Source organism: Anopheles coustani, chromosome 3 (genome assembly GCF_943734705.1).
Source record: "Anopheles coustani chromosome 3, idAnoCousDA_361_x.2, whole genome shotgun sequence".
NCBI lineage: Eukaryota > Metazoa > Arthropoda > Insecta > Diptera > Culicidae > Anopheles > Anopheles coustani.
Window position 1 is genome coordinate 82,019,124 of NC_071288.1, and position 60,948 is coordinate 82,080,071.

Below are 60,948 nucleotides of genomic sequence, written 5' to 3' on the forward strand. Positions count from 1 at the left end.
TTGCCATTATGGTGAAATAGCACGCACACATTCGTAACCTCTGTTTGGCACTAACACCACCACAATTTAACCGATTGAATGTTGCATCCCCACCCCTTTTTTGGTGCAACACTTTGTCTCGTTATGGAGATCGAAAATTAACAAACGAGATGGTAACAATATGATAACAAGACAAAATCTGCCAGTTGGGGTTAGGTACCCTCTACCCTCAATCATTTTACTCTGGATGACTTCACCTTTTTAGATATTCTACCTTGGCCTTACGACCATTTTGGTTGAGAATAGTAGAACCACTATGAAGTCGAAATTATTATTAAATTATTCGGTCATTTCATCCCTGTGAAGTGAAATTTATTATCGGGACATATGGCCAGTCATTTACCTCTTAGAGGTCATCAACAGGTTAACTTGTGAAGGCACAGGACACTGGATTACGGCTATTGCGTAGTAGTATACAGTCTGCTGCAAGTAAAATCGGACGCTCGAAAAATGAGACGGTCTGCTGTCTTTCCGCAAGCCTACAGCATTCCCGGAACAGAATATTGACCTTCAACGTATACATTTCTTTTCATTAACTCTTTCACTATGTAAGAAAATTGAAAAGGTGAGGTGTGTGAGTGACTGTTGACGGTGCAGTGCGTGTTTTTGCAGTGCTCTACGTTTTCGGATATTTTTGCTCAGTTGAGGGCAGATTTAACATTTGTTTTAGCTGTGCAAATGTGTCCGAAGTGTCTGTTTAGTGTTTAGCAGAGTTTGTTTTGTTCATGGTGCATCGTTCAGTGATAGCGGTTGGTTTTGTTCTTGGCGGCGTCACTTATCAATGGCGTTAGCTGGAGCGGTATCCATATCGCCCGTTATCGCAACGGTGTGCTTGTAGTGGTCTAACCGGCCAAACGAGTAATTTGTGTTTCGTGTGGGTGAGACAGCAGCGTGTGGAGCGGGCGGTACGTATACAGTGTTTGTTTATTTGTGTGCGTTTTTGCTCGGATTATGTTTTACGGCCATGGAGTGTAAAAAATGCTCCGTGGTCGTTTCAACTAGCGATGACCCGATCGTCTGCAATGATTGCGGCGGTCATTTTCACCACCTGTGGACCTATCTGACTAAGTCGGTTGCAAAGGCGGTTAAAAAGTCGAAAAATGTTTTGTTTATGTGCGATACTTGTATCGTTAGCACTAAGAAACCGGGCATGCAGGATGTAGTGGTGGGGGAAAGCCGACCGTCAAGCGGAGAGCAATCCCAAGCCCTACAAGCAGCAGATTCAAAATTGTGTGCACTGATTGAGAGTGCTGTTAAGAAGGGACTGGAAGAAATGAAAAAAGAAGTGTGTGAGGCGGTAAAGCGCCAAGTTACATCAACTTTGCGCGATGCCACCACCACTACATTGAGAGCCCCTCCTGTACCGAAGTTTATCATTGAGAAGCCTTCGCCGGTGAGTGCTAAGGAGAAGGGGAGTGAGAGCTTTGCTACAGTAGTGACCAAAAAAGTGGGGCAGATAATTGTTTGAAAAATAAGGTTCAAACTATAGTTAACGCACTGCTGCTGGTGTTTGAGTTTTAAAAAAACTTAAACTTTATTTCCTACAACATAATGTGCGGGTTAATACCCAACTATCGGTTTCGGATGCTGGATACCAACTGATGATCGGTTCGCGATCTGGATCGTTGGTTCACGGTCTTCTGATTCTAGGTGGTTCGCGTCGCTGCGGGAATCTGCAATCTCAGCATAATGCGGGCGGTCCGCGTTGCTATGGGAAGCTGCAACTCAGCATAATGTTGTGGTCCGGGTGCCGCGTCGCGATGATCGAATGTTGACTCACAATGTATGCTCTGGCGATGTCCACAATGTATGCGATGGCGATGTCCACAATGTATACGCTTGCGTTGTCTTGACTCCTCCCTTCTTAAATGACTTTGTCCTCAAAGTCTTGTTGCTGCGTGGAATGATGTTGGTCTGCTTACGAATGTTTCTCCGCGTTGCGGTTCTTGGTTTATGTTTACTTTTACCATTCTCCTTCTATTGACAAATAAGCAGATTACGGTTGCGCATATGAAAAGTAACATGAAAGTTCCTCCGAATGCATGAATTTTCCATTTGATGGAGTTGTTCTGTAGATTTATACTTTGTAGCGTTTCTCGATGTTGCAACGTAAGATTGTTTAGATATTCTATCGGTGGTCTGTCTTTAATTTCGCTTATGTTGACTTTTATTCCCGCTGTCGAGTGGTATGGTTTACCGGGAATGATGGCTTCATTGTTTGAATAAATTTCTCCGTTGATGATTATGTTGCAATTTTCAAATTGTATCAAGTATGACCCGTTCAATACTTGGTTTGCATTACTACAATTTGACGATATTTCTGCGATTGCATCATTAATGAGAATATTGGCGTCATTAATGCGTTTCACCAATCCTTTCGAGTAAATTTTTTCGTATTGACATTCAGCGTCTTCTCGTTTCACGAGTTTTTCTATGCATTTGGTGGGTTGTTGCAGATTTACTTGTTGGCATATGTAGAAATCTTCCTGCTCTTGGCATCTTTCTGTAATTTCGAATACATGCGTTCGATTTCGTATTATGAAATTTTGTTTTACGATAATCCGTCTCTCGTGCTGGATTATGGAGTCAATGTATTCGTATTCGTACATTTGTGTGGTTACTTTGGGGAACTTTAGTATGTAGATAATATGCGTTTGGTTTACAGCAACTTGCGCAGTTGATTGCCCTAGCAATTCCTCTGGAGTACGGTAAGTAATGTTGTTACTCTCTAGGAATTGGGCTATGGAGTTTAGATCATCTAGGGATAGTAGCTTGCTGCTTGGAATCCCGTGTTTCGCGAGTATGATGGCATCTTCAATTACTTCTAATTTTTCTTGTAGCATGTTCATGTTTGATAACAGGATTAATTGACGAATCTCTGTCTGGTGCGTTTCGTATCGTTGATTTTCAATGTTGATAACCGTGTTGGCGACTTCTGTTATTTGTTGGAGTCGTTCATTTAAACCTTGGTTGATAACTACTTGTTTGTTGTTTTCAGCAATTAGGGAGTTTATCGTAGAGTTAATAATGTGTAGGTCGTCGGCGTCTGGATTTCCTGCGATCCATTTCCAAATTTTTCCGATCGTGTCCCATCGTTTTTCTCTGTTTGTAAACGGTCTAATCTTTCTAAAGGTTTCCTGTAGCGTTCTAGCTTTTATATTAATCAAACTTTCAATTGATGCCGTATAGATTCCATTTGGAATTTCTTCTAACGTTCTCTCTACTGCTTCTTCTATGTTTGCTAAATCGATTGGATGTATCGTCCTTACATATCCGATTTGAACTTTAGCTTTACTTATTGGTATTATAGCTAAGGGATTATTACTTTGATCATATATGCTTATATCTGCTACTATAAGCTTGATAAACAGGGTTGTAATCACTCTGTAACGATAGTTAAAAGAATTTTAAAGATTGTATTAATATTTTGTCCTCATTTCCTTAGATTCATTTTGTAAATTTTTCGATTATTTGAATCGATTATATAAGTTGGATGATTCTCCTTTACTTTTATTATATTAAAACGACTTTCGCGTTTATTATTTGTTTTCTTCCTTTCATATACATATTCGTTTTCTTCATAGTCTTTATATTTTTCATCTTTGATTTTTTCATCATTCTTTTTGAATATTTCGAGTATTCTTTCATTTGTAGCTTCTCTTATTCTTGCTCTTTCTTGTGGATCATCTGATCGTTCTCCTACGTACACATTTCTTGGTGTGTCCTTTATGAATGAGTGAATGCTATGATTATATTTATAAACGGCTTGTTGCACTAATGTTATAATACTCATTTCTGGATTGAGTTTTTTCGTACATCTCGCTATTTCTCTGATAGTCGAATGGCATCTCTCTACTTGACCATTCGTTTCTGAACGATTAACTGGAGTTTTGAAGATTTTGACTCCTAGATTTAGTATTGATTGTTCGATTACATTCGATACAAAAGTACATTCGTTGTCTATAACAATTTGGGCTGGCAAGTCCCAGTCATATAAAAGTTGTAGTAATACTTCCTTTATGTCAGCAATTGATTTCGATTTTATCGGTCGTATTTTAACGTACTTTGAAAATTTATCAATTGACGTGATAAATAAAAAGTTTGCGTTGTATGCAAATATATCAATATGAATTATCTCTCCTGGATATGTCGGTATTGGTGTTTTTACTGGTATAAATACTTGTGGTTTTCTGTCGTATTTTTCGGTTTTGCATATCTCACAATTTTTAACAATATTTTGAATACTTTTTCGCATTCCGGGGAAGTAGAATTTTTTTATAAATTGCAATGAATTTTCCTTAGCATTTCTGTGTGCAAAATTATGGATATTTTTAATCTCTTCGATTTGTTTTTCTACGTCGCAAAGATCTTCAACTTGTATTTGAGAAAATCTAGCTTTAACTGTTTTTGGATTGTAAAGGTTTTTATAGACTTCTTGGATAATTCCCATTGTTTGTTCATCTGTGTAAATTCCATTAATTACGTTTGGATTAATAATTTTTTTGAATTTATCTTTGATAAAATCAGTAGTAAAATTTGGTTCAATGAAAATATGCCTTTTAAATTTCGGGAAAGGGCTTATTAGTTCGGAAGAGGAATTAGTTCCGATTTTAAATATTAGTTGGTTACGGAAAACATTAATAGGTGCTTCTGTTGAAGGGATATATGAATTATCGTCTTCATCAGCTGAGTGCTGGGTTGGTGTTAGTGAGTTAATTTGTATTCTGGAGAGGGCGTCGGCTACGACGTTCGATCTTCCTGGTTTGTAGCATAACTGGTAATCATGTTCCTCTATGAATGATTTCCATCTTTTCAGCTTTGCGTTGTTGTTCTGCGGTGATAAAGCAAATGTTAATGGTTGATGATCAGTATGGATATTAATTTTCGCTCCGTATATGAAATTTCTCAGTGTATGTAGTGCCCACACGATGGCAAGCATCTCCTTTTCGTTTGTTGCATAATTTTCCTCAGTTTGGAAAAGAGTTCGGGAAATGAAGGTTATTGGTCTATCTCCGTCGTGGCATTTTTGTGAAAGCACAGCTCCTAGTGCTTTATCTGATGCATCTGTTGTCAGTTCAAATGGCTTCTGGAAATCTGGAAAAACTAAAACATCATTAGAAGATATTATGTCTTTCAAGGTTTGGAATGCGTTCTTTGCATTTTGATCAAATTTAATAGGAACATTTTTTGATTCGTTTTTTGAAATTTGGCGATGGCCATCCTCCCCTCTTAGGAGTTTTGTGATGGGTTTTGCCAAGTGTGCATAGTTTTTAATAAACCTGCGGTAATAACCTGACAGTCCTAAGAATCTTCTTAGTTCTTTGAGGTTCTGTGGTTCTGGGAATTTTTTTATGGCTTCAACTTTTTTTATGTTTGGCTTAAGTCCTTCACTTGAGACAATGAATCCGAGGAATTCTACTTCTGTTTTCAAGAATTCGGATTTGTCTGGCTGTATTTTGAAATTTGCGGCTCGCAATGTGTCTAAGACAATTTTCAAGTTTTGCAGATGTTCTTCAACTGTTTCACTAAAAATGATAATGTCATCGATGTAAACGTGACATATTTTTCCGATATGTTCTCTTAATGTGTCGTCCATGACGCGTTGGAATATGGAGGGTGCATTTTTTAATCCAAAGGGCATGCGTACGAATTCATATTTTCCGTTGTTTATTGAAAATGCAGTTTTTTCGATGTCGTTCTCCGACATGGGTATTTGATGAAATCCTGATGCTAGATCAAGGGTAGTGAAAAATTTATTTGAGCCTAAATTGGCTAAAACAGTAGATGGATCCGGAATAGGATATTTATCACTTATTGTTTGAGTATTTAATTTTCTGTAGTCTATGACAAGTCTATATTTTTTTTCATTGGCAGCGTCCAGTTTTTTTGGAACAATCCACACTGGTGCATTGTATGGGGATTTTGATGGTCTGATAATTCCATCATTTAGTAGTTTTTCAATTTGCCTGTTAACTTCACCTTTAAGTGCTTGGGGATAAGGATAAGTTTTACTGTAGATTGGCGATTCATTTTTTGTCCTTATGGTAGCTTTTACTTGTGAGGTAAAAGGTAATTTAGAATCAGGTGGTTGGAAAAGATCCTGATATTCCTGTAATAGGGGTTATGTAGCTGTATTTTTTCGTTTTGGTTGAGATGACTATCGCGGATGTTTATTTTATTTACTTCCTGTAGTTCGTATTGTTGTAGGGGTATTACATTTGTGCCGTCAATGATTAATTCATCATTGGCTGTGTCAATAACTGCTTTGATTTCTTTCAGTGAATCGTGCCCTATTATGGCATCGAATGATTTCAAGTTTTCAAGATGATAAAATTTTAACATTTTATCTGAAAATGGTTTGAATAGTCGAGCTTGTGAATAAGCTTCGATTTTTATGTCTCCTGCTACAGAAGATACATAAAATGGTTTATCAATTTTGTGGGAAATTTTAGCATGTTTCGGGTGGATATAGTTTTTATTAGAACCGGTATCAATGAGCATTTTCAATGGCTCCGAGGCGTTACCGTAAAAAAGAAAATAAGGCAACGCCGAGTTTAGTCTAAAAAATTAAGTTCTGCGACTTCGACAGTGTCACTGAAGTTGCATCCTTCTTGTTTTTCAATGGTTCGGAGGTATCTTTCGAACGATTGTAATGTGTTGTTATCTATTGTGTTGTTCGCGGGGTTACCGTTTTCGAATTGTTGTGGCGGATTGGCATCCGTTATGTGGTTCACCGTATTTGAGTGTCCTGGCTGTGTTTGGATATTGTTGACCCTGGGACGTTTTGGAGGTCGAACGTTGTTTGAATTAGGGCGGTTTCCATAGTTCACTTGATGTGTTCTGATGGAATGGTCAACTTCCATAGGCTCTGGTGGCGGTTGACGTTGAAAATTGTTAAATGGTTTTTGTTGGTAGTGTTGGTTGTTCTTTTGGGCGAAATTATTAAAATTTCTTTTTTCCGTGAACGGTTTGGGATGGTAAGGCCTTGGTGGCGGATGTGGATTTGTATACCTTATGGGCGTTGGTGGCGGTAAGGGAATCATATTCCTTGGTGCCGTTGGTGGGATATATGGCCTTGGTTTGGTTAGCATTTTTCTACACTCAATATTTTGAAATGAAATGCAGTAGCTGTACGCTCCTGCAAGGGATGTCGGTTCATAATTTCTAATGAATTTATAAACGTCTCGATCCAGTCCTCTCATGAAAGCATCGATTGCTTTTTTGTTGTACATTTCGATTAAAGCTCTTGAGGCTTCGGGGTGTGTGAATCTTTCGTCAGTGTTTATTTGATTTGCTATAAGCGAGAGCAATCTATTTACTTCGTCGTAGTATACTTCCAGTGAGCGGTTCTTCTGCTGCACGCTCATAAGTTGGAAGTCTAATGTTTCCAAATCTCTCTTTTCACCGTAATACGTGACCAATGTTTTTTTGATCAGGTTCCAATTAATGCCTACGTTTGAAGCAACGAGTGAATCGTTCGCTTCACCGCGGATTTTTCTGCGAATGAATTTGCAGATCATATGGTATTTGTTTTGGCGTTCAAGTGTGTCTGAACTTTTAGTTTGGTACAGTTTTACCAAGCTGTCTACGTCACTCAACCAGCTATTCAGTTCGCTGGGATCCCCAGTGAAATTTGGTAGATCCTTTATCAAATCAGGGATTTTTTCAAAACTTTCGGGATTTACACTTGTTCCATCTGGCTTTGTAAAATAAAGCGGTGGATCGGAATAATCGATCTGAGTGGGGGCGACATTGCACGCTTCGAGTGCGGCAATGCGGTTAATAATTTGGTCAAGGTCTGGTCTCGACATTTTGAAGGAAAAAGATTGTAATGAATTTATAAGATCCTCCAGGATTTTTTTTGTTTTAACACGTTTTTCACTTCACTAGGTAATTTTACTTAATATTTGTTAACCGCGTTTTTGTAATCACTTTTGATTTTTGTTTCACAATTCTGTGTTTGTTTCACAATTTTTACTTACTGTTTTTTTGTTACTTACAGTACCATACGCATCCTGTATCGGGCGATGGTTTTACGAATTATGATGCTCCTCTGACGGGCGTTGTGTTTTACTGCTCCTCTAGCGGGCGTAGTTTAGTTTCTGGAAAACCGGCTGTGAATGACTTCCTTCTCGGTGTAATGGATGGCTCCTTTTTGTCCTGTGTGAGCTGCTAACTGCACAGGTGACTCGGGATCCTTTTTACACGGCTGCACTCGGCGATCAGGAAAGTCTTTTTAAGTTTGGGATTCGGTGGTAACTATCACTCTAGCGTGGTTACTTTCACTTTCACTTGTACTTAATTTCACATAGCGCGGTCCCTATTCGGGCGCCAGTTAACGCACTGCTGCTGGTGTTTGAGTTTTAAAAAAACTTAAACTTTATTTCCTACAACATAATGTGCGGGTTAATACCCAACTATCGGTTTCGGATGCTGGATACCAACTGATGATCGGTTCGCGATCTGGATCGTTGGTTCACGGTCTTCTGATTCTAGGTGGTTCGCGTCGCTGCGGGAATCTGCAATCTCAGCATAATGCGGGCGGTCCGCGTTGCTATGGGAAGCTGCAACTCAGCATAATGTTGTGGTCCGGGTGCCGCGTCGCGATGATCGAATGTTGACTCACAATGTATGCTCTGGCGATGTCCACAATGTATGCGATGGCGATGTCCACAATGTATACGCTTGCGTTGTCTTGACTCTATTATTAGGGTAAAAACAAAGTATGATGTCCTCCCCCTCTCACGAAAGTCGAGCACTGGTCAATTCTGCTCGATTCTGCTCGATCTTGTACGCAACGGCTCTCGGGGCAAAAATAGCCGTCATATTGCGCGCAACATGAATCGGTTATATATTTTAAGCCGCCAGTACACTGGAGGAAACAAGAATAGCACCACCCTGTTTTTTGACAATATTTTTTATATTTCCATAAAATTGGAGCTTTTTCGAGTTTGGTACGTTATTACAATCAGTTTCACAACTTTCCAGTGGATTACGGTCGCTTTAATGTGGAGAACTACCATTTAAACCGAAAAAAAACCTTAAAATGGGGAGGAAATAAAAATAGCACCACTTTGGTTTTTGGTTCAGCAATTGAAGATATCTAAATAACTAATAATCTTAAATGAGTTTTTAAGATATTAGTAGTTAGTATGGACCCTAAACTGTAGAAATTAAATTTTATTAGTCGTGTGTTATTTGATTTTCCAAGCCATTTAGAAGACATGGGTCAGGAACAGCATCGCTTCGTCAAAACCGAGCTAAACACCAAAACTGACCATGGTACAGAGGGCTGTTCCCTGAAAATCGGTCTAAAAACCTTCCGATTACATATCATAGCAGTAGGGTTGATGAAAAATTCCGATAACGACGGCCACAAGGGCCAATGCGGCAGTAAAACCCAGCTTACGGAGATGGATATGGGAATAATTTATAAATAAGGAACAAACCAGGGATGAATAGTGATTCTAAATCATGCAGAATTCAACTTAAGGTGTCAATAAGATATTTGCAGCAAATTACGTTGAGCGGGGAAAACTACAAGTAGCCATAAAGATTCCGCAAGTCCAACATGACAGAGCGAAATGCATTGAAACGATTCAAACTCACTTTTAGGTATATTTGTTGTTGCGACGCATGAAAAAAAGTTCTTTTCAGGCGAAATAAAGTTCATTCTTGGTTTCCTACATGTTTGACAATACTTTTAGCTAGATCTTCAACAAGAACCTGGTGTTAAAATGAGCCGGAACGTTGGTGGTGTTAAACCATTGATATGGGGAGTTCTCTCACTGCAACGAAAGCTTACCTTACCATGCATCTGACTGAGAATGAAGTTTGATGTACTAGAAACAAGATTAATTGAATAAAATTAAACTTGGATGAGCTTAGACTTCGTTTTCCAATAAATATATACCGGATTCCATGAGTTGATGTTAACTACAGGTTGGATTCCTGACAGAAGAAAGGAGCTATCAAGGTGGCCAGCAGGCTCTTTGTATCCTAATCTCATCAAAAACTGTGGTCTATTCATGGTCATCGTGGTTGACTTCAAATGTCAAACAATGATGCAACAATTACGTGCTAATTCGTATTCGAGAATGCTGGGAGCGCCATGAGCAGAACTCTCTGAAAAAATGTATGTTGTACCTCCAAATCACCGCGTATTGAAGGGATTAGATACAAATACTCTTATATTTACTAATAAAATCATTAAACTATATTTTAATTGAGGTTTTGTTAGAATATCTTCAATTGCTGAACAGAAACCCAAAGTGGTGCTATTTTTATTTCCTCCCCGTTTTCATGAATTATAGGGTTTTAAAGTTATTAGCCCACATTCATGCGACCGTAATCCACTGGAAAGTTGTGAAACTGATTGTAATAACGTACTAAACTCGAAAAAGCTCCAATTTTATGGAAATATAAAAAATATTGTCAAAAAACAGGGTGGTGCTATTCTTGTTTCCTCCAGTGTATCAATCGATTGGCCCAACCGATGGCACTTTGCGCAAGCGCGTGACGAAGAAGCTTACGGAAAAGCCTTATTCGTTGGCCGGGACAATGTTAATTTATTGTTTGTAGCTACTTTTTTACTTTCATTTTCTTTTGTTACTGTTCAAATACAGCATAATTAATTCCAAATCTCTGATGGATACACTCGCTAGAAATTTAGAGTGATAATTCCGTGTGAAAAAAATCAAACGAAGTATTATTGATATATAGTAAAACAAGGTGTCTCCTTGTTTTGAAAGCAAACCTAGTTTCCTTTTAATTGTTCGATCCTTCTGTATCTTCTACTACATTTTGAGGTGATTTTATTTCCATTTAATTCCGAGGATTTTGGATACTTTTCTCCAGCCTTTTGATATTTCTTCATGGAATGTGAGTCTTTGAGCCTTGTGAAAACATGTCAAATAGTTACTATGTGTCGGGTCCTGGAATTGTTTAGCGGATTCAGCTCTTTGGGTTTGAATTTCAGTCCTTCGGCTTGGTAACACGCTATTGTATGATTCGCTTAATGTTGTGATGCCAAATTTGGCTAAAATAGTACTCGATGATCTTGTTTTCTAATTATAGGAAGAAGATGTCGTTGCAAGCAGCATCTAAAGATTGGAACGGATGTCAAAGCATACAACACTAGCAAATTGCTTGTCAACCCATTTCTTTTTCTACCGTTTTTTCGGTCAAAATTACGCGATCGATTGTAGCTGGTAAATTAGCCTTCCGATTCAATAGACAGTTATCAGATTGACTCAGATTCAGAAAAACAATAAAATTTATTTATTGGTAATTTGAACAATTTGTTTTGAAATTTTGAACAATTTGTCAGTACAAATCGTGTAGTACAGATCACCCGGAATGGTCTTATGATCAAATTTAACTATGTTGTGCCATTATGCCTTTGCGTGATGGATTGTACTCCTAGAGGTTAGCAGTTTTGTTGTTCCATATCGTACGGAAACATCCTTTTTGCCTCCTGTCCATATGTTCATGGTTTGTACTTCAACCCCTTTTTTACGTACGATAACTATCAAATTGTTTTAGTCACGGAAACGGAAGGGAAAAAACGGATCTTAGGGAAATCTTCTTCTTCTGCTTCTTTTTCTTGACGTAACGACCTTGTTGATCATGCCTGCTCTCGTTGAGGACTTACGAGACTTTTATCCTATGTGTACATGAATAGTCAGTCCTCTCGTACAGAGGAGGGTCCTGTCTCGGTTGGGATTTCAATCCGAACGGTTGGGATTTTAATTGGATTCTTTTACATGTTCTTTTTGAATTTTGCTCCAAAAATTTTCTTAGTTGCCAGATCAGTTGGTGCTGACACCTACTTTAGTGGGACAAGGCCTCTCTGAAGAGAGTTACTGTGACCGAAAGAAGGTATATTATAGATTACTGGTCATCCGTTCGTAACACCGGAGGGTGCCAGACTCGAGATTTGGTTAGATCTAATAAAAATTGTCGATATCTGCGCAAACATATTTCCATACTGAGCGTTTCCATACTGAGCGTTTCCGTAATCGCTTTTTCAATAATAATGGAATGTATTAACGAATGCGAATTGAATATTAAAAGATGTGCAGACTTGTTGTGACATTTATTCGACAAAACATCGCGTTGATGTAGTGTTTCAATTCTGATTTGATTTGGATCAATCATAAACTAAGCAGATTTAGTCTGCTTCAAAGTTTGTACAGGAAGTAGTTTTTAATGTTGTTAAACAGTGTGAAGATGTTTTGCAAGTAAACTTATATTGTTTAAAAAAAATGTATCTACATTGTCGGTAGCTTAGAAGAATACGATTAAAAGCAGAATGCTTCAAAATTATGATAGGCTATTCCAGTTGGGTTTCAAATGCAGGTGATCCAAACTTGAAACAACATTTATGCCATGCCATACTGTGTTTGGATGAGTACTGCGCATTGGATTCTTTTCACCCACTTACTTGCAAGGATCATAGATTGCGGTTAAGTTTGCATCAATCTAAATAGTAATACTGAGAAAAACAAAATGCAAAACGAACAGTTTAAGCATAGAGAGTTTTGTGCAACAAATCCTGTTCCAACCTCATATTGAAGCACCTAAGATCCAGAGCACACATAAAACATTTTTTTTATAAGATCTTCATTTGTCACACATACATGAAAGCAGTGCTGAATGCAAAATTTACAATTTTCATTCAAGGAACGATTTCCCACAACAGTTGTTGATACAAATACCAAAGCAGCATATGTTTTGCCACACGTAAATTCAGTGTAAAGCGACGACATCGGATCGAGATTGATTAATCGCAACCGTACAATCTTCTATATTTCATTTCATTTTGCGGTGCAGCTTCTGGTTTTCTTTAGCAGAACATTAGAACATGTTTGCTCAGAACTCCGGATTTTTTAAGAAAAGAGTGATGAATTTTGATGAATTTCAATTACCTTTATTCGGCAACTGATGCGTAAATAATTGAAAACTAAATTGAAATTGTGCGTAAACATGTAGCGCATCTAGCCGCCATACAAAAGTAAACAAAGATTTTTAGCCGCTAGTGCGGCGGCTATGTCAACGGAGACGCTATTCATTTCTCCCTCACACACGTGGATGGGTACCAATCGAGTGCTGGCGGGAAAATTTAAAGGGGCGCGTGCGTGAGCTCTTCGACACATCAAGCGGCCAACTTATCATCTAGCCGACACACAAAAGGCTACCTATAGATGGCGCTGATACCAACCGGTTGAACTTTTAACGTTGAAAGTTTAATTTTAAAATTAAGCTTATCGCACTTCCTTTTTGTCATGTTTCTAGCGCTGTAATTGGCTTATCGCTTGGTACCACTGCCATTTTGTTCCCACGACCAGTTATGATTGATTGCCAATGAAGAGAAATTTTGTTTTTTACTCCAAATAACCGGAGACAATAAAGTAGATACGAGTACAATCGACATTGAAATAAATGTTTTCATCTGCTATGTTAAGCTGATTTGAATAAGGAGGCAGTATGAGTTTCAATTCGTCAATAATTTAGTTTTCATTTCACTCCACTGCCAAAGTTTGTCGCTATTCTACTGCAATATGTCTTTTAATGCATATATTGGGAAAAAAAGCATGCGGTAAAATCCCGTGGGACTGACAGCGTTCATTCCCGCATGTCGGTGTCAGTTCGCTCGGACCGACAGAGCCGGTTTGGTAGGCCGGCGTTTCAACGAATCACGTGATACAATTCGTTTCCATTGACGTGAGATGAATTAAAATTGATAGCTCGGATTAATTCGATTGAAGTCCATGCTGAGGCTGAAAGACTTTCTCCGCGCAGAATCGAGGAAGAATTCACTTGTATCATTTTATCTTTCTCTATATTTTAAAGTAGTAATAAAATCAGTCGGGTCAACCTATGCCGACTGAAAATCTACCGATCGATCATCTCTTGGTCTCCTTACGATAGCAACGGTAGATATAAGTACCGTCATGTCTGGTGAGCGGAGATGCTGCCTCGCCCGACCTCGCCCACTAGCTTCCGTTTACTAGGTATACATTTATGTATGACTAACATTCTTTGATGTTGCTACATGTATCTCTATTTTAATCTCGTTTTTGAGCTAACTGTCTTTGTTCATACTTGATCTAAAACTGGTGATTACATTATTTGATCTAACAATAAAAAAAGGAATACATGTTTGATTTCTTTGCTCAAATTAAAATACCAATGAGGCGTCACCTTTTTCAATGAATTTCTAACTTCAAAACGATAATTTTCTCATTATCATTAGTACAAAAAAACTGCCACCATACGAAAAGCATGGAATAAAAGGCACTGATTGAAGTTCGAAAGGAACACAAACGGAATTCAAAGGAATTCAAACTAAAACTGTGTTAACACTGTGTTATATTTTGCTTTTTCTGGTAACCCAAACTGTACATTCTTATCATGGTGAGTTTCTGCAGTTCAATTCTTGGATACTTTTGCACACTTTTGTGATGCGCGTACATTTGTTTTGCGCGCAGTTTAATATGGATGTGATGATGTGATGAAAATCACACCCTTGTTGAATCGAACACATTGCACACACTATTTAATTGAAAAGGTGTTGCTGAATAAATAAAAATGTTGTATGATACCTACAAGTATCATATGCTACCACAAATGCACAGCTCAATAAACTGTGTGTGGTACCACAGTACGGCACACCAAAGAATGTTACTTGAACAAAGGGCACACAAACATGCAACACATTTACCATGAAATTTATAAAATTTCAATGTAGAATTAACCAAACATTTGCAATACGGAATCAAAATTAAATAGAACTTTAAATTTTCTTAATGTTATTCCATTGAAAAGTTTTTATTCTCAGTTTTCAACTTTATTCCATGACAAGCCATCAATAACTTTCCAACCGAATTATTTTCCACGAAATTAATGTTCTATTAACCAAATTGACAAGTAATTTGATTTTTTGCTTTTTTATTAAATATTGTTTTAGTACATTGAATTTGACAATCGTGAAATGTTTGAAAAAAAAAGTAAAAGTAATGTCAAGAAAACTTATTATTTTTTAAAAAGTGCTGGACATTTTTTTTGCTAATTCATTTCCAACATCCTCAAACTGTTCTCAGAATTTTCCTCTTGTTTAACAAACAACACACAAACATATCTTTACAATGATCTTTTAATTTACGTTAAGGCGTCAATCATATATTTTCATCCAAAAACCACTGTACCTTTTATACATCAAAGCACAATTAAGATAATTTGAATCATTCACGCATTTTCATATTTTTCATTTAATTTTATCCAAAAGTAAATTCCCAAACTTATTCGGAAACAGCTGCTTAGTTTGCTTACCCTATGATCCGCCTTTGAGTGAGTCATAAAGCCTTGTTGGTTCGGAGAAATGTACGAGCAAACGTACAGAAGGGTGGAGGAGTGGAGAATGGATTTGGAGATGGCACAAAGGAGGGAGCTGTCTCTATAATCAATGGAGAATGAAAAGTATCCCTTCGTTTCGATTGTAACAACCCAGGCCGATTTCCACATCTTCTTCGCAAAGACTGCGAGATAAGAGATGCGCCAGGTTAGCAACGAGAGAAGCCCCGCATCCACATATGAATAACGGAATATAAAGGAATCATACCAGGTCCAGAGGAACCATATTTCATACATACACACCTAAAATTGCATTCTTCTTCATTTTGAGTTTTGTAAAACAAATGATAAAAAATTACTAAAGTAGTTTACCCCATTTTAGAGTTTGGTCGACGACTAGATCATAAAAATTTTTACGACTAGTCGTAAAAGCGCGCAAAAATGTACTCAAGAGAAAATAGCTAGAAACGTTTGGCAGAGCGAACAAAAATTGTAGTCTTTTATTGGTTTATTTCCAAACTGCGTGATTTTAACCTTACGCGCACTATTTATAAATTCAGTCCGGTGTCGATGGACGACCTAAGAAACAATTGATCTTTACGATCCCAGTAACCAGCCAGGTAATCACTGAAGATCCCTTTCTTGGTGTTTACATTATTGATCATGTCGATCGGTATTTTCTGAACCGAATTGGCAGGAAGTGTTAGGAACGAAAAGTGTTTCTAACAACATTAAAATATACCTGAATCCATAGCTCATTTTTCAATAACAATGATAGACACATAGTCCGAACCTTATTTGGCATAGCAGTTAGAAAGCACTTGCTAGCAGAAATTTCGCAAAACGTGCCGCACTTTTACATGCCGAACTATTTGTAAATACAAAGACTGGTACGGAATTATTTTCTTATTTAATCTATTCTGCTTTTGCATATTTTTCATTAGTCTCCCATTCACAACATCATCAACGTTTTATCAACACAAAGTAGGAGGCGCATGGATTAGTAAGACCGTTATGTTCAAACCAATTAGTTTTTTTAAACTGAACCGATCTGACCGGTCGAAGCAGTTTTCTTGCGGAAGGTGAAAACTGGCCGCCGTGCTTTAACTTTCATAAAAGTTGCTTGTGTTGTACACAATTTTCTGTCTTGCTCTAGCTCACGAGCTAGTACGGAAGGTTCGTTTGGTTACATACTTTGCGGAGTTAACTAAGGACTGTTGCATACATCGCGGTGTTAATTTGGCCGCTTACCTTTCTCGAGCAGCGGCTGCGTTTTGCTAAGGCGGCTGCAAAATGACGTCACACATACCATATGTTTACGTTTAGCTACCACCGACAGGGATCATGTTATTATGATCAACGCTTAAGTAAGCATTCGAAAAAATTTCTTTTTTTTTTTTAGAATTGCATTCCATCATGAGATTTCTAAATATCGTCTTAAATTTGATTTTAAAAGCAAAATGATATTATGCTGAAGACAAACCAATATAATTCGATTAAACTCATTTCAATTCTTGCTTCTCATTAAATCATGTCATTCTATGTTTCAAAAACACGTTTCTTAATTTTGTACGTACGACACGGTTTCAGCAACATGCGGTAAACATATTTTCTATAAAAAAATTCATATTTTCATTGCAAAACACAGCTTAAAATTTTCTAATGGCGTTTTCATTCAATTTATAGCTTGTTCCGAGGAATAACGTTAGAATTAAACAAAATAGACAAATTTTAACGATTTTCCATGCAAAACCGGAATACGCTAGCAACTTTCTGTTGAAAGCTAAATAAAGAGTAGCATTTCTTTTAAATTCAGAACAAGTATGACAACTGTATGATTTAAGTTGAATCCGCCGTGGACAAAACAGTAAACCAACTACATTTGATTATATGTTTGACCAAATATTATTTAAAGCCAGTCGACGACAAGTGGGAAAAAATCCCTGGTACTTTATGTTCCTTTTGAAGCTTTTTCCAGTATATTTTGAATGTTTTGGGGCCCGTTAAGTCCCATAAAACGCCATATCGTGGCTGAAAACCAGCGAGCACGAAGTCGTTGTTTTTCCTGGCAGGACTTGTGGCGTCTGGAGAAGTGTATAGTGTGCAGTTCATTTCGTAATTAAGCAACTTTATTAGAAAACAATCATAAAGAGTATGATTCAGTGGTTTAGACATACCCGGCCACAGTAAATCATGCGCAAATAGCATCGGAGGAATTAAACGGGTCAAAAATAATTTAAATACCCCACATTTCTAACCCTCCGCATGCATCTCAACTACAACCAATCGAAAACCCATGAACAGCACCCTAAGGTAGGACCTATTCCAACATTCTAAAGTCCAAACGGAGAAGCATCCAAACGGAGAAGCAGATCGTGAATGCCACACAACAGCTGAAAAAACTCCTACATGAATGATTTTGTCGGTTATGGCTAAAGTTTCAGCCAAGGACCGTAAGGCTTTCTTAGTGGGCGTCGAAATATTTTTTGAAAGTACTAAAAAGATGAAACTTTACAACAAAATTTACTTCATTCAATTAGCTTAGTTAAATTTTTTCTTTTCGCAATTGAAAATTTGTCTATTTTTTTTAATGCAAACGTTACATCAGTTCCGTGTTCTTCAATTATAGTATAATATGATCCCAACAGTAAACTGGTGAAGATAAAACATCATCAAACTAATAGTGAAAAGCTATGTGAAAATTTCTTTAGTTTCTTGCGTATAGGTCAAAAAGCCATGTCTAAATAGATGATGGCTTTTCACGGGTAGCTGCTATTTCAAGTTCAACTGTATTTGACCTGCTGATCAGTCATGGCAAGGATTTGCGAGATCTACATATTGATATTAAAAAATCTTAGGAGTAAATTAGGAGTTATGCAAACACCATGCCACACTTTTCTGATCTATGTTCATCAAAACGTTTGGAATGATCCAACTGAAAACTTTGAGATAGGCGTAAATGAATTATTGATACCATTGCCGAAAACATTTGACGAAAACACAATATTTTACTTGTGTAATATGGTCAATGAGCTTCATATCCGCAAATAGTTCATATGCAAGGAACCTGAACAATAACTGGGCTTACAATCGAATTATCGATTTGTACGTTTTTGTGTTTTTTCGATTTAATAGATTGGTCCTGCACAAGGTTCACAAAGTTCACAATATGAAGATTTTGAGCCTCAAAGTCCAAACACTTTCCAGATAGTTGAGATCATATTTCAAATCTTAAATGACAATAAGTTTTTTGCGACATTTTCCGTTCAAGTTTTAGCAGATGAAAGTCATAGGCCCGTGCGGCGCACAAGCACGACTCATACATTCGTCGACCTCAATTCTTAGGGAATGGCGCGAGTTGAACGCAAAATTTACTGTCAGTCCTTAACTGTTAGTCAGTCCTTAACATGGTGGTTAATGTATAAACTATGTGAATTTTTCGTTGTCAGATTGAAAAATACTGGCTGAAAGGAAATGCTAAGCTGATAGCAGCTATACCAACGAATCCTTGTAAATCAGATTATAAATACTTTTGAGTTTGGGTAATGAGTTTCATTGTATAAAATAAAGAATTTAAATATATACATGTTGGCTTTAAGAAATATTGATAATACAAAAACATTTATGGAATACAATCTCATCGATTCGGATTGATTGCATTCATTTTTAATTTGCACACTAATAATACACACATGTAACCATTCTAAGGCATTTATGAAAAGGATTGAGAGTTAAAAAAAGAACATCAAAATTTATTTGATTTAAACTTATACCATATCCTTATACTTAAAATAGTTTTAAGCGTTACTTAGCGTTTTTTTTCGTTTGACGCGTTTTTTCGACCATGCGTTTTTCGACCGTCGCGCCCGCCACAGCTAAAACCAAACATGCGATGGAAACACTCTCTCTCTCTGGATCGTTTTCAGCAGAATATCAAGAGCAAAATCACTACAGCATAACACAAAACCTCTGTGTCTTGAACGATAAAGTTTTCATCTTCACTTAAGCACAAGTTTTAATGTATTTTAGAAAAAACTTTTGTAAACAAAACACACACGAACAAACACGCACGAATGAACAAGTTGGAACTGCATTGACAGCTTGCTTTGATTTCCTTTGTAAAGGTAGGGTAATGTAAGCCAGTTTAATGAAAATGATATTTTTTCAAGACACTGACAGGGCCAAGGTATGTACATCGTTTCAAGGTAACCTTATTTTTAAATCAACATGTTTTGTTATCAAAATAGATTAAAAAATGCTTTTATTGTACCTTTAGTGCTTAAAAAAACTGTTTGCTTTATTTTTGTTCATCGAGCATATGGTGATTCTTTTATCATCGAAAAATAATAGATACGTCAGCTGTCCCAACCTTGATTATTAGATGCAAATATCAATTTCAGGCAAGGCCCAAGGTATATATAATGTTTCAAGGTAACTTTATGATAAAATCAATAGTTTTTGTGATCAATGTGTTTTAAAAATGTCAGGATTTTTAGTTTAGCAAACTATAAACTGAAGAAGCGTGGTTTTCATATTTTGATTTGATGAACATACAATGATGCTTTTAGTTTCGAAAAATAAAGATACTCCGACTATCCTAACGCTGTTTATTTTATGAAAACAACTTTGTCCACGCAAGGTACAAGGAGCATTCAAAAATTTAAGGAGACTTTATGATAAAATCAGTAATTTGGTTATCCATTGGTGGGCCCAAAGTGTTTATAGAGTTGTAAGGTATCTTTGTAAAAGCACATTTTTTGTTTTCAAAAAGATGTGATGCGTTCCGTAAAAACAAAGTTTATGCGAACAACAATCAGCAGAAACACGATAGCAATCGGTTTTACTATTTCATGTAAATATAATGGGCATGTGAAACTGATCTTGTGCAAACCCAAGGTGTACACAGCATATCAAATAGAGATAATGGAATATCACCATGGGTTTTCAATAAAAAAATGGAATTGCAAGGTGATTTAATTTTTTTGTCATAATTTTGACATCTTGATGCAACAGTTTTGACACCTTTGAGGAGGGCTGGTGACAAGGTGTATATATTAGAAAGTGAAGTCGTCCAGAGTAAAATGACATTTCATGACTTGACGTAACACTGCTGTTGGTATTGTTGTGAGTTTTGAGTGAGTATTGGACAAGGTTTGAGCTTATGACATATCAATACTCAAATATGGCACACCTGCCACAGCGACGTAATGTCACCTTCTATATATATATACCTTGGGCTTGAAAGCCAAAAAAAAAGTGAAATAGAGACATGACAGAGAAGAAGGAGCAAGAGGGAGAGGAAGTCAGATAGACTGGGGAAGCAGGAATGAAAGTGAAATAGAGAAGAAGAGAGAGAGATATAGAGAGAGAAAGAGAGAGAGAGAGAGAGAGAGAGAGAGAGAGAGAGAGAGAGAGAAAGAGAGAGAGAGAGAGAGAGAGAGAGAGAGAGAGAAGGGGTGGGAAGCGAGTGAGATAGAGAGAGGGAGAGAGGGGGAGGCGTGAGTGAGAGAGAATGAGGAGTGCGGGGGAGGGGGCGTGAGAGGGGCAGCATAAGAGGGGGAACGGGAACAACCGTGCGCTGGCCGACTTTGGTAGCAACGTGGTCAGTAAATTGGAACGAACAAGGCGGGATAAGGGAGATACATCCTTCCGAGCAACACAGAAGGTGGGGGATAGCATGCGTCACAGTGTTCCGGGTTTCGAGCTGATGCTGCGGGGCTTCGAGCTAGACCAGGAAGAGGTCCAGAAAGATTTGCATCTAATTTTTGATTCCACAATTCGAATTTGTATTTTAACCCGCTTACCACCATTTGACACAAAAGACCTTCTACAGAAAGAACTAGAAAAAGTAACGCGGACGACATGAAACCTTCCATGGGGCGGAAGGGGATCCAGGAGTTACCGACGGGCCAGGTACCTGGCCTCCAAAAAACTAGTTAACACAACTTAAAATAAATAAAATATGCTATAAATAAAATAAATAAGCTAGTTTAAAATACGTTTTAACCATCAAGGTCAATTTGAAAATCTATGTCACTGCCATCTAGTGGCGTGCGCAGTGAATGCGCGGCTAATTTAGAAATAACCGATTCAGCAAAGACACAGATTTGCATACAATGCGGCTATTTAATAATGTCGCTCACTTCCAGCTCGAATTCTGCTCGAAGTTGCTCAGCGCCGCACTCGTGAGAGGGGGGGGACATCATACTTTGTTTTTACCGCCCAAAGCGTATCGATCGGGTCAGATCCTATCATTACAGTTATGTTGTGTGGTGGTTGGTTGCCAAATTTAATCCCGATCCGCTTCCTTTCGTCCTGGCTGCTGATTTTGATAATTTTTTTGGTAAATCATGTATTTTGCCACTTATTTGGTTGATTGGGCATACTAAATTGAGCGAAAACTCTCTCAAATATTTGTTGGGAAACCATGAATTTCAATCTTTTTTTTCTCTCTTAGACTGCCATCCCAACAAGCAAAGGATCTGTGAAGCACCCGCTGAATGAGTGGCTCAATGACCAACCAACAAAGACCATTCATCCATGTTGTCAACATTAGCTGGGAGTATATACCTTGAAAGGGCCAGCACCGAGTCTGCCGATTGACGAAGGTAGCACTATTTCGAACATCCAGAATATCACCAGTGCTGCCGATGATGATCGTACTCCACCACCTAGGCACGAAAACTACCGAGAACTTATGAAAATAACAACCTGCAAACTAATTTGAAACACGCAAACACAAAGCCGGACCTATAAATTTTGTCAGATTTAGCTGGTTTTGTTTCGGGTTGTGTTTAGTCCATGTATTTCCGATGATCCGATGCTAAAAGCAGATCATTCAATCTTAAATATACCAGATTGAGAGAAAACGTCACGTTGTTCAACTTTAACTAAAAACAGTTGCGACTACATCGAAGCTACTTCAGTGAAAAGATTGCAAAGCGTAATCATATTGCGCAATCGGTAAGTCATAACTTAAACTCGCAATAATTCGTCATCCTCATCTACTCTTGTGTTCTCTTTTCGTAACCAGATATTGGAAGCTCAACCTCCCTTCTCTGGTTGTGTTTAATGCCCACTACTTGCTGTTTGCTGCTTCTCTGGTCCTGATTCTCAGGGGTGGCACTTGCCACTTGCACTTGACATTTACTAAGGAATTACGCTTCGTTCTGCTAAATCGTGTCTTCAGCGTACTGAGGCAACACATCTTTACATTACCAATCCCGCTAGACGAAGTTGCATCGGACGTAGGCTTAAGATGAGCTGTAAGTAAGTTAGAAACTTAAGCCCCAGCCAGAAATTTTCGTAAGATAAATGAACTGAGCGTATATGAAACTCAAACGATCACACCGTGCTACGCTTCGTTTGTTCACATGTATTGACCGAGTTTGTGTGCCAACATTCATCGCACCGATTGCAAAGCAATCCAAGTACGATCATCGCAATTTATTTTGAGGTACTTCATCTGGAGAGAGATGTTCATCAAGCATTGCTCCAGAGGACTCTCCTAATGTATCTTTCTGTATAGTCAATGGCTGATTGTTCAACAATTCACAGCACAGCATTCCCTCGATTTGTTTGACTACGGCCGACGGTATCTTCGTGCAATCCTTTGCGCTTCTAGAGTTGAGGGGTAAAATACATTCCGGAAACGTAAGGGAACTTTGTAGACAGAAGGACGTACATAAAGTTAAACTAGCAACAAAATATATTTTTGATTCAAATTCAATCATGAATAATGAAGAACCAAAACCCTACTTTGGGGAAACCCCAAACTCGGACACACCTCTGAACACCGTCCTCAATAACAGTGACATCAAGCGCTCATCTGAAAAGGAAAGAAGGCAAACTGTGACAACAAGGAAAAGTAATTCGAATAAAATTACAAACAGTGTGCGACAAAATCTCTGGAGAACATGTAAACAGTCCTCTCAAGAGCCGCCAGCATTGCAATCAGTGGAGAACCATGCAAACAATTTCCCCAGTACTGACATCAAACAAAGTCCTTCTAATGATAAAAACCATCAAGAATGTAGAGCAGGTAATAATAATTCGTTCCCTATTGAAAATAGTGTTCCACAAAACACAGATCTTCGAAAAGAATTACCGAAGAAACAAATACCGCAACACGAACATCGTCAATTGAAGCGACTACCAATAGCGGGCAACAAAATGAAAGGCTGTCGTTTTGAAACTCACCATGTTGCTATCTTATCGCTTTTATTGCTTACTTCTAACAATTCAAATTTAGTAACAGATATCAAAGAGATACCAGCCGGCCCATATAATAAAAAAATAATATCGAAAATATTTGATGATGCCATAACATTTTCCGATGTTTTTACTGACTGTTTTCAGTTTAAACACAAGCAGATGATAAGCAATCAGCCTTATATTATCACGCGGAATGACCTTCTAGCAGAGTCATATTCTAGCAATAACCCTTTTTCTATCAAGGGTTATACAGAAAACAGCATACCAGCAACTGGCAATTTAGTCATAGTTACGAATGCTGTAGTTGATAAAGACATAGCGTCGGAATTTGAAACTACGAAACATGATTCATTCAGCGGAATATTACAATTGTATATTCAATATTTAAAAGCGAAAACATACACTTTCGAATCAGGGTTCAAAGGCAACAAGAAGGCTTTACAAAAAATTGTTCTAGTTAGCTCAACAGATAGTGAAAGTGTAGTCACCGTACTTCTTACTAAGCTGTTTGGACAAGAAATTTTGGTAACGCCAGATGTTACTCGAGAATTCGTGAGTATCATCAGCGACTGGATGTCACAAATCGATTTTTATCCAATGGATGTTAAAAGAATAACAAATATCCTTCACTACATAGAGCTTTACGCGCGTACGAGCCGAAACATCTCGAACAACGCAAATCAAGTTTCATGCGGCGACGATTGTTTGTGCAGGATCGTTGAGAAACAAAATGAGATCAAAGAGATAGCCTTCATACCAAATTCAGGTATAGACCAAACAGTAGCATGCAACATATTTTTAAAACACAATCGCAGCATATACAAAGGGATGAATAACGTATTATACGTTCACGAATCATGGCCCGGTAACAAGCCGGAGAATTTTAACGATTGTTTTGAGCAAGTTAAAAAAGGAGCTATTTTGTTGGTACCTATAACGGATTCAATTCGTTGGGAACAATTAAAAAACTCCTGCAAAGGCCTCTCTACGGAGCACATTAAAGCCGTAATCGGTGTGACCAGCGGCTTCTCGTCCACTTGAGCAACCTGTGCACTGCACAGTCATGAATTTTTAAAATGAATCACAAAATTATTTGTTTAGTTATGGTATTGTTACAGGGTCCGGTCGCAAAATAGTAGGTATCTGGTAATTGGAATACAGGGTCTGCAGCCAAACAATGGCAGGACCCAACCGGTACAGGGATTCATGAACGTGCTAGGGGGATTGCCTGAGGAGAGGGTAGAGGGATATCTGCGGGCACATAATTGCTAACCGCGGTGACTGAGGGGAATCAAGCAATCGTATTGTTGCGGTTGTCAACCGGTCGCAAAATAGTAGAAATCTGGCAACCGTGCCAAATAATCAAATAGGTACCTGCCGAGAGAGGCTGTTACCTCCTATGCTATTTTTTTGCACTACCTGTAGTCTAATGCTTAGTTTATACGAGGCGCAAAACTCTGAAAATACATGCGAAAATATCATTTTTTCTGTCACTTTTTTTCGCTTCGTGTAGACGTTAACATTCGTGAGCCGATGCAGATGTAAGCTGAAGCGGTAAAATGCTGTCAATTGGCCAGTCAACTGTCAAAGTAAGCGAAAATCTGTTTTTCAGTCGGCGAGTGAAAAATAGATTTGCGCACCTGGTATAGAGTGCCGGTGGACGGAAAATAGTTGTTTGTGATGATGTACAGTGGTTGTTGATAAGATTTCGTTGTACACAATACCTCTGTGCTGTTTTTTTACAATAAAACAATCAAATCAACATTGAATGCGCTTACATCTACATCGGCTCACGAATAGGAACGTCTACACGAAGCGAAAAAAAGTGACAGAAAAAATGATATTTTCGCAATACACGATGCAACTAAGGCAAAGCCAAGGGACATCATTTTTAACAACACTAATTCCACTAACGCCGAAGAAATTCAGGAAAAAAGTAATCAACTTCAATCCGCAGTGCGACTGGAGCTTAACAAGAGAAAAAACAAATACGAAGAGCGTAACAAAAATAATGAAGCACCAAAACAATTTAACACTGGCGACGAGAAATACGCAAAAATAACACAAAGGCTAACAAAAGACAAAAACCCTTTCCGAATATTCACAGTAAAGAAAGATAACAAACTAACCTTTGAGGATAACAATAATATTAAGATACACAAAAATCGTGTAAAAAACTAACATAAATAAGCTACTAACAATTTACCCACTAACACCTTAACACATTTTTTCTAATTACAGATTACTAACCATTACTAGGCTAACACTTGCTAACAACTACAGGCAAATCTTTAGCAACAATGGAATCATAGCGTTTAAACTGAAATCAGTAAGAATCAGAGTCGGTTATGAAAGAATAATTCATGAAATAGATTTGGAGTCCATTGAACATAATTTAGAAACTCTTCAAAACATTTCGGAAACATATGAAAACACAAGCCACCTCAAAGACACTCTGAACCAAAAAATCCGAATAGCTAACGAAAAACTGAAGAGCCTCCAATTCAAGAGATCAAAAAGAGCACTCATCAATATCCTAGGATCGGCTATAAAATACATCGCTGGTAACCCAGACAGTCAGGACCTAGAAGCTATCGAAAAAAGCCTAAGTACGCTGGAAAACAAATCTAATCAAATAATCGAGAACCAAGATAGGCAAATCAAAATCAATACTATCTTACAAAACAGAACAAGCAATATTTTGGCAAACCTGAAAAAGATAAACGCACAACTAACGAATCAATTAAACAAAAACCTAGCAGATTTAGATATAGTAAACTTAATTCTCAACTGCGACAATATCATAAAGATCGTTGAAGATATAGAGGAACAAATAGCTTTCGCCAAACTGAATTTGATAAACAAGAACATTTTGTCAACAGAGGAAAAGAACTACATCTTCAACCAGCTTAAAAATCAGGGCTTAGAAATCAATTTCGTAGACGAAATATTGAAGCACACAAGTAGCAGCATTTCTTTTGGCAGCAAGAGAATCATTCTCCTAGTTAAAATTCCGAAGCTAGAAGAAGACCCGTATGACTTGATCAGATTAGAAACAATCAGCAGCAACGGCACCACAGTCGACACCCAGTTCCAGCTGATCGCGAAAAACCACGACAAAATCTACGCACAGCCTGCCAATTGCGACATTTGCGAAAACTCCACCCCGGTAAACGACGAATGCATTTTTAACATACTTACCCACAAGTCACCAAAATGCCACACCACCAAGAGTAAAAATGCAACGACCATAAAAGAGATCGACATGGGCATCGTAATGATCGACACTAACGTTAGCGTCCTGATAAAAGACTCATGCGGAGAGATGATAACCATAAACGGCCCAACAATAGCAGAAATCACAAATTGCACGATAACCGTACAGAACCAAACATTTTCCAACACACCGCAGAAGAGATTCAAAACTGAATATCTAACACCACTGTACGCAAAAACATTTCAAAAGCTAGAGCCGTTAGTAAAAGATGAAGATCTCGAAGAGCTAAAGAAGAAAAACTTACGACATATCAGCAAAATCCAGACCTATGTACGAGAAACACAAGGGAATCTCTTTGCTGGAATTACCATCTTCATTGTTATCATCATCATAGGATAGCTTTCCGTTAATCATTTTTTTCACAAAAAGCATCATCAGCAGATTCCACAACCCTCAGGAATCTCCCCACAAAACAACGCGACAGGAAGCGATGAGCAACCAGAAACAACCGGCCCAATGGATCTCGAGGCTCCAAAGAAAAAATGGACAAACCCTCACGGTCCAGCAATACTCGAAGGAAGCGGAAAAACGGACCCCGAAGGCTCAGCAACAAGACAAGCGCACCTTCCCAGATTTGCGCTCTACAGAAGCCAGTCGAGGACGACCGACAAATCCTAGGGGGGAGGAGTTACATGGCAGACGATGCAGAACACGTGGCAGGGCAACGTGACCACGCCAGCCAGCGACCGCTGTCCACCGTGGGAATCGCTGACGAAGCGGACCACGCGCCTCAGCCTGCTGCGACAACCGGACACCACCGACCAGACGCTGACGCGGCGGACCTTCGTGCGCGACCGCGCCACGACATAGTTTTAAGGCAAAGTTGTAATCAGTTCGTTTCCGACCTCCAATCAATCCGGTAGTAAATAAAATTGTATTTTTTTTAACTCAATCGTAACGAGTAACTCTTCTTCTTCTTCTTCACTGGCCCGCTCGCAGTTGAGCACGTCGTGCTGACATGGCCTGGTCACCAATCGCTTTCCAGGTCACTCGGTCCATGGCTGCAGCCCTCCAACCCCGGTCGCATCCGATGTCTCGCAGGTTCTGCTCCACTTGGTCCATCCACCGAGCTCGCTGAGCTCCTCGTCGTCGCGTGCCGGGCGGGTCGCTGGTGAGCACCTTCTTGGTGGGGCATGAGTCCGGCATCCTCATGACATGCCCCAACCAACGAATCCTGCCGGCCTTCGCCATCGTCAGGATGTCCGGCTCGCCATACAGCTCAGCTAGCTCGTGGTTCATCCTTCTCCTCCACACGCCCTGCTCACACACACCGCCAAAGATAGACCGGAGCACGCAACGCTCGAAGACTGCGAGAGTCCAAGATTCGTGCCCATAAAGGACGACCGGTCTAATCAGCGTGCGGTATATGGCACACTTAGTGCGTGGGAGAAGCCATCTGGACCTCAGGAGTTTGTGGAGCCCATAGTAGGCACGATTCCCCTGAACAATGCGCCTCCGGATTTCGCAGCTTACGTTGTTGTCCGGAGTTACGACAGTGCCAAGGTAGCAAAACTCCTCTACTACCTCAAGTTCGTCGCCGTCCACTGATACACTGCTCCCCAGCCTGGCTCTGTCACTGTCAGAGCCTCCGACGAGCAGGTACTTTGTTTTCGTCGCATTGATCATCAATCCAATCCTTGCGGCCTCGCTTTTCAGTCGGGTGTACGCCTCGCACACCGTCCTAGTGTTCCGCCCGATGATGTCGATGTCATCCGCGAAGCCGAGGAATTGGAGAGAGCGGGTGAAAATCGTGCCACGGATGTCGAAGCCCGCGCTCCTCATGACACCTTCCAGAGCGATGTTGAATAGAAGGCAGGAGAGTCCATCACCTTGCCTCAGACCCCGATGAGATTCGAACGGATCCGACAGCATGTTCGAAATCCTCACCTTACACTGCACCCCCTCCATTGTGGCCTCCAGCAGTCGAACCAGCTTTTCGGGGAGGCTGTACTGCCGCATGGTCTTCCATAGCTCCTTCCTGTCTATGGTATCGTAGGCCGCCTTGAAGTCGATGAAGAGGTGGTGCGTCGGGATCTGGTGCTCCCGGCACTTCTGGAGGATCTGCCGTAGAGTGAAGATCTGGTCGGTGGTGGATTTGCCTCCAACAAACCCAGCTTGGTAGCTTCCGACGAAATCTGTAGCAAGGGGCGCGAGTCTGCAGAAGAGTATCTGGGATAGGATTTTGTAGGCAGCATTGAGAACTGTGATGGCTCGAAAGTTGGCACAGTCCATTCTGTCACCTTTCTTGTACACTGGGTGGATGACACCCAGCTTCCAGTCCTCCGGTATCCTTTCCTGCTCCCAGATTTTCACAATTAGCTGGTGCATACTGACGGCAAGCTCTACCGAACCCATCTTGAATAGTTCTGCCACTAGCCCATCGCTGCCAGCTGCTTTGTTCTGTTTCAGCTGCTTGATGGCACTAGTGACTTCATCCAAGGATGGTGGGAGCACATCGTCATCTACCTCCTGGCTAATGTGCTGCTCAATTCTGCCTGCGCCGCTGCTGGACTCCCCTAATTCCGCTCCGTTCAGGTGTCCGTTGAAGTAGCACTTCCACCTTTCGATCACCTCTCGCTCGTCCGTAAGAATGTTGCCCTCCTCGTCACGACACATTGCGACGTTTGGCGTGTAGCCGCCTCGTGTCTTCTTCAACATCCTGTAGAACTGGCGAGTTTCCCCCGACTGAGTTAGCTGCTGCATCAGTTGTTCATCCGACTCCTCGAAGCGGCGCTTCTTGCTCTCGAAGAGCCGGGTTTGCTGTGTCCTCAGTCGTTTGTAGTGTTCCACGTTCTGACGGGTTTCGCGCTGCAGCATTCGGGCGCGCGCTGCGTTCTTCTCGGATAGTGCCCGCCTGCACTCGTCATCGAACCACTCTTTCCTCTGGTTACGTGGCTTATGGCCCAGTGTCTGCTCGGCTGTGCTGCTGATGACTCGCTCCACCATACGCCAGTGGTCATCGAGGGACATTGTGGCGGTCGCGATGTTGTCCGGTAGCGCTTCCCCAAGCGCTGTCGCGTAGCCCTCGGCAACAGCAGGTGTTCGCAGCCGATTCGTGTTTAGGCGTGGGGTAGGCCGGTGACGCAGTGTGTTGACAGCGCAGAGCTTCTGCCGTAGCTTCACCATAACCAGGAAGTGGTCCGAGTCGACGTTTGCGCCCCTGTACGTACGTACGTCGATGATGTCCGAGAAGTGCCTTCCGTCTATGAGAACGTGGTCTATTTGGGAATATGTCTGCTGTGGTGATCTCCAGGTGTAGCTGAAACGAGGTTTGTGCTGGAAGAAGGTGCTACGGATGTTCATGTGCCTCGAGGATGCGAAGTTGATGAGCCGGAGGCCGTTGTCGTTGGTTAGCTGGCGGACACTAAAGCTTCCAATCGTAGGTTTATAGGCCTCCTCTCGCCCGACCTGAGCATTTAGATCTCCGATGACGATCTTCACATCATGTTGTGGGCAGCGGTCGTACTCCCTTTCCAGCTGCGTATAAAAGGCGTCTTTGTCGTCATCGCTGCTCCCAAGGTGCGGGCTGTGCACATTTATAATGCTCAGGTTGAAGAAGCGTCCACGTATCCTCAACCTGCACATCCTGTCGTTGATCGGCCACCATCCGATCACACGCTTCCTCATAGCACCCATAACAAGGAACGCCGTACCGAGCTCGTGCTTATCTCCACCACTCTGGTAGATCATGCAATCGCTGCGGTAGCGGCGCTCCGAAACTCCCTTCCAGCGAACCTCTTGAAGTGCTACTACCCAACTACCCATTTGAATGCTATAAACTCGAGTTGAGCGGGTTATAGCCGGCTATCTGCAAATAATAGCCGGCAGCGACAACTCCCCGCGATAGCAGCGTCTTCGCGGGCTATTTCAGTGGTGAGCGCGCGAGCACCCCAAGGCCTTGAGTTACTTTTCCCCGCGGTGTATTTGTTTCTTTCACTCCGACGCTTGGCTGTGACGTCACAGCCCGTGCGCCGAATAAATACGTTGAACGAAAATAATTTCAGTTTATTTTTCTTTTTATTTACCACTTTCTTTTGTTGATTACCCACGATTTGCCCGTTCTATGCTTTTTATCACAGTCTGGAATGGAAAATAAAAAAAGTGGAACAAATAATTATTTACCTTAAAAAATCGAAATCTAATTGATATTTTGCTGAACGCATTGATATTTTGCTGAACATGAAAAAGGCATTGTTGTTATTGAATATTGACGATATCGATTGATAACAGTGGTTATACAAAATTTCTTATATAAACTCAGTGTTACAAACGCGTAACGTGTGTAACGCTCCGTCCCACGAGCTGCCAAATCCCGATAATCTTCGGGCTAGTGGCCAACTTCGGGCAAAGTCAGGTGGTGGGGGGCCGACGTGCGTCGGCCGGTATAAAAGGAGCGCGCTCGCGCAGGAAGCTCTTTTCCCTGTAAAATAGACTGGAAATAAACAGTGAAAGTTTTAAAACGCCGCCAGTACGGCAGTTTACTAAAAATCATAAGTTTTATTTACCACCACTTACACCACAGGGACGAAGCGGTTGCCTTTGCAACATTTTTTAAAACTTTCAGCAAGTTTCACCGAATCAAGCAGCACGAGCCGATACCACTCCGTTTCGTCAAAGATGTCAACAACCGAAGCATTAGCAGGACTGATCGAAGATCACAACGACGCCTCGAGTGCAACCGGTGCAGACGACGATAATGGGGCGTTTAGGACGCATGATGCTCAGCGGGTAAATTCGACGGAGGCAAACCTGTCCACCGAAGACGACTCGACCACCGTCGAACCAGCTGGAATCGCGCCTGCGCCAATCTACTTGGAACGGCAAATCATCGCGCTGGAGAGGAGGGAGCTCGAACTCGAGCGCAAAAGCATTGAGCTAGCAAAGCGTGAGCTCGAGCTTCAAAAAAGGATGCTGCATCCTAAACGCAGCGAAGACGGTCAAGGTCCACAAACCGAGATCGAAAAAGCGGAGGACTGGCCGAAACGGACGGCGCAACTCGGGGCGATGACCGGGCTTTATGACGCTGATGCATCGATCAGCAGCATCGCACAGCAGACGAGAGAACGCGTACCGTTCACACACACCACTCCACTGCCACACGACGCTGATGCATCGATCAGCTGGATCGCACAGCAAACGAGAGAGCGCGTACCGTTCACCCACACCACTCCCCTGCCGTCATACTCGAGTCCACCTACACTGCAGGACGCTTTTAGGCGGGACTTAGAATTTCTGCATAAAAAACATGAGCTGGAGGATAAGTTCGCGACGGAACGAGAACGGTTGTTTAGGGGATACGGTGTGCTTGGAGGTGAGCACCGCACACACAACACACCTAGTGACACTTCCGCAACACAGAAGGCGAATTTCACCACGACCGCGCTGGAGCAAAGCCAACTCGCCGCGCGCCAAGTAGCCAGCAGGGAATTACCTAGGTTTTCCGGTGCCGCCGAAGAATGGCCGATATTTATCGCAAGCTACGATAGCTCGACGGCCATCTGCGGCTATTCCGATGAGGAAAATCTTTTGCGCCTGCAAAAGGCGCTCAAAGGCAGGGCTCGCGAGGCTGTGCAACACTTAATCCTGTTTCCGGCCGGCCTGAAACTCGCGATGGCGACCCTGCGGTCTCAATTCGGACGGCCGGCGGTGATCATCGAATCGATGATCACCAAAATACGCAACATGCCCACGCCAAGGGAAAACCGCCCCGATCTTCTGGCAAACTTCGGCGTGGTAGTGAGGAACATGTGTGCTACCATCGAGGCAAGCGGTCTGCTCGACTACATGTGTAACATTGCACTGCTGCAGGAGCTTGTCGGGAAGTTGCCGCCTTCCGCATTTTATCAATGGGCATGGCACACTCGAAACTCGCACAACACGACACTCCGAGATTTCGGTCACTGGATCGGGGAGCTTGCGGACGGCATAGGAGCCTTGCCTGTTACGTACACACCATCGGCTCCAAACACGCTGCGATCCGAACGATCCCGCCCAGGACAACACCCGACGCGACGGACAAACGCGTTTGTGAACGTGCATGCAACGGAGGTGCAGGACGATACAACACGTAGCAGCGGCAAAGTGTGCGTAGCATGTGACGGCCGGTGTAGTGTCCTTACAGAGTGCGCGACGTTCTTATCACTTAATGTGAAGGCGCGGTGGGCCATCGTAAGCCAGCGGAAGGCGTGCTCCCAGTGCCTGAAGTGGCATCGAAACACGTGCCGTATGACCAGCGTATGCGGACAAAACGGTTGCACGCAGAAACACCACACTCTGCTGCACAACGAGAAAGGCGGTAATCGGCCTGCTTTGACAACGGCGGTGACGATGGCAGAGTGCAATGTCCATCTGAACGCAGCGGACGAAGTTCTACTACGATACGTTCCGATCGTCCTTCACGGCAAAGGAAAGGCGATAAAGACGTATGCATTGTTGGACGACGGATCCTCATCGACCTTCATTGAACACGACCTGGTCGAAGAGCTAGGGTTAAGTGGAGTTCCGCAGCCGCTGCGTATTAGCTGGACCGGTAACCAGGAACGCGAGGAGGCCGGATCAGTCCGGTTGGCCCTTACACTTTCCGGCGCCTTTGACGGTAGCAAGCGCCATAAACTATCGAAGGTACACACGCTGGAGAAACTCGCGCTACCAGAGCAGTCGCTGGACACGGTATCAATGTCCAAGCGATACAAACACATCAAGGGAGCGAAGGCCGAATCCTACGCTGCCGTTAAACCCCGGGTGCTGATCGGAGTGGACAACTGCATATTGGGTCAATCGTTGTTGACTTTAGAGGGAAAAGCCAACCAACCGATTGCAACGAGAACTAGGCTGGGATGGATTATTTATGGCCCAGGTCTACGCTCGGATACTTCGACCGAAAATTTAACAGCCGCACATCACGACAATCGTTTCTGCAGCGATGTTGATAATGCCGGGCAGCACGTCACATTTAGCACCAGAAGAGCACAACTCTCGCAGCAGCTGGGAATGTTGAAAAAGAAAGTAAAGGTGACAAGTAACCGCTTTCAGATCGGTATCCCATCTGTTGATGGTAACGTACAGTCATACTTTCAAAAGAACCGCATCGCATGCACCTACATAATGAGCCTAATTTTCCAACTCTTCCTCAGCACTGTCGATCAAGCATACAACCTGCATAGATGGATCCCCAGCGGGCCATGGTTCCAGTGGTTGCTGACTCTATGCATTTGGCTAGTGTATGGGCTATCGGCAGAGGGGATCTCGCTAATTCTGCATCACACAATTCAGAGCTGTTATCTCATTGCCTCGGCATGCCAGTTGGTATGTAACCGTGTGACACGATTACTAATAAACCTCCTGACCGTGACATTAGAGGGCCCCAGCATAAGGAAACCTTCGACCGTCTTCGATGACGGCTCTACGGCACTGCGACCTAAAAGGAAAGGAGATGGGAAAGAGAGTATCGCGGACGGAGCCGAGCATGTACAGGTGCAGCAAGTGGGACGGAGGAGAAGTAAATATGGCCAAGTCGGCATAATTACTCGGGGGGCAATGTTACAAACGCGTAACGTGTGTAACGCTCCGTCCCACGAGCTGCCAAATCCCGATAATCTTCGGGCTAGTGGCCAACTTCGGGCAAAGTCAGGTGGTGGGGGGCCGACGTGCGTCGGCCGGTATAAAAGGAGCGCGCTCGCGCAGGAAGCTCTTTTCCCTGTAAAATAGACTGGAAATAAACAGTGAAAGTTTTAAAACGCCGCCAGTACGGCAGTTTACTAAAAATCATAAGTTTTATTTACCACCACTTACACCACAGGGACGAAGCGGTTGCCTTTGCAACACTCAGTGTCGTCGATATCTACAGTTTACGATATGTTAGTCCATCTTTTTGGTATGATAACTTTATGTTGACTTTTCCTATCTTATATTTACTTATTACGTGGACTCGATTTTTTGTAATAAAAACTGTTGTATTAAAAGGAAGCAAACCCTTTAGATCATGTTTCGTATAATGAGAATCGAAAATATTTTAAATAATAGAATATCAGCTTACCAGTTGACCTTTCTGCTATCAGTTATGATAATGGCGATGTTCTTGAAGGCAGCAAACATCAGATAGTGCATTGCATTCATGCGGACGACGATTGATGTATGGCAGATAATCTCAAATGTTTCGATGATTTTAGAAAATAAATAAGACCTGAAATACACTTTCCCGTATCATACAGCATTTGCATGTTATTATTTCAATACGTCTTTTAGCAGGTAACTTACTTAATTAATTCCCGGAAATATTCCGATGTACTGCAATATCGCCGAGGATGCTCTTCATGAAGCTGAAGCCTACGAAGGGAGTAAAATAAAAAGGAAAAAACACCTGGTGGCTTTGGCCTATCGAGAAGTATGTTCGTAAAGCTTGAATGCATTGCATGCAATTGAATGCATTGAAGAGTGCAAATCCTCACTTACAGCGTGTTTAACCTTTGTGCTACAAAAAACGAGAACATTATTTAAATGTAGATATGAACAAACTATGCCATATCGTCAAGTTTAGCATCATATCTGATCACTGCCGGTAATCTTCATTTCCCATTTCCCATTCCCATTTCGAAGACACTGCATGTAGATATTCCAAGCGTATTTCGTGTAAGTCCCAATATGACTGCCACTAAAAGTGTTGCAATTACAGCAGCAATGCTAACAGCAACGCTAACAGGCTAACAACACTTTACCATTTAACGTGCAGCTAGAACAAAACATGATAACATTAAATCAATGCTTATTAACTAACTATTAAGAATAAAATACTTTAATTACTTACTTTATATACCTATTTGTTTCCGACTGTAACTTCTCATGAAAACCAATCATGTGCGCGTTTCCTCTGTGAGCCGTAAAACGTAACACCGTTCGTAAACGTTTATGAAGGTTATGGTTCGACTTCGCAGACGCCTTCGTTATGAAAAAATACAGGACAAACAAAACAGATGCAGATGCTGCTGAAATGAAAAATAAGCATAGGACTATGGTTTATAAGCTGTAGGGCGGTTTCGGATCGTTTATTATTGCTTGAATAATCTTACCTGATATTCGACAATACTGAACCGCTAGCACCCCGGAAGCACGCATCCACAGAGAAGTTGTTCGTTTCGAAAACATTATTCTTGGCTCTTTCAACTAATATTTAGTTATGTGATGCAGCAGGAGCAATAGATTCACATTACATCAATTTCAAACTGAACCATTATTATTAATGTTTGTTTCATACTTCACCTTCTTTATTACTTCTTCGATAAAGGAGGAAGCAAAACATGCTCGCACAAACTTTAAAGATGCGCAACGATATTAGTTTACTTGTAAGAACACAATAATAATCAAACATTAGCAACGTTAGAAGAACAAACACATCACAACTCACCTGCATGTTTCAAGAAGTTGGTTTGGTACGTTATTCAATGCTACGACACCTTTTGGCGATTTGAATCAAATGGCACACTGAAGTATATCTGTCCTGACTGAATGCAGTGTAACTGATGAAACCACAACAAACCCTCAGTAAAGATGCAGTTTGCGTTTGTAATGCTGCAAGAACAAAATACAATACCATAAATGATAAAACCATTTGCATGGAACACTTTCAATTTATTGCTTACCAGATTGTTTACATCTCGGCAGGTAAGGATTCGTCACCATGATGTGATTGCACATTCCGGTTAAAATACGTTGCAAACTGCTCTGAATCGTACGTTGATCGATTGAGGGTTGATTGAAGATAAGAAATATTGCCCTGTAGCAGCTGAAATGTAAAAATAACATGTAATTATCAGCGAAAAACTTTAGCGAACTTACCGTGCTGCGTTGTTTACTTCGATGTGTCAAAATCACTCTGCGTGTGAGATGCGCCGTACGAACGGGAAAAAACATCCACACGCACATCGTCGCGCTCGTTCGATCGCACAAAAAGGACGCTCCTTTGCTATCGCGGCATCTGCGGCGGGCTATGTTCGAGACCGGGACCGAAAAATTTGGCTAAGTCCGCGAGCGACGGGTCTCCGCCACTATCGCGGCATCTGCGGACGGCAATCGTCGAGAGTGGCATCGCAAAAATCGGCTAAGTCCGAGAGAGCTGGTTTTTTTTGTATGGAGTTTTCTCCGCGATGCTCAATTTTCAAATGGAACCCAAATCCAGGCTGGTTGGGTATCTCGAAGCCGCGGGCTCTCACTTTCTCTGTGAGTATTCTGGTACTCCCGGGTGATGTAAGAGACCTGCAGTTCCATGTACCGAGTTTCCAATCATAGTCCTTTTTCCGTTGCGAGGGTCGGGCATGATTGGTCCAAATCGGTTTTTCTTCGTAGTGACTTTTCGTTGCGTTTATACAGGGGGTGGCTTGCAAGGCCTCTCCCCCCGCCTCCTATCTCGTCGGTGGAACAACGCATCCTAGCTGTTTTACGTCCCGTAGGATGCCAGGACAGGGTGTACAGCCGCCCCTAACATGGGGAACAGACGCTGGTTCGAGCCGCTCCTAACATAGAGAACAGACGCTCGGGGGTGAACTACTAGCAAGTAGTAGTCCATTCCCCCTCTCAATTCAGCCTTGCCGCCCATCCGCCCAAGGGGGTGGGTTTCCCCGTGTACCCAAGCTTGGATATTTAGGCGACAAGTTACCGTTCTGTACGTCGCGGACGTATTGAGTAGGAGTTGGGGAGGAGAGCCTATAGTAGCCTTCAGGAGGCGTCGGATCCAACCCTTTACAGAACGAGTAACTCATAACTTATATATTTATATACCTTGAAATACTTGTATAAATACCCAGGTTGCTATTCGAGCAAATATGCGGAAACTTTCGAGCAATAACGCGGAACTGGATCATAATACCCTCAATTATTAAATAGCCGCATTGTATGCAAATCTGTTGAGGGTATTATGATCGAGTTCCGCGTTTTTGCTCGAAAGTTTCCGCATATGTGCTCGAATAGCAACCTGGGTATTTATACAGGTATTCCAAGGTATATACATATTAGGGTATTATGATCCAGTTCCGCGTTATTGCTCGAAAGTTTCCGCATATTTACTCGAATAGCAACCTGGGTATTTATACAAGTATTTCAAGGTATATAAATATATAGTTTTTAACAAGTTTCGAGCACTTTGATTTTTAATCAATTTTCAAAACGATCGAGTTATTGGTGTGTTTTATACTATGGCTAAATGGCTAAATAAATCAAAGTGACTTGTCTAAACACAACGTTGATATGAAAAGTGCATCCTGAATTATCATGTTCTTGGTAAATACCAAGATCCATAGAACCCACATATGCTTCGGACACATACGGTCTATAGAGATCCATCGACCAGGAGGTGCTTGAAACTGCTCGACGATAACGACGCGCGTCGTTTCGTATCCGCGCATCGTCTCGACGCGCAGGTGGCGTCGTTTTGGATCGTCGAGACGCCCAGCCATTTTGTCGCTTTTTTCAAAGTATTGTTTACCTTTTGTATGGGCCAGCGTCGAGAAGTTTATCGTTTCCGCGCTCCCAATCATAATACCCTCAATAGTTTTTAACAGTTTTCGAGCACTTTGATCTGCAATCAAACTTCAAAACGATCGATTGGCATTGATGTTGTGTTTAAAAAGGATTCAGTCAGAATGGTTCCTCTCATGCTATTAAAGTATGACCATAACTAAATTGAACCAAAGAAAGCGCGCTACTGTGGCGCCTCTAGTGGCGTCAGCCGGAAACTAATATTTTTAGTAGTATAAGTAAACAATAACAATGAAGTTGTGAAAGTTTCAGACCTGTACTATTTTTTTTCGCGAAATGCCAAATAATGGAAATTGATCGACCGAAAATAGCTCTGCACAAATCACTGGAGCGCCGGTGGACAGATTGACAAGGCCTGGAATCCATAATAAAAGCAAAGAAAAATTAAAAGTATTTTTCTTTTGCACAGTTATACATAAGGTTAGTTTTAAAAATAGGTTTTTACTATTTACATGTTCCCTGTTCCTATAAATTCACATGAAGTATTTTGCTGCTTTTTCGACCTGCCATTATTCCAAGGTGGTCTTGGAGTGGTACTGGAACAATAAGATCCACTTGGTACCAAAACCAAATTTCCCAGAGTTTCACCCCATCGAAAAACTCTGGGCAATCACAAAACTTCATTTTAAACGAAGTGTTGGAACAGTTAGAGATGTTCTTGGCAAGAAGAAGTGAACGGACGTTGCGAAAACGGTGTCCCTTTCCACGATACGAGCGCTAATGCAGGAACCAAAACACAAAATACGTGAATTTATAAGAACAGTGAACACTAGAATACTAAAAACCTATTTTTATAACAATCGTTATGCATAATTGTACAAAAGAAAAATACTTGTCATTTTTATTGTTTTTTTTTATGGGTTCCCGGCTTATTCAGTTTGCTCAATTGCCTTGGTTTTCCAGTGATTTGTGCGGAGCTATTTTCGGTCGATCAATTTCCATTATTTGGCATTTCGCGACAAAAAATAGTACAGGTCTGAAACTTTCACAACTTCACTGTTATTGTTTACTTATACTACTAAAAATATTAGTTTCCGGCTGACGCCACTAGAGGCGCCACAGTAGCGCGCTTTCTTTGGTTCAATTTAGTTATGGTCATACTTTAGGTGTGGAAGAAACAATCAGGGAAGAAAACCAAGCAGAACGACAATTTCGTGAAAATTTAAGAGTGAATAGAAATGTGTTGGAACTGCAAGATGAAAGGTACGTGGGGGGACCCAAAAGTAACGGGAATCGGGTTGTAGGGAGACGAGGGGGAAAAGGGGATCGGGTTCAATATTTTATTTTAAAAGCTTAACATGTTCTTGATCAGTATGCAAAGTTTAGTTTCTGTAAGTGCAACCTCTAGTCTTTGAGAATTTTTTCAGTGTAACGGTTTTAGTGTTTTCGGCGATTTTGTGAAATGACCAAGTGAAACTGAGGTCAATCTCGTTCTGAGCTCCTCACAGCTTCAAAAGCGGACGAAAATGTTTCAGAAATCAACAATCTTGTTCAGCATTTGTTTATCCAGGATTAAAATAAAATATTGAACCCGATCCCCTTTTCCCCCTCGTCTCCCTACAACCAAATTCCCGTTACTTTTGGGTCCCCCCACGTATAAAATGGTATCTTATTTGTTTATCGTTCGATGTTATAATTACTGTTGATATTTTAGGTTTGTGAGAAACTTCCGAGTAAGTCGGTATGTGTTCCGCGAGATACTCGACGAGATCGGAGACGAAATTTCTCCAACTTATCGAAATGGGATAACCGCCATTCAAAAACTGGCTGCAACTTTAAGATTTTTGGCTGAAGGTACATATCAGCATGGCGTGGGTAAAGACTTTTTCGTTCCAATGGCGCAGAGCACATTCTCCGTTGTATTAAGCCAAACATTAGATGCCATAGAGAGAAAGTTGTGTGCAAAATGGATCAGACTAAATATGACCATTCGAGAAAAAGAAGATGCCAATGCATTTTTCTTCTCGAAAAGTGGAATCCCAGGAGTTGTGATGTGCGTAGATGGAACACACATCAGAATTATGAAACCAAGAACAAATCAACATCTGTATTACAATCGGAAAGGTTATTTTAGCATTAACGCTTTAATGGTGAGTGTATTTTAATTGTTGCATGAAAAACACATATTAGGTAATTGTTGCTTACTTTTCCTTTTTTGTTTAGATATGCGATAACCGACAAAAAATTCGATTTGTCAATGCGAAGTATGGTGGAGCAAGCCATGATTCTCATGTTTGGAACCGAAGCCCTGCCGATAACTTCTTTGCTGCTAAGTATCGTAATGAAGAACAAGATTTTAAACTTCTAGGTAAGAAAGATCGTGCTCTGTCGAAGCAAACATAAGTAACGCATAAAAACTTCTTCTTTGTAGGTGACTCTGCTTACCCCGGCAAACCGTGGATAATAAAACCAATAAGAAATGCCCAACCATACACGTCGCATGCCGAATACAATAGCCGTCATAGCAAAGGAAGGTTTATTATAGAAAGAGCCTTCGGTGTTTTAAAAAGCCGGTTTCAATGTATTGCTGGCGCAAGGCAGCTTCATTATACTCCTGAAAAAAGTTTACAGATAATAAATGTTTGTAGCGCGCTTCATAACATGATGATTGAGCATAGACAATAAATGTAAAGTTTAAAGTAACTTCTGTATTCTTTACTATGAATCTTTTCCTTCCATACACTGGATAAAACTCCCTCTGCTACTGCTCGTCGCTCCTTTTTATATTCTACTATTTTCTATCTCCATGTCTGCTCGATTACTTTTCGCCCAACTCACACGGCCTTTCCTGACATTTCTTCCGCCCCGGAAGAACTTTACTTTTCCTATACTATATTCCTATACTATATTGATAACATTAACCTACCCGCACGGCCTTTTCTGACTTATTTCTTGCGACCCGGAAGACTTACATTTGGCATCTTTGTTTTGTTTACTTCACCATTTACTTTTTTCTTCTAATCGGTTTCCATGCTTTCTTCTGTGCTTTCTCTTTTGCCTGGAATCGACGCAACGTCGATTGCGTTACGGTGGAGGCTACGGCGCCTTTTGTTCTGCCGGTGCATCCTTTTCACTCGTGTTCTTGTGGCTACTCGCAATTTCCGAAAAATATCCTCCTCGGAGCCATATTCGTTCGACTCCTTATCACTATCATAGCCCTCATCATCTTCGTCTTCTTCCTCCGCATCCTCATCATCTTCAGCATTCTCCAAGCTCCTTGGTGTAACTGTTACACCCCGTCCTCCAACGTTTGTCTTTAATACGTCGTTATCCTTCTCAGTACGGCGCTTTCGAAGAATTTCCATCTGCTCAGCGCACTTCTTGTTGGGTTTCGATTCTTTCTCGAGGAAAATCGCCATCTCACTTAGCTGAGCTTCCGTTATGTTGCAGGCTCCTTGCAGCAAATTGAAATTTTTGGTAACACCGACCAATTTTTGTTCACGATCATCGCTTGCTTGCTAGCTTTCGCCAACTTATCAAAAGCTTCGTGCAATTCTCGCTCCAGTCGCCCATTGTGTGCTGACGACAGCACTCGTACGCGATCATTCAGCTGACACTGCTTCTGCTGACTGTCCTTCAACTTTTCTTCCAAAGACTGGATTTTCGCCACACACTCGATCAGCTTTGTTTTCTCCGCCAGCCGATCCTTTCCCGAGCTTTTCAATACATCACGCTCCTTCTTCAACTTATCTTCCAATCCGGTCAGGTCCGATTTTAGGTTTTCTATTTGCTTATCACGATTTGCCATGGTGTCACGCTGTTGTTTCATATTAAACTCGTATTCTTCCTTCTCGTTCTCGTCTATAACGATGTTGAAGATATGTGTGGCGCACACCAGCACCATCTAGGTGTCAACAAGCCCATCGCGGGAACTAGTACGCCAAGGAACGGAACCACGGAGTCGAGAAAGTCCGGAACTCGCGGCCGTCTTTATAAGGCCGGTCGAGGAGGACATCTCTCTCTTCGCCCTTCGTTCTTCGGTCCCAGCCAGTAGTGACACACGCTCGCGTACCCATCGTCCCGTGTTTCAGAATTGTGAAAATTATTGTAAAAATATAAGACATACGCGATCGAATAAAGAAACTAGCTCTTTTACCCCGAAACAGCTAAAGATTGTTCTATTATATATTAAACTAGGTAAAACGGCCCGGTTACACGGGCCCATGCTGATGAAAGAATTTGCATTCAAATCTAGTGAAGTTTCGGTAGATCCAAAAAAAAAGCTTTACTCTAAGCATCAGCCAGGTCAGAAGATTTAAGCTGTATCTAACTGTGTATGGCTAACCCTAATCCCGGTTATTCTGATATGATATTCGCTCAATGGTTGTCGTATGATATGATATTAATCACCAGGTTATAATTATTATCTGATTATTTATATCTTTAGCTGTTTCGGGGTAAAAGAGCTAAGTTCTTTATTCGATCGCGTATGTCGTATATTTTTACAATAATTTTCACAATTCTAAACCACGGGACATTGGGTACGCGAGAGTGTGTGACTACTGGCTGGGAACGAAGAGAGAGAGATGTCCTCCTCGACCGGCCTTATAAAGACGGCCGCGAGTTCCGGACTTACTCAACTCCGTGGTTCCGTTCCTCGGCGTACTGGTTCCCGCGATGGGCTCGTTGACACCTAGATGGTGCTGGTGTGCGCCACAGTATTCCCCCACCAGACTGGTGTTACCGGTAACGAAGTGGGATGACTACTCGACGTTGTGACCGGGTAACACCGGTCGAGATGTTTGTCTGGGGTGCAGGTGGTGCGGGTGGTGTCAGCGTAGGCTGTGGTGTCGGTGTTGGCTGTGGCGTAGACGCAGGTTGGTTCGGCATGTAACATGGCTTCAGGCGATCAATGGAAATTTTTACCGATTTCCCGTTGATCTGTACTTCGAACGTTTTTTCGCTACGCCCTGTGACTGCGAAAGGTCCCTGATATGGCGGGGTTAGAGCTGGCCGTACGGTGTCGTTGCGGACGAAGACGTGGGTGCATGTCCGTAAGTCTGTATGGACGAAGGTGGCTTTGTTGGTGTGCCATGCCGTTGGTGGTGGCCGGATGTTTGCCATCGCCTTCTTCAGCTCTGCGGTGAACTCCGTGGTGTCTCTCGGAGTCGTCTGTGGGTCGCCGTGGAAGAACTCTGCTGGTATACGGAGTGTGGTGCCGTAAACGAGCTCTGCTGGTGAGGCCTTTATGTCCTCTTTGTATGCCGTTCGTAGTCCCAGCAGGATGATGGGTAGATGATCAGTCCAGTAGGTGGTGTCCTTGGCGCAGATGGCTGCCTTTAGCGTCCGATGCCGCCGTTCGATTAGCCCGTTGGCTTGCGGGTGGTAAGCCGTTGTGCGGAGGTGTTTGATGCCGAGCATCTGGGTGAGTTCAGCAAAAAGTGTCGACTCGAACTGTCGTCCCTGGTCCGTGGTGATGAATGCCGGCACTCCGAAGTGGGCTATCCATCCGCTGAGTAAGGCTGAGGCGACAGTTGACGCCGTTATGTCCGCCAACGGTATGGCTTCGGGCCAACGGGTGAAGCGGTCGATAACGGTGAGGCAGTAGCGAGACCCGTTGCTTACTGGGAGTGGGCCAACGATGTCGACGTTGATATGCGCGAACCTGGTTTCCGGGGACGGGTAGCGTACGAGTGGACTGTGTGTGTGCCGATGAACTTTTGCTGTTTGGCAGGGCAAGCAGTTTCGTACGAAGTCCCTGGTGTCTCGGCGGATGTTCAGCCAGACGAAGCGGTCTGTCATTAGCTTGATAGTGGTTCTTGTGCCGGGGTGGCACATGTCGTGGACAGCATGCAGAAGTTGTTGTCGGAAAGGCGTTGTCACGTACGGTCGGATTACACCGGTTGGGCAATCACAGTAGAGAGCCTTGGTACTGCCAGGGATAACTACTTTTTGAAGAGTCAGGTCCGTCCTGATTTTACCGTTGATGATGTCAGCGAGTTCAGAATCGCGGGACTGATCTTCTGCTAGTTTGTCGTAGTCGATGGTGGAAGCGGACTGGATGGACTCGATGCGGGAGAGTAGGTCGGCCGTTATGTTGTTTTCGCCTCCTACGTGACGGATGTCGGTGGTGAACTGGGCGATGTAATCAAGATGTCGCGCTTGCCGTGGCGATGCTTTTTCCAGCGACTGATGAAAAGCGTACACTAACGGCTTATGGTCAGTGTAGATGTGGAAGTTTCGCCCCTCCAGATGGTGTCGGAAGTGTCGCACGGCAAGGTATACAGCGGCCAGTTCGCGGTCGTAGGTGGAGTATCGGCGTTGTGCTTTATCGAATTTTTTGGAAAAGAATCCGAGAGGCTGCAACTGTCCATCGATTACTTGATGGAGTACTGCTCCTGCGGCGAAATCGGACGCGTCGCACCATAGGGAGAGTTCGGCATCGCTGTCCGGATGTGCCAACAAAGCGGCGCGTGCTAGTTGTAGTTTGCACGCGTCGAAAGCCTTGATGGATTCTGGGGTCCATGCGATGACCGTTTTGTCTCGCCTTTTGTTTCCCGGGGTGAGCTCGAGTAGGGGGCCTTGTTCCTCTATGGCGTGCGGGATGAACCGCCTGTAGAAGTTGATCATCGCCAGGAATTTCTTGAGGTCCATAACGGTGTTTGGTCTCGGGTACGTTTGGATGGCCTCGACTTTTTCCGGGAGTGGCTGGATCCCATCGGTTGTGACGCGGTGGCCCAGGAAGGAAATTTCCGGTTTGGAGAAGTCGCACTTAGCCACGTTGATGGTCAATTTGTGCTCCGTGAGACGTCTGAATAACTGGCGAAGGTGTTCCTCGTGTTCTTCGGGTGATGTTGAGAAGACGATGATGTCATCGATGTACGGGAACACGAAGTCCAGTCCCCGTAGCGCGTCGTGGATCAGCCGTTGAAAGGTTTGGGCAGCGTTGCGGAGTCCGAACGGCATGGTCACGAACTCGAACAGTCCGAATGGGGTGGTGATGGCAGTCTTGGCGATGTCATCCGGATGGATTGGTATCTGATGATACGCCTTGTGGAGGTCGACCTTTGAGAATATAGTTTTTCCCCGTAGCTGCATTGTGAAGTCCGTTAGGTATGGCAGTGGATACCGGTCTGGGACGGTTTTCGCGTTCAGTGCCCTGTAGTCTCCACAAGGGCGCCAAGTGCCGTCCGCTTTCCTCTTCATGTGAAGTGGGCTGGACCAGCTGCTGTTGGACGGTCGACACACCCCTAGCTGTAGCAGCGATTCAAATTCGGCCCGGGCTGCTGCGTATTTCTCTGGTGTCAATCTCCGCGGTCGGGCGAAGATTGGTTGCCCGCTCGTCTCTATCCGGTGCGTCACTTCAGACGGGAGAGATGTTCCGGGGCCGGTGAGCGTTGTTAGTTGTGGGAACTCGTTGAGCAGCCGGGTTATTGGCGATGTTGCGTCGCAGACCTTAAGCGTTGGTTCCCGTTGATCTTGGTCGGGAATTCCAGGAGTGGTAAGATTTGTTGTCGCGTCCACCAAACATCTCCGGCGTAGGTCGACCAACAGATGGAAGTGTTGGAGGAAATCGGCACCAATAATCGCTGTTCCAACGTCTGCGATTATGAAGTTCCACAGATACGCGCGTCGTAGGCCGAGGTCTAGGGTGTACAGTGATTCGCCGTATACTTTAATGGGCGTTCGGTTGGCGGCAAACAGGTGCATTGGTGATGGCTTAGTGTGTTTCGTATTCCTGGATTTTGGGATGACGGAGACGTCGGCGCCGGTGTCTATTAAAAACTGTTGTTGTGTTTTTCGGTCCACGACAATAAGGCGATGACTTGCCGGTGTTATTGTTTGGACTTGCATCCGGTCGTCTCCGGTATTTCCTCATGAAGAGGTGCTCGCGTTGTTATTGCGCTCCTGCTGCTGTTGTGACTCGAACATGCACGGGTCCTGGCACTTTTTTGCGGCGTGGCCGAAACGCTGGTGGTAGTAGCAGAATCCGCTGGTTTTCGATCGGTTTGAGGACCGCGAGTGGGAGCGCTGTCGGTGTCGGGGTTCTGCACGACGTTGTTGAACTGCCATTCCATCGAGGCGTTTGGTAAGCTCGGCTACCTGTCGCGAAAGGAGTTCGACTGTGCTCGATGTAACTTCCGCGATGCTTTGGTATGGGCCCGTGCGATGGTGTAATGCGTAGGAGTCCATTACTGCGTCGGCAACCCTCGCTTTTTCTGCTGCGGCTGCAGGAGTGGCGATCACGGCGCATTGGATGTGTGGAGGCAACCGTCCTATCCACAGGTCTAATAGCATGGAGTCGGACATGGCCCCGTTCGCAGTGCGTCGCATCTCCGCAAGCAGTTGGGAAGGTTTGCGGTCTCCAAGAACCATGTCGGATAGCAGTCGCTGTAGCCGGCTCCTTTGCGACTCCTCGTAGTGTGCGATGATGGTGCGCTTGGCGAATTCATATTTGTTCCCAGCGGGTGCTGCATCGAGGAGTGGCCGTAGGTCAGGACGTGAGCGCGCTGGAAGCTGGGCCAACACAATGTGGTACCGTCGCGCGTCCATGGTTTCAGTAATACCGCTCGCAGCAAACCAATGTTCCAGTGCCCAGAAGTAAGATTGCAGGTCCTCGATGTTCATGTCCGGTGGGTTTATTCGCATGGTGTTAATCGCCTCCACTGAAATGCTTGCGCCTGACGCCATGTGCGGCTCCGTTTTTGTTGGTTGGGCGCTAGCGGTCGTGGTTTGTTCGGCGGTCGTGTCGTTCATTTTGGCTTTTCCCGCGCTACGTGCACTGCTCGTGGTTCACTGTAACACGGTAGGAGGAACACGTTTGCACAGGTTTGTCGGTCGGAGTCGTGCGTAAAATGGCGTTTTGGTGCGCAAGCGACCGATAGCACGTGTGTCAAGATGGCGTCTCGCGAACGCGGGGTATCGTGTAATGCGGCGAAACTTATTGAAAATGTTCGACGATGTTACGCGGATCACGTCGGGGTCACCACTTTTTAGCTGTTTCGGGGTAAAAGAGCTAAGTTCTTTATTCGATCGCGTATGTCGTATATTTTTACAATAATTTTCACAATTCTAAACCACGGGACATTGGGTACGCGAGAGTGTGTGACTACTGGCTGGGAACGAAGAGAGAGAGATGTCCTCCTCGACCGGCCTTATAAAGACGGCCGCGAGTTCCGGACTTACTCAACTCCGTGGTTCCGTTCCTCGGCGTACTGGTTCCCGCGATGGGCTCGTTGACACCTAGATGGTGCTGGTGTGCGCCACATATCTAACCAAAAAGAATAGCTATTGGAAATTGCGGGTAGTGTATGAGAAATGCGTTTTACAGAGGTAGTAAAATTCTTAGTCCGGTTAGATTGGTCGATGTTTCGTAGAGAATGTTTTTTTTTAATCGAGTAAACTTAATGCGCAGGATAATATTCTTTCACATTAAATGCATTAGCCCGGTTAGATTAAGTTTCTCTACCAAACTGTGAGAGCCTATATCATATACCGGTTATTCTGATATGATATCGGCTCACTGGTTGGATTCTGACATGCTCATGGCTCAATGATAATAAAACAATCCAGGTTCTGATTATTGTCGAAATTATTGGGCCAAAACGATGAACTTTTAGTTTCAAAGACTTCACCTGATCAAATTAAAATATTTCCTCAATCATATTTGTCGATTTCAACTCGCAATCTTGATTTTCATTTTCTTTACTACAGGGCTGATTATATGGGTCCATGTTTAATGTGTAATCTGCATTAAATTGTAGTGTAGACTATGCAGTTGATTCAGTGGATAAAAAGCTGCACCAACTCTCAACCTCATCCCGGTTTGAAGAACTTTAACTCAATGGGAAGCATCTATGCCTCATGGTTATCACGAATCCAAAATATTGCCCGGTTACAGATTGTTACTGATTTGGGCTATTTTCCAACGGGGTTGTTTTGGACATCGAATTACAAACAAAGGTTGGGAATAGCCAATGAGGAATTGTTTTGGTTAGGAAAAGAACAATCTTCTCCATTTATCTTACCCGGCTTAACTCGCCTGTGTGAGATGACCTGCAGGCACATCTTATAATATATTCTACTTTCAATTAGGGATTTACATTCCTTCTGATTTCGCTAGTGTTCTACATGCAGTATGAGTGCGATAATCTGCGGTCCTTTGCATATTTTAAATACCGTAACTATAATGTTGCTGTGATTTTCTTTATTTGTAAATTGTGTGCAACTATGTTTCGTGTTTTGTGCATATGTTTTGATTTTTTTTGTTTCAATCTGTTCGTAACACCGTGCGTTTTGCGTATCTACCTGTGTTCTTCTTCACTTTGTGAAGGATTTTTTCTATCTTTGTTTTTCATGTTTTCCTTTTATTGTTTGCGTGTTGATTTATATGAAACCAAGTTGAAAGATACATTTCAGTTAATCCTGGAACGCATGTTCACTTGAATGCGATTAATAATTTTCGTGTTTGGAGCTGCGCAATTGTGTACATTTCAATTAAAAAGCCGTTAAATTTTAAAATACAATGATTTTGAAGATGAGATTTTGCATCATTTTAAGTGCTTCACTTTGTTCAAGTAAAGACATCACACTGAAAATATCACACTTATCAATCATTTCAAACACTCCTTTTTTCGAGTGTTCGTTTTATGAATTTTGCTATCAAAGTATCCTTTCGTTTTACTCAAACGTGCTGATTACCATGGCGATCAAAGTACAGAGAAACGTAGACGATAGGCTCTGTAGGCAGACAGCCGTAGATTCTGTAAGTTAACGCTTCAGGTTCCGCAAAATTGGTTGTGGATTGTTTAGGACATTTTACAATTGTGTTGCTTAGAGGCGCGTGTGTGTGGTTTTGTGTATGAGCAGGCTTAGTAATTTTTCCATCAGAAACTGACCTGTAGTGCGTTTTTGTAAGAGGTTTTTTTGTGATTGTTTCGGTGATAGTGTTTTGTGTCGAAAACTGGTACCTATCGCGAACCAAGTTAACAACCGGTCGATAAACATATCGACCGATATAATGACAGTAATGGCGGAATGGTATCGCAACGCATCAAATTTATCAACCCGTAAAAACGCGTGTACAATTGCCATGGCTACCGTACAAATCGTGGGGAAAAAATCGAGCAGTTGTTAAAAAAGTCTCTAATTTGCATCGCGAACGAAACATTTTTTTTATATCGACCGATATATTTAACTACTGCCTCAACCCATCCGATATACTGAAAAGAGCTGTTGACCGTGGAAAGATTTATTTTAAAAAATGTAAAAATGTTATTCTGTGTTAATTTTTTGCTCTCTTATTATTTTTTAACCACTTTAGCCCATCAAAAAATTGATTTTTCTGGTGAAAATTTTTTTTGTTTTAAAATTTGTTTTTTTATTTAACCGCCTACACGGGTAGTTATTATAGTTTTATATTCAAAAAACAATTGATTGGATTGTCGTATCGGCGTGAAACTTTTAGAATGCCTAGAAATAGTAATTTTCTATCGTTTTGCTAAAAAAAACGTTTTTAAACAAATTTAAGTAATTTTTATTTGCCGTTGTCGGTCGATACCCCTCAAACGTTTCGTATTTCTCGTACTTCGGACCAATTTTAATTTTATAGAGATGTCGGATCGATTTTATAATTTCAAAAATTCATTAAGTATATTAATTTGAGGTTCCAAAAAATTTCAACGGTATAAAAAAATGAGTATTTTTCTTTTGTACAGTTATGCATTGTGTTCCCTGTTCTATAGATTCACGTATTTTGTTTTTTGGTTCCTGCATTAGCGCCCGTATCGTGGAAGGAGACACCGTTTTCGCAATTTCCGTTCACTTCCTTCTTGCCAAGAACATCTCTAACTGTTACACCACTTCGCCTAAGACAAAGTTTTGTGATTGCCCAGTATTTTTCATTGGGGCGAAGCTGTGACAAATTTGGTTTTGGTACAAAATGAATCTTATTGACCCTGTACCACTCTAAGACAACCTTAGAATTATGGCAGGTCAAAAACTTGATAGAAAAAAGTACGTGAATGTATAAGAAAGAAATAGAAAAATAGAAATATTCGTTGCTTAATCATCCATGGTTTTAAAGGAAAAGCAGAGTCCCCTAAACAACAATAAAAAAAATCATAAATATTGGGTACAAGAATGTCATATGTAAATAGACAAACCCAACAGCTTCATCGTTCGGTCACCACTGTTTCATTTTTCTTCTAAGTATAAAGATATTGGGCTTGTATTGTATTATCTACAAATAGGATCATTTGCCTGTGGTCACATATCTAGAAGATCATTATCAACAAGCATTTTATAAAGAAGTGTTAAATTTAATATTTACCATTAAAGCGTTTAAACTGTAAAACCCTTTTCTATTCAAATATTGAATTGGGTTGTCGTAAAGTGCGACAATTCTGATGTGAGTTCCATCGGTGCACCTAACTACACAAGGACAGGTAATTTTTTACAAAAAAATCTTCTGGCGTCTGCTTTTTCGTCGGCAGTCATATCCATGGTTATGAAATACGCTAGTTCACGTTCCAACGCGGCTAGAGTTTGATCTAGCGTTTCAGAAAAAGTAGATTGGGCAATTGCCATAGTAAAATCGATACCAACACTTTGTTGGTACGACCCTTGTGCAAAAAATCTTTGTTCCACAATTTTTCTTCCGCCGATAACCCACGCTTATGCTTATGCTAGTTCCACTTTGGCAAAGATTTCTTCAAACAGCCTCTTCGGAACTCGGTAATTGTTAACGAAGCTGAAAAAGGAACATGTTAAAACAGTGGCAACGATTGTTGAGCCAATACGCTTACGTTTTATCCGATAATTCAAGCGGATCAAAATGCTTCTTCAATCGCCTACGGTATGCTGCTAGATTTATCTCCTCTTCATTCTCCGCATCATTTAAAAAGAATAATGAATTTATCATTCTAATGTTTTGGATGCTTCACGAACTAAAATGCTTCTCGATACGATAGAAGCCGCACTAATTGTAACGTTGTTACAAGTAAACAAACTCTAGGTTTCCATGGTAATTTGACAGACGGCGAAACTACTCGATAGGTATTTTTATGGGTTGTTATAATTTTACCGACTGCTCAGTTGAATACATTCGCGATACCAATTCGAGTAGATAAATTTATCGGTCGATATAATCAAACGGGTTGGTAAATTTTATCAACTGCTTTCGCGATAGGTACCACTGTGTCATATGTGCTTGTTTTGAAGTTGTTTTAACTGTTTTTGTTGAAACCCTTTTGAAGAATTGTTTGTGCATTTCCGATATCCGAATATACACAGAAAAAGTGATTCGATCGAGATGAGAAGTGAGTCGTGAACATTTTTTGGAATCATGTTGAACGGTACAATCCAGTGTTTCCTTGATATGCCTGCTCAACAAAACGCATTGTGCCCGAGACCGACGTCGTACTTTGTTATCCTTTTCATTTCCCAAAATTTAAAAACGTTTCGAAAACCCCCGTTTTCCTTTTCTCTAATCGAGCAGGTTTCCCCAGGTTAATTATGGTTGCTATAGCGATCCTTCGATTTTCCCCTCAAACGAGCCTGTTTCTAAGGCAATCAGTGCAATGCAATGGGATGAGCGTTTGGTGTGGTCCCATACAAAAGTAAGGTTTTGCATCACTTTTGGTGCCTTACTTTATCCAAGTAGTGGAGTAATTACTGTGAACATCACACTCGTAAGCATCACCCTTTCGAGGTGAGTGTGATGCTTTGATGAGAGTGATGCTTTCGTGGTGATGCTTTAGGGTGACTCCACTACTTGGATGAAGTGACGCACCAAAAGTGATGCAAAACCACCACCATGGGACCACACAGAACGCTCATCCCATTGCATTGCATTGATTGCCTTAGAAACAGGCTCGCTTCAGGGGAAATCGAAGGATCACTATAGCAACCACAATTAACCTGAGGAAACCTGTTCGATTAGAGAAAAGGAAAACGGGGGTTTTCGAAACGATTTAAAATTTTAGGAAATAAAAAGGATAACAAATTACTACGTCGGTCTCGGGCACTATGCACAACGCTATAAACAACGCAAAAACAAGCACATGTGACACAGTTTTCGACACAAAACACTATCACCGAAACAATCACAACACAATCACAAAAAACCTGTTACAAAAACGCACTACAGGTCAGTTTCTGATGTAAAAATTACTAAGCCGCACAACTAATACACAAAAACCACACACATGCGCCTCTAAGAAACATGAGTATAAAATTTCCTAAACAATCCGCAACTTGCTTTGACAACTGTGCTTTGATCGCCATGGCAATCAGCTCGGTTGAGTAAAACGAATGGATACTTTGATAAAAAAATTCATAAAACGAACACTCGAAAAAAGTAGTGTTTGAAATCATTGATAAGTATGATACTTTCAGGGTGCTGTCCTTACTTGAAAAAGTAATGAACTTAAAATAATGCAGAACTTCATATTTGTATGGAAACTCACCGGACACTAATCATATTACATTGTATTTCAAAATTTAACGGGTTTTAAATTGAAATGTTGAAAAGAGCACAATTGCGCAGATCCAGTCACGGAACCTGGCCTGGAACTTCACACGAACGAACGCAAGAAAGAAGATATTTGGTAGGCATTTTGAAGCAAATATATTTTTTAAATTAAGTTGGATTTTATGGAACAGTGGGGCAACCATACAGTCCCTATGGCTTGATTAGTACCATTTCATTAACGAGAGGATTCAGAAAATCACATGAGATCACATTCATCATATCATCATATTTCTCGCGTGATTCCAAAGTTGACCACATTTTTCCTTTAAATGACTGAGCATACATTTTTACAAACAAAAATAGGCACGGTATTTAAAATACGAAATGGCCTGGAGACTTTCTAACTCACACCGCGTTTTGAACATGGATGAAAGCAATAGGAATCCTTCATTGAAAGACGGGGATCTCATACTTCATTGAAATGGCTTACATTGGACTGTTACGTATGGCTTGGTGACAGTTTGTAGCATGCTTATGCTATACAGCTTTAAAATGATGACAATGTCACAAGAAGAATCGGAACGATTCAAACCAAACATACTTTGTATCACAATGTCAATTCATCCATACTCAAACCAACTGACCTATATATTCGAAGACGAAACGTAAGGCTGGTGTCATTGCTTTACCGCACGATCTTTTGACAGACGAAAATGTATGGGATTTGACAGCTGCAGGCGTCGCACGATTTCTTCGCACGACAAAATCAAAATCATTTGATTTTATCGGATGGACGCATCCAATTTTATCTGTCAACAAAGTTGGACTTTATAAACTCGGAGTTGTGGCTTTCATCTAAGAAAAATAATAAAATTCATTTAATCGACTTAGAATTTGAAAAACTACAGAAAAATTGGCGGACCTGTCGTCCGACAAAACATCGTACGATAAAGCACTGACACCAGCCTAAGCAGATTTTGTCCAATGCATCGAAACCGAAACAGCGCAACTCGCAAGCGCATCGCGACGCGTAAAGGCACAGCCACGCTCAAACAATAACAAACAGCGTGACTACCGCGAACGCTTCAAGCGGAAGAACTTTCAATAACATAAACAGAAAGCGGAAGTACCGCCGAGCGAAATCGAGTGCATAACGATGCGACAAGAAAGATACATTCTTCAGACAAGATAGGAAAGCCATTTAATAAACATTCAGAGAGCAGGAACACAAAGTAGGAAGTTAAACTTTCACCAACGGAACGTAAATAAGGAACGACAGAACTAACCAATCAGAAGACGGAATGATGTCAACTAACTCCATTGTATCAACGTAGTAATAATGAGTATAAAATAAAGAGATACGACAAATGACGGTGCAGTCGAGAAGTAGAGCACTGAAGAGTTACAGTCAGAGTCAGACGCGGAGGACGTTTGTCGATTCAAAATAAACAGACGAGTCTAGATTTATTTTTCTCACTGATCCAGCAGTAGCAGCTCACTCCTCACTCTCGGCGGCCTTCTCCCATCGTTTTCCACGTCAACCACATGGCGACCGTGACTTTAATCGGCAGTTTTCGGAATAATAGAGGCCGAATTATAATATGAAATCATGTTGAAAAGAAAACGCATTCTAGTTATTCAACAAAACGAAAGAAAAATCGAAACAGAAATTGAAAGAAACGTGGGAAACAGTAAATCCGAAAGAAAACTAAAAGACACTGGAAGAAAAAGGTAAAGTGAAAATCTGAAAAAATTCTAGTGAACATCCGAAAAACTTAAATGGAAAAATGATCAACATCTAAAGAAACAGTGGCCCGAAAGATTTGAAACAGTGAAAGTGGAAATCAGCAGTGATATCAAAATTTACACGAAAACAGTGACTGAAAAACGAATGTTGCGCGAATAAATGAAACCGCATAAAAACATAAAAGCAATTCTACTAGTTTACTGAGACATCCGAAAGCTTGAAGACTCGAGACACATAAACATTTGAAAGAAATCAAGATGGGTCTATGGGGATCAAAGCCAGAGGCCAAGGTGAGTGGCGATAAAGATCTCACTATTATTCAAAACCAGGAGATCCACACGGAACATCATATGGTGCAAGATTTTAAGATAACCTTGCTTATCATATTGGTAGCAATTTTGCTACTTGAGAGGGTAGTGAAGTGTATCTACAAACTAATGGTGGCACAAGCGAAGCGCAGCGCAGAACGAATTCTGACGCTCCCAAAGTAAATAAACAGTGAACCGAACAAAACTGAACAGAAAAAATGTGCGCGTAAACAATCAGTGCACGCGATGAAGGTCGAGTTTAATACACACAGTGTCAAGTTCAAGTGTGCTACACAGCTGAAGTTGGTTCAGTTACAAATCGAATGGCAATGACCTTTCGCATTCGCACCGTGGGAACATGCTGACTGATGAAATCGAGTGGTAACCGCAACGGCACTCGCACCGTGGAAGAAATTCACATGCAGCGTCAGCAGCTCAGCGCGATGGTGCAGCGACAACGAAGTAGCGACAACGAGGCAGCGATATGAGGAAGCCGCAACAATAGCAACGGTAGCAGGAAATGATGACATCATAGAATCGAAAAAGACAACCCACAACCCCAATCGGCAGCACAAGGCGCCAGCATGAAAAAGATAAGTTGACAAATATTTTTTTATATAATCAAAATAACTTAAGTAGAAGGCCCCGCGACAAGGGAAACGCTAGGAGGCAGATGAATGAAAAAAAAAATGAAAAAAAAACGGTAAAATCCCAAATGAAGCCCCCCCGGCCGAAATCGCTGTTGTGGCTACACCATTTGTGAGTGGATGCACCTTAAAGGTATGCAATCGGTGAAACAAATGCCGTTGTGTGAACCGTTTGAATTTAATTCTCGTTAAATTAAAGATGATGATTATACTGGAAAGGATGTACAACATAAACTCCCTCATGCATCCTTATACTTAAAATAGTTTTAAGCGTTACTTAGCGTTTTTTTTCGTTTGACGCGTTTTTTCGACCATGCGTTTTTCGACCGTCGCGCCCGCCACAGCTAAAACCAAACATGCGATGGAAACACTCTCTCTCTCTGGATCGTTTTCAGCAGAATATCAAGAGCAAAATCACTACAGCATAACACAAAACCTCTGTGTCTTGAACGATAAAGTTTTCATCTTCACTTAAGCACAAGTTTTAATGTATTTTAGAAAAAACTTTTGTAAACAAAACACACACGAACAAACACGCACGAATGAACAAGTTGGAACTGCATTGACAGCTTGCTTTGATTTCCTTTGTAAAGGTAGGGTAATGTAAGCCAGTTTAATGAAAATGATATTTTTTCAAGACACTGACAGGGCCAAGGTATGTACATCGTTTCAAGGTAACCTTATTTTTAAATCAACATGTTTTGTTATCAAAATAGATTAAAAAATGCTTTTATTGTACCTTTAGTGCTTAAAAAAACTGTTTGCTTTATTTTTGTTCATCGAGCATATGGTGATTCTTTTATCATCGAAAAATAATAGATACGTCAGCTGTCCCAACCTTGATTATTAGATGCAAATATCAATTTCAGGCAAGGCCCAAGGTATATATAATGTTTCAAGGTAACTTTATGATAAAATCAATAGTTTTTGTGATCAATGTGTTTTAAAAATGTCAGGATTTTTAGTTTAGCAAACTATAAACTGAAGAAGCGTGGTTTTCATATTTTGATTTGATGAACATACAATGATGCTTTTAGTTTCGAAAAATAAAGATACTCCGACTATCCTAACGCTGTTTATTTTATGAAAACAACTTTGTCCACGCAAGGTACAAGGAGCATTCAAAAATTTAAGGAGACTTTATGATAAAATCAGTAATTTGGTTATCCATTGGTGGGCCCAAAGTGTTTATAGAGTTGTAAGGTATCTTTGTAAAAGCACATTTTTTGTTTTCAAAAAGATGTGATGCGTTCCGTAAAAACAAAGTTTATGCGAACAACAATCAGCAGAAACACGATAGCAATCGGTTTTACTATTTCATGTAAATATAATGGGCATGTGAAACTGATCTTGTGCAAACCCAAGGTGTACACAGCATATCAAATAGAGATAATGGAATATCACCATGGGTTTTCAATAAAAAAATGGAATTGCAAGGTGATTTAATTTTTTTGTCATAATTTTGACATCTTGATGCAACAGTTTTGACACCTTTGAGGAGGGCTGGTGACAAGGTGTATATATTAGAAAGTGAAGTCGTCCAGAGTAAAATGACATTTCATGACTTGACGTAACACTGCTGTTGGTATTGTTGTGAGTTTTGAGTGAGTATTGGACAAGGTTTGAGCTTATGACATATCAATACTCAAATATGGCACACCTGCCACAGCGACGTAATGTCACCTTCTATATATATATACCTTGGGCTTGAAAGCCAAAAAAAAAGTGAAATAGAGACATGACAGAGAAGAAGGAGCAAGAGGGAGAGGAAGTCAGATAGACTGGGGAAGCAGGAATGAAAGTGAAATAGAGAAGAAGAGAGAGAGATATAGAGAGAGAAAGAGAGAGAGAGAGAGAGAGAGAGAGAGAGAGAGAGAGAGAAAGAGAGAGAGAGAGAGAGAGAGAGAGAGAGAGAGAGAGAAGGGGTGGGAAGCGAGTGAGATAGAGAGAGGGAGAGAGGGGGAGGCGTGAGTGAGAGAGAATGAGGAGTGCGGGGGAGGGGGCGTGAGAGGGGCAGCATAAGAGGGGGAACGGGAACAACCGTGCGCTGGCCGACTTTGGTAGCAACGTGGTCAGTAAATTGGAACGAACAAGGCGGGATAAGGGAGATACATCCTTCCGAGCAACACAGAAGGTGGGGGATAGCATGCGTCACAGTGTTCCGGGTTTCGAGCTGATGCTGCGGGGCTTCGAGCTAGACCAGGAAGAGGTCCAGAAAGATTTGCATCTAATTTTTGATTCCACAATTCGAATTTGTATTTTAACCCGCTTACCACCATTTGACACAAAAGACCTTCTACAGAAAGAACTAGAAAAAGTAACGCGGACGACATGAAACCTTCCATGGGGCGGAAGGGGATCCAGGAGTTACCGACGGGCCAGGTACCTGGCCTCCAAAAAACTAGTTACTTACATGAGTGTATCAAAATTCGGCTACGCCATCAACCTAGGGGTGCGGTATGAGGGGGGCCCACGGGCCCCCCTTATTTCACAAATTTATAACAAACTCCCTTTTTCGGTAGACCTAGCGCAGTCCGCTCGCTGCGCTCGCTGCGGGCGCGCCGCCGTTTCAAACTCAGTTCTTCAGTCCAACTCATTGGTTTATGATCTCCATCTTGCTCAGTTTAACCGATTAGTTCAAGTCATTACAGCTTCTAACGGAAATTCAACTGTTCAAATATTCAAACTGAATTGATGTGCCACCTATTGCATACTTTCAGGCGCACATGTGGAAAAAATGACGACGATGCGGCGACGGGGGGGCTTCATTTGGGATTATACCAAAAAAACAAATAAGTTGTGGATGATAAGCATTACAATTGAGAATTTCTGCTACTAAGCTTACAAATGAGCAAATATGTAGTTCGCAAGATGAACAATGTCAAATAATATTAAACCCGCGGACGCAATTAAAAAGCTAGAAAGAATCCTAGATCGCATAAAAGATTACACGATAAGGCATAGAAAAGCCACATTAAATGCTATAGAGTTAACTGCGGAAGACACGTTTGATGGATTACAGAACTATTTCTGGTAAAAGAGTAAATGAGGCCCCGGCCGCCATGTTTTCGATCGTGGCTACACCTCACTATGGGGAACTTGTATGGAACAAGCGGACATTACTAGATTTAACGAGAAACGGTGGACATTTCGCGGTGTTTTGTTATTGTAGGCACGTGTCTTACTCAAAGCCATCATTGTAACCATTCTACAAGCTTTTATCTTGTGTAAATAATTAATTATTCGATTTTTATCATATTTGAGCGCCCGAAGGTATGCAATGTACAGTACACATAGTTTTGAAACAAAGAAATCTGTGATTTTTTAAATGTATAATCACCTGTTATTATCAAAACTCTTCATAAAAACAAATTATAAATGTGTATTACAAAACATAAAAATTACATTTATAAAATGAGTTCAATTTCCTTGGTCATTTAAGCTTATTTTAATATGATCTACATGGTCAATTAACATATCTTCATTTTCTTTGTACACTATGGTAAAAAAGTCGTATTATGTTGTCTATAGCCTAAAGAAATCGAACTTAGAATTGGATCACTACTGTGTATAGCCCGCATAAACGTATCTTCTATATTATTCTCCCTACACGATTTTCTTGCATATGCTGCCCTATCTGACCAGAAACATTTATGACGCGCTTCTGAATGAAAATAATGCTTCTTCTCCTAAACACCCAAGTGGAATAAGGGTCTGCAATATAATATCCCGGGCATATGCCAACACTTTATGTACTGTGGCTGGTATTTTAAAGCAACTATATAGTGACAAAAATTTACGATAAGTATCTTTGCAATACGAGTCAAATTTGTCAGTATTTATAACTTTCTGGCAGCTTATGGTTATCAATATATTCCTAAACCTTTCTACCACATCTTTATCGACATTAGGAACAATACTAGCAAGTGCAGGGTCGAAAAATATTCGACGACAAACATTCCCTGAGGTGCTTGTTCCTGACGATCCTGCTCGAGGTTGGTCAACTCTCACACCGAATGCATCGTAGAGGTTTTGTCGAATTATTTTTTTCTGCGCTTCATATTCTGCGGTGTACTCATGAGTAACCCTCCATTTCTTAAATGGGACTCTTTAGGAAATATTTAATAAACACTGAAGAAACCGCAACCAGCAATGTAGTGGGGATATGCCATGCAATAATTTGGAAGGTTGTGGGGTAAATTCTGTTTCAAGCAAAGTTAGATCTGAAAGATCTGAACAGGAGTTGCACCACAAATAGGACAACACATGCCTGGTTGTTCCGTGATCACTGATAAAAAAAAAATGATTACACACAGCTTGACAGCTATGATAACCGACTAATAAGCGTGTTTACATAGTAGAATAAAGAACTTGACTGTTTAGATCATTTAGTTTTCAAATCGTTTTCATTGTTTTTTCATAGAGACCAGGAACGATTAGCAGAGTGTTTTTTTCGAAATTACGGTTGGGGTTGATCCGGGTCCATGCCGGCGGTGAAACTTTGCTAAATACTTTAAAAATAGTAAAACTATGTTTCTAAACACTAATTAGACCAGAACACATCGAAACATTTTTTTGCTGCATTACCAAAGTTGAAAAAGCGTATTTTTTCCATAATGCCACACAGTTTTACATAGCAAAAGTGAGTAAGACATGGTAAATGTGCATATTAAATATTTTTTTATGAAAGCTGAACATATTACCTTTCCAACGATGTATAAAACATCATGGTCATAGTTTAAATACTTGTAAAACGATTGCCATCAAGCAAGCAATAAAAGTTCGCTAGCGCGGACCATTTTTTATCACTTTTTTGACTTTGACAGATTATTTCTCGAAATCTACTAGTCCTAAAAGGCTAATAATTTGGATTGGTCTTAGTTAACTTGTCTACTGCAAGGAAATGTAACTGAATTTATCATACTCTCCATCGCCTAATGTCCGCCTTTTCCCCATAGTGGGGGGGGTTCTCGGGTTTCCGATGTGAGCGGCAATGCTCGCGAGCGTCGCGTCATACTGCGCCTGCTTGGTAGTCATCGCATTTAATGCAAGAGTCAGCTTATTAAGCTGCTCTGACACTTGTTGGATAAAATTATTGTTTTCGTGAGCCATTTGTTCCGAAAAATCTACGCTGTTCTCACTTGAGTCGTCTTCACTGCTAATCAGACGGTTTGAGAATAGGGCTTCAGCAAGTTTCCTACTCATTAAAAAAAAAAATACACAGCACACTTTTTTTTTTTTGAGTACCGTGGGCCCTATCTGGTAGTACTCCCGACGGCAAGATAAAAAAAATACTCCTACCTGGTAGTAAGTATTTTTCTACTTAAGAAACCCAAGAAGTGTTTCTTAAGGACGTAAGCACTTTAATTTTAGAGAGAAAATAAAAATTACTTACGATTTGGTTTCGCTGTCGTGTCGCGGGG

At 41.5% G+C, this 60,948-nt stretch overlaps 2 protein-coding genes and 1 pseudogene across 2 annotated transcripts; 1 reads left to right on the top strand and 2 right to left on the bottom strand.

The window, feature by feature from the left end:
* Positions 1–38,514: 38,514 nt before the first annotated feature.
* LOC131267637 (putative nuclease HARBI1) lies at positions 38,515–41,035 on the top strand. The gene is made up of 5 exons (XM_058270565.1): positions 38,515–38,531; positions 39,512–39,613; positions 40,065–40,500; positions 40,574–40,718; positions 40,782–41,035. The coding sequence occupies exons 1-5, from the start codon at positions 38,515–38,517 to the stop codon at positions 41,033–41,035; spliced, it is 954 nt and encodes a 317-aa protein (XP_058126548.1).
* Positions 41,036–46,225: 5,190 nt separating this feature from the next.
* LOC131272435 (uncharacterized) lies at positions 46,226–47,107 on the bottom strand. Its single transcript, XM_058274160.1, has one exon. It carries the CDS (start codon positions 47,105–47,107, stop codon positions 46,226–46,228), a length of 882 nt encoding a protein of 293 aa, XP_058130143.1.
* Positions 47,108–50,651: 3,544 nt separating this feature from the next.
* LOC131267665 (putative nuclease HARBI1) lies at positions 50,652–51,272 on the bottom strand (annotated as a pseudogene).
* Positions 51,273–60,948: the final 9,676 nt, after the last annotated feature.

Coding starts and splice junctions, on each gene's coding strand:
- LOC131272435 (XM_058274160.1), bottom strand. CDS start 47,107: ATGAACGACACGACCGCCGAACAAACCACGACCGCTAGCGCCCAACCA.
- LOC131267637 (XM_058270565.1), top strand. Junction 40,501..40,573: donor TTAGCATTAACGCTTTAATG/GTGAGTGTATTT, acceptor TTTTTTGTTTAG/ATATGCGATAACCGACAAAA. Junction 40,719..40,781: donor ACAAGATTTTAAACTTCTAG/GTAAGAAAGATC, acceptor TCTTCTTTGTAG/GTGACTCTGCTTACCCCGGC.